Consider the following 72,089-nt stretch of genomic DNA (forward strand, 5'->3'; position numbering starts at 1 on the left):
CTTTTGGATTCTTTGTTCAGCATGGATTTACGTGAGAAAAACAGCATTTTCCTCACAAATTTAAGGTAACATGTGGTGAGTAATTGATCATTTTGTAGGTAAAGTACTACTTTAAGGACAATTTTGAGGAACTTGCACTTTTCTTGAGTATTGTCATGCTAATCCACTACATTTGAGAGGCAAATATAGTACTTCTTGTGTACTTTTTAAAGCTTTAGTTACTTGATTATTGATTTAATATATATATACACATAAGGTTTATAATACATTATTATAGGGTCATCCACCTAGTAATATATCGAATGAATAAAATTAGCCTCATCTGTACCAGCTGCAACTTTAAAGCTCTTGATGAAAATATCTCAAAAAAGTATCACAGGGATTGCCATGAAGTCCTTTGCAGACATTCATACATGATTTCTGTGACCCACTGACCTTCCTTTCCTTTTATCTAGCACCATCACCAGGTCTAAATTGTTCAGTACTTTGGTTTACAGTATGACCAGCAACACAGTGACATTTCCATCAGCCTCAGATACAGGCCTACTTTGTGTTCATCCCTGCTGAGCAAGTGTTTGCATGCTATAAACTGTTGATGGTGAGCATGGTAAACATTATACCTGCTAAACATCAGCATGTTAGCATTGTCATTGTGAGCATGTTAGTATGCTGGCTGATGAATGCATTTAGCTGACTCTAGAACAGCCTCAGTGCCGCTGGCATGGCTGAAGACTCTCTTAAGTCTTGTTGTTTGACAGTTGGTGGTAATCACTGCTTATGTTTACTACACAGTCCTTCTTCTGTTTATTGCAAACTGAAAGATTTAAAACACATTTCCTATCAATATGAATAACAAAGTGAAACTGCTAAAGCTTTCAGAGGATGAAAAACATGTATTTATTTGTAGACAGTGGTGCGATGGCTCCAGGAATGGGGAATGGAACAGAAAATAGAAGGTAAAGAAGTTGCCTTTTGACATTTGTCTGTGCATGTTTTCCTCTTAGTATCACAGTAATTAGTGAAAATATTTCTGTTAAACAGTGCCACATGCATGGTATGGCAGTATACCTATAGTTTTCCCTGTTTTCCCTCATTAAGTAGTTTTAAGGTTGCATCTTTCACTCTGACAGAATTATACATCCAGTGTCAGCTTGTTAACTCATTGAAGCTCTATGTTCTTATGCCTGTACCACTCTCTTAGATCAAACATTGTACATGTGTTATGCATCTTTTTATGCATCTTCCCTTGAATTCAGTAGAATAGATTACAAATGGAATACTGATTCTGTGTAAATGAAAGTTTAAAAATACATTTACAAAATTGTTCATTTGATTGGGAGAGTCACTCAGTGGAGAAAAAATGATTACGTCCTTTTTTCATAAATTTTTTGCCAAGTTACATTCTGAGTGACATCAGCCTCTGTATAATTTCTTGTTTGGGACCATGCAAGTTTTATTGGGGTGGGAAGGCAGGCTGAACCTGTCTTAACTTTTTAAAAAACTGGATGCCCAAAGGTCCCTGAAGGAGGATATGTTCTGCTTACTTTGATTTTACCTTTCCTCTGGCACCACCAGTAGGTGGTGCCTCACAAATATATCATGATCTACCACACATATCGACACTTGGTCATGGAGTTCCTTGTCGACATATAACATGCAAGGTACCCATGGGTGCATTTCTTGTTGATGTTCTGGAATGCTGTGTCAACTTCAGCCTGTTACATGCATTGTCTGTTTTCAAAATACACTTCCGTTTTCACAGGAAATGTGCAGTTTGCATACAGTCTCTTTCAAAATAAACGTACTACGTCAGTACAGCATCACAAATTATTGTTTATTTGCTTAAACAACAAACAAACGTGGATACCTTAGGCCAATGGCGACTGGTTGTGTATCATACCAATGTGAAAGAATGGCTTTTTTCATCGGTGTCTGACACTGGAAGTCATTGTTCAAGCACCAGTATCCCATGACTTTGGAATGACACAGAGTCAGGATTGGCCCAAAATTTGAACAGATAATCATGGCCTCCAGATGATGTATACCGCTGACTTTGTTGATCCTCTGACATTTTCTCTAGCACCACCACAAGGTTGACTTTTTTGCTTTTAAATGAAATATCTCACCAACTGTTGTAAAAGTTGGCACACACATTCATGGTCCCCAGAGTATAAGTTACAATGACTTGATGTCCTGACTTTTCCTCTGGGGCCATCATCTAGTCAAAATCTCAATTAGAGTATGTTAGCATGAAAACAAAATAAACCAGCATGGTGACCTTGATAGACATTATCCTTGGTAAACATCAACAAGCTAACATTATTACTGTAAGCATGTTAGCATGCTGATTGAGCATGTAGCTCAAGTGCAGCATTAACAGACCTACTACATAGCTGTAGACTCTAGCAACCTAATGTAGCAACCCGATGGCCAGAAAAAAGGTTGGAATTGTACATTTCTACAAACCACGGCTTTGCACATTTCATACGAAAAGGATATGTTGAAACTTACTTTTGTTTACATTTTTAATTCTTTATTAATGCTGCGGTGAACATGTGATTAGGTTAACACAAAAAATCCACTTGGTTGAGGTTAGGAAAACATCATGTTTGATCCTAAATTACTCAGTTTGGTTGCCACAAACAGGGCTGAACATATCTTTAATTTAAAAACACCCGCTTTTGTCACTACAAACACGGCTGGACATGTCCCAAACTGTAAAACACTTGCGCTTCTGCTGTGACAATACCTCTGAATACTTTCCAAATTGTTGTTCAAAACCACCCATTTTTGTTCCTACAAACACTGCTAGACACATCCCAAACTGCCAAAAAAAAACCTCACTTTTGTCACTACAAACACAGCTGGATATGTCTCAAACTGTTGTTACAAAACACCCACTTCTATCATTACAAACAATGCTAGACACGTCCCAAAATATTGTAAAAAAAAAACACCTGCTTTTGTTGCTACAAACACTGCTGGACATGTCCTGAACTGACATTAAAAATCACCACCTGCTTTTGTTGGCCTGGAATAGAGATTTGCTGATGTCTGCTGCTTGACAGCTGTCTCACCTAGGTGTCATGCCATCCACCATACCCTCCTACCCCTAATGACAAACTCAGCACATATACATGTAATGTGACTTATGTCATACATGTGAAACGTATGAATGCACCATATAAGTGGTTTGAGGAAATGTATAATGCCACCATTTTATTCTGGTGACTGGGCTGCTTCTAGTCTTGTTTTGGAAGGTACAGACAAATTAAGTTGTCCTGTTGATAGAAGCATCAGATAAGAAAATCCTTCACTGTGTCATTCTTGATGCCATGGACAAACTACAGTTGTATTTTGTTGTTTTGCATTTTCTCCGATCCCTGTCCCTACCTAAAACATGTATAGTTTAGCCCACAGAGTGGATTTAGAGACAAAACTGTTGATTTTGATGTGAGATGTTTGAAATCCCATGCCAGTTTAAAGACTGATGTCAGTATGCATTACTGTGGACATCATTAGGTGATGAAGATGCATGATAGAGGAATGGGTGAACTCCAATGTGCAGTCAAATTCTGGTAAAAGTGAGTTTCGGTGGGTCTACACTCCCCTACATCCTGGTCATAACTTTGCTAAGTAACAGCTGCTTGTGGTTTATTGGGGGAACAATTTATGAAATTCCCTTAAACTCATTGGCTTTGGAAGCAGGAGAGGCATTATTGAGCAACAACTGAACTTTTAACAGGCTGCCATGATAGATTTGGCTGATTGTGAGCCGTGGAGCTCTCTCCTCATGCTTCAACTAAAGCACTGTGCGGCTAATGCAGCTGAAGAATTTGTTGTAAATGTGTCTTGTGTGTTGCAAACAGGGAAACCCGCCCAGCTCAGTGTACCCGCAGTTTTATTTGCGGAATAGTTTGCGATGTTATAAATCTTTGTAGTACGAAGTAGCAAACTGATGGACGCTGTGTGAATTTATGGTTTTGTGAGGAAGGATTCCACAGATGAATGCTTTGTGGGAATGTAGAATGAATTTCTTATGTTTTCGATGAACTGCATGAACAACTAAGAATGCAACTTGTTAAATATGATACAAAATTTCAGTGTGTGCTTCCTGTTAAAAGCATGTTCATTCTCCTCAGTCATTGAAAAATCTTTTAAGATCAGGTCCCCAAAGTTGACTCAGCTGCTTCCATTACAGCACAACTTTGACTTACCCTCTGTGGTTATTTTTGACAGCTCTTCATGGTTTTTAATGACCGCTCATAAATTCTCATTTTTTCACCAAATGTTTTTACAGCGTGTGGCTGGTCACTGGTGATAGCCAGTGAAGTGCTCCCAGAACAGCACGGCCATGTTGACACTGGCATCCCACAGCTTTATCCAGAGACTCGTATTTACTCACATCCTTACCCAAGTCCATAGGGGTGAGACTCTGTGAGAGGTTTCTGAAGAGGAGGAGGTTTAACTGCGAGCTGAAAGCTGTGAATTAAAAGTGGAGTGAATCAAAAATCTACCACTGCTGGAAGGAGCAGTGTTTTTTTTTTTTTTTTCCTCAAGACCAATATGTGAAACAAAAGCCTGATTTGATTATAACTTTACATTATCGGGCTGAGGAAATACGCTCACCAATCTATGCATGTTTATTACAAATATTTCCTCGCTTTCGCCTGTGAGGAATAAGAATCATGCATTGCAGGAGTCATTTCAGGGATCCGATCCAGGACTGCAGGAATATAGTTACTGGAACAGCAATCCTACAATGACATCATCCTCTTAAAACTAATGGCTATTATTCAAAAACATATGGCCGCCGGCCACATGTGTAGTCCATCCCCACCCCCTCCTCCTGCTCGCTTGTAGACTGAAAAAGAAAACAATTGTTTCTCTGTTACATTTTCCCTTTCAGGTTATCCCGTTCTCCCCCAAGATTTAAATGGTTGATGTAGTCGTAATCGCACGCTGCGAGCTGCACCAGCGAGAGGCAAACAGCCTGAGGTTCTGGGCGGTTAGCAGCCAGAAGATTGATATGACTAATCTGCCAATTTGACTGCGATCCCAGGATTCCTGAGGAACCTGGTCTCTAACGCAGTGTGTCGACTCATCCCTCTTCCTGAATCTTGCAGACATGCCAGAGACATTAATAGTTTGCTCAGAAACTCAGGGTCAGCAGAGGAGCCAAAAAACACAACAGACTTTGTAAATTTAAGCACTCACAAACTAAAGAAGCTCTTGTCATGCTAATGTTGTATTTCAGAACATCAAAATCCAGTCCAAACTGTATTAAAGAGAATGTATTTCATATTTGTAACTACAGGAGGTCATTTTAATGTTACATTTTAAATGTGATTTGTACATGTTCCTGTTTTATGATGCCGCAAATTGTGGCTGACTGAGCTGCCTATGCAAAATCCTCCAAAATGACCCATTTAAGTTACTGGCTACTGATGGTGCGCCATAAAACAGAGAATGCAGCTATACCATTAAATACAAAGGACGGTTTTATAGCAGTTGGGGAAATGGCGGCAGCTTTGAAGGAACACACAAGGATCAGGAACAGAGAAGTGCCTCACTTTTTAAAACCTCAAGACAAGCCACGGTTCAGAGATCCATAAAACAAAACATTTGGACCCAGTGAGGAGAAATAAAAAAAAAGAAAGTCATGTTACGATGGCTTATTTGCTGCCAAATATGTGCTCCATAAGTCTTAATAACACTTTATTGTTTCCTCCTGTTCATGTGAGGATGTGGAGTTGCATCTTAAATAGACAGTGGTGTCCAAAAGTTCCCCAGATGTGTCTTTGAAACGCAGAGGGGAGAAAGAGGTAGAGCCTTCTCTGGTATGGAGTTATTAGTCACAGACTACATTCACTGTGATCTCAGAGGTCAGAACAGTCTTCAGGAAGCAGTTTTCTGAAATGTTACGGCGATAAAGTTTTTATAGGATGTCCCTCGAAACCAGTCCAGAAAATGTTTTAACACTTTTGAGTAGTAACACCTATATCTGTAAACTTTCTGCATTAGTCCTTTTGTCAGTACTTTCTGACCTCCCAGCCTGCCTGTGGCACTGAGCCCCATTGGTTCATACTGAAGATAGAAAAAAAAGAAAAGAAAGAAAAGAAAAAAAAAAGCTTCAGAGATATAGCTGTTTTATTCAAAAAGGCTCAAACAGGAGTAAATTGTGCATTTATTTGGGACTTTTTTCAGCTGCAGATTGACACATCTTCGGGGCTCTATTTAGCATTCACAGGCAGCAGGACAGGGATTAAGTTAAAATAAACTACAATGTGTATGTTCATGATAATGAAGGAGCAAGTCACCCAGTGCAACTCACTGATGTATTTGTAATAGTTTTTGGGCAACAATGCAGCTCTATGGCACAGAAGAAGAAATACCAGTATCAGGCTATTGTTCCTTTTGTAAGTCTTTTCATAGTATTGTTGAGAATAAGAAAAATATAGAGTATCTGCTGCCATAGTCTTTAAGATTTCAGTGTGGCGACAGGTCCCAGAATTCTGTTTGAAATTAATTGTATTGACCATTGAGGGGTGGCTAATGCCTTGAGCAGCGACTCTGTCAGGAGTGCAAAAGAGGAAGAGCATCTTGTGCGTTGAAAGGCCCTGACACACCAAGCCGACGGTCGGCCGTCGACCAAAGTTGGGCCGTCGGTGAGCGTCTGTCGGCCTAGTTTTTGCGGTGTGTCTGGCGGCTTTTCGGCCAATTGAGCATGTTGAATCGGCGGCGGAGCTAGTCGGTGAAAGAGATCACTCTGATTGGCTGTTTAGGTTTTATTCCCTCGCCCCTGTATAGCGAGTGTATCTGCCTGTAGTGAAACCGGGGCTAACCGGTGCTTCCTCCTCAGGCTCCACTTCACTCAGCTACCCGACAGACCCGCTGCTTCTTCCCACTTTAACCTGAATAACAAACCGGAGCTAGCTGGGAGTGGCTAGCAGAGTGTTAGCTGCAGCATGACGGAGGGACGCACAGCCAGTTTGCCTCCGCTAGTCTCTGAGCTAGCCCCGGCTCTCTCTAAAGTGGGAAGAAGCAGCGGGTTTATTGGGCAGCTGAGTGAAGCTGAGTGAAGTGGAGCCTGTGGAGGAAACACCGCGACTGTCTGAAAGTAATAGTAATAGGATGTACCACTCTCTCACTCCGCTCTCTCTCACACCGGCGCAGAACGTACGTGCCACTTGGCCGTCGGATGTAGTCTGTATAGTGTGTTCAAATGCAACTGACACAGGACGACGTGAGGTGACGTAGATGACGTAACAGTTGGCTAGTTCTTTGATGTTGGTTTGGTGTGTCTGCACCTTTAAGCCTCCTACAACTGTGCGGTTTTCAACGATCTTATAAGTCTAGTGCAAGCTACACTGTGCGACACAGATCTAATAAACTTGGGTACGACATCAAGTTTGATGTATGCAAACTGTGCAATGACAGCGCCAACTGAATCACAGGCTACAATTTATGATGCGAGAGCTTCCCATTCTGAGTTTGCAAGGATGCTCACAGGTTATTGATTCTCCAACTGTGAAGCACAACACAGAGGGTCACATTATTAAAAAACCTACATTTTAGTGGACGCTATACTGCTGTGTGTCTGTGTGTATGTTCGCTAGCTGTTTGCTAGCAACTCCACCGCTATTTCCTTCCACGCTTCATCCTTCTTCACACAATCATGGTAAGAGCTGAAGGACACATGATACAGGCAAGGCTTCTGCCGCCACAACTCCGCAAGGTTTTCCTGTTTGCCAACACATTTCTTTTAGGGCATTTTGCAACCATGGTGGGCTGCTATCCATCTGTTTGGGTTTAGTGCCAGTGCGTCATTTCATGCTACATTTCTGTTGGTTGGTTAGTTGACATATGTCGTGACAGCAGTCACAAATTTCTGACACTGACACTGTCAGAAATCCTAGGCTGTCTTTGATTGCAAGACTGTGACAACAGCCATCCTTGAACCTCTCAATGTGCAATGTAGGACCACCGTTTTAGAGCCACAACCAAAGATATCGCCATCTTTCTTTTATGATGGTCATCTTTTGTCTGGGACAGCCCAAAATCACACAGTGTATACCGGGTTTAATACCTACGTGGATGTATAAAGAGAGCTGAATACAGTGTTGGAGGTGTGGCCCCATTCATTCCTAAAAAGCTGCTCAGTGGGGCATGAAGCCAAAAATGCTTCACTTCCCGAGTATAAAAGTACCTAGATCTTCCGCATTGTTTGGCTCAGAGAGCAATTGCATAAGAGACTTTTGGCCGGACGAGTGGCTAACTCCAGACTTAAGAAATGTTATCAGACTGAATGGATCAAATCCTGACAATGAAACAAGTTATTTCATGGGGGTTATATTGTTAAAAAATGTATCCACTGATTTACAGGCATTTCTTTACATTGTAAGTCTAAAGGGAAAAGTATTTTTGGCTCAGTAGCATCGCGTTATGAACCCAGACAACCCGGTCTCACTCCAAAGTTGTCGAAATCTGGCGCTTGGGCAGTGACTTCCAGCTCCAGACACTGACAAAAAAAGCCGTCCTTTAACAATGGCATGACATAAGTAATAAGAGATAAGATATGGAGGCAAAAGTCCAAGTGAGGCAGGTGGTAGTGGTGGATGGGTCCAACGAACACTGGCCTTCACTCAGGCAAGCAGTGTTCGCATCCCGAAAGATTATAAAGCCAAACCTTGTTCTTTTTTCCTAAACCCAACCACATGTTTTTGTTGCCTAAACCCAGCAATGTGCATTAGTTGCTGAAGGAAAAAAAAGGTCAATTGGTGGGTTGTACCAAGGTAGTACGTTTATTTTGAAATAGACTGTATGTGTAGTGTAGTTTGAAAGAAGACAATGCATGTAACAGGCAGAACTTGACAGTCTCCCAGAGCATCAACTGCCAATGGATCCAGGGTACCTTGCACATTGTATCTGGACGTTGAAAGTCCATGAACAAATGTTGATATGTGACAAGGTCGGAGTGAGAATGTGTTGACCCTGAGGTTGTCATTCCATGGTTTGACTGTTATGTAAAATTAGCTTCAAAGCCCTGTGCTCTTTCTGGGGGCTTGGTCTAATAAAGCAGGCTAAAGAGTACAGTCAAGAGTGTTGTCTGACACATTAACACTGAACTTGATTAAATATTGTCTTTTGCATCACATCAGATGAGTTCATGCATCAGCTTCTGCAAATAGTTTTAGGTCACTAAAATGCAGATTTTTTAAAAAAAAAAAAAGCCTTTAAAGGTGCAGATTTTACAGAACTCTGGTTACTCTGTGTGGACATGTAAAATGGAGCGTTTGGGAAAGTCCTCCTTCAATTCCTCCTTTACCCTGAGATCAAGTGTAAATAACTGTAATGAGATCTACAGTAGGTGTTTTGGAAGTTAAGGCCAGCCTGTACACTTTAACAACTTTGTGACAAAGGAGACAGCAGAGGACAGCTAATGGCAGCAAGCATTTGGGGTCATTTTTGCATGTGAACGAGATATTTCATTTTGTAAAATGAAGTTTGTGTGAACAGAATTTTATTTATTTTTTAAACAAAGGGGCAAAATATTATAAAACATCTATACGTGCATTTTGCATCACGTATTGGTGCTACATTTCTAACTATATTATTTGCCAGCTGTTGAGCAGACAATGAAGGAAGAGTATGTTGTCATCAGGGCAAAAGTATTTGCTGTAAACAGAAGCACATTTATGTAGGTTCTGGTGCATAGTATATACATGAGAGCTCTCTATCCAATCAGACTTTGCAGCTGCACACTTAGCAATGTGTTATCAAGTGTGTGGTATTAAGATTGCAGGGATAATTGAATACTTTCCTAGCCTGTGACGTTGAAACAATCATAATAGTATTTCATCAGCTTTGTCAATTTGAGGTTTTCAGTGAGACGACGAATCCAACAGGATGTTTTTTTGCAGATCATCTCTTAATAGGACAAAGCTGGATCTAGGCCCCAGGTTTTCTGGAGCTCTTTTGAAGGCAGCTAAAGTAATGATTAGAAAGCAAAGTCCACATCTGAGATATATTTTCCAATACCAAAGCCATTACTGAAACCAGATGGGCGAGACGTTGGTCCGTTTGATACTTCCTGGTTTTTAACAAGCCTTTTTATTGACAGAACGGTTTCATGTTTTGTTGTTTACGCTTGTTGCACTGACATGATGGATTTCGGCTCATAAAAGTATTTACATTAAAACATTCATCATCGAGTTACTCAAATCTGTGTTTCTTGTGCAGGGAAAACACAGGCTGCCTCTGTCAGTTATTTGAATTCTGTGCACATTTGCATGTTACTGTACATGAATCAAATAAATTGGCATGGGAAAGTCATGCTTGTTCAGCATGAAACCATATCCATCAGCACAAACTATGTGAAGACAAATCTTTTAAGTTTGACAGTTAATTAATGCTGCCTTTAGGTTAAGAAAGCATTGGAGTTCACTCTCAGCACGAGATATATTTCAGTATTAGCATTTACACACCACATACCGAAGCACCAACAGCCTGTGAAACCACAATAAACCTGAATCAGGAGAAGCATTGTCAGAGAGCTGGGGAGGGGTAAAAACATGCTCGCACGAGAGAGCCTTCGGTGTGAAGAACTGGCAGCGCCATGCTTTATCTTTCCAAAAAGCGTGAAAATGTTAGTTTGGCACAGCTGTTTGACTTGATTGTCAAAGCAGAAACTGGCTGTTTTGGCACGTCATACTGTACTTTGTCTTAACAGCAAGACACACATCACACGCAAAGCCTGAAATTATGGTTTACAGAAAGAAAAGATGGACAATCTTTATGAGACAGTTTTAAAATGCCAATGTTTACAACTAACTAGCATAGCTAAATAGAGTTCTTATGTTGACACCAAGCTTTATTGCTCTGTAATGGGGCATTGTAGTTAACAAATTTTAATAAATCAAATCACTGCAAAGTAATTGCTCCACTACCTTGGCGCTTTAGGAACCCTGATGTTCTGGGGCACTGGAGCGGTTACTTTGCCTGGTTGGTAATCCAGACTTGCACTAGAAGCTCTGTGAGGCTGTACATATGAGAACAGCATTGCTTTGAGCTAAACAAACTTACTAATTAACACTAAACATAAACTACAGCTGAGGCTGAATGTCATTAGCTGTTTTTAGTATTGTGTAATAAACCCAAGTGTTGAACAATAATTGGCCTGATGCTTATAGAAGTAAAGTCACGGCATCACCAACGTCATTAGGATTCACCATCTAGGAGCCATGTTTGTACCACGCAATTCTACAGTGGCCCTGAGGATCAAAACATAGTAAAAATTCCTGAAAACTCAACCACATTTCAGAAAACGATATTTAACAAAACAGGACTTTTCAGAACACATTTCATAAAACACAACCACATTTCAGAAAACAAAACATTTCACAAAACACCTTTCACAGAGTACTACATTTCACAAACACTACAAAATTCCACATTTGTGACATGTTGTAGTGTTTTGTGAAACATAGTGATTTGTGAAATATGTTTTCTAAAATGTTTTCTGAAATGTCACGTTTTGTGGAATGTTGTGTTTTGTTAAATGTTATTCTGTTTTGTGAAATTGTGTTATTTGAAATGTGTTTGGTGAAATGTCATTGCGTTTTCTGAAATATTGTGTCTTAGTGAAATGTGTTTTGTGAAATGTGTTTTCTAAAAACTGGTTGTGTTCTGTGAAATGTCATTATGTTTTCTGAAATGATGTGTTTTGTGAAATATTATGTGTTTTGACCCTAAGGGTCACCTTACAATCCACTCTGTTTTGATGAGTTATTTCCCTAAACCAAAGTGACTGATCAATCAACCAACACTGCCATGTCTTTGCAAATCCAAGAAAGAAAACTAAATAATATAACAGACACCCATTCAGTTTTCCATATTTATGTAAAATTTGTATGTACATGTAATAGGCAGCAATGCACTGCTGACATTCAAATCTGTAACAAAATAGTGCTAAAACTGACCAGCAACACTTGAGCAAAACAAACCAGAACACAGAGTTTGCAATATTTGCACTTTCATAACTTTTGCACTTTGAAACATGTATAACTACAAGGCGTTTTCCATTACCGATGAATACTGATTACTGCAGTTAGACTGGATGTAGAGAGACAGAAAAGTGGTAAAAAAACATCATTTGGCCAAATGTCAGGTGACAATGCACAACAAGAAATGACGAAATCTGCCACATAGGCCTACATGGTATCTCATGATGCAGATTGGTGGTTATAATTCTTTTAGATTTTTCAAGTAATGAAAAGAAATGTAAAAACAAAAAGAGGAAATTAGAAGAAAATGATCAAAATGATTGGTAGTTCAGTCTTTAGTTTGACAAATCAATCAGCTGACGGCAGCACTCATTCATACTTCTGTCAGTAACTTATTCAACAGGAACCCTACATTGAGCTGCTCTGTACAGTGTGGCTTTTAAAGCTCCAAATACCTGCAACTGCCAATACTGTAGTCTAATCACTGGTTTTATGATTAATTACTTTATGATCACAGTGAGAAAGATTAATAAGGATAGCTGAACATTTTTACCGAGTTAGATGAGAAGACCAATACCACTCTTATATTTGCACACTGAATGCGAAGCTAGAGCAGCAGATGGTTAGTTTACATTAGCATGCGGGTGACCAGATGAGAATAGGTGAAAATACGGGAAAGGGGAATTTGGGGTAGGTGTGGTCATGTGGCCACGGTGGCCATTCCATTCAGTGTAATCTCTATACACAGATATCTGCATGTGAACGCAGAATCTGTAGAAAATGGGACAAGATTTTAGGTTACGGAAGCATTCTGGTTTCCACTTGTAGTCCATTTGTGGTCCGAGTGGACAATCAATTTATAGGTTTCTAGTGTTGGACAAAGCCAGGCTAGCTGTTTACCCCTGCTTCTAGTCTCTATGCTAGGCTAAGATAACCATCTGCTGGTTCTAGCTTCATATTTACTGTACAGACATGAGAGTGTTTTCACTCTTCCCATTGACTTCTCAGTAATAAAGCAAAACTGTATTTCCCAAAATGTCCTTCCATACCTTTGAGTAAAATCCCTAGACCTGTTGAATGAAAGAGGGTAACAAAGTAATTGTATCTACAAAGAAATAGTGGAAATGATTTCTGTGAAGAAGGGCTTTTACTACAATGTCCTTTTCGTTAGAAGAAATAAAGGAAACCCGACCCTCTTTTGTGGTGTCATCACTCACCACAATCAACTAAAACTTAACGATGGACATTTCAAAGTATATCTGTAAATATACAAAGATATATAGATATATAAACAGGACAATAGAAAGCAATGTTTGGGATTTTTAATGCTTGTGCAAGTTCATATGTAGGATGAAATGCGACCAAAGGAAGAGGGCGGGGGGGTCATATTATTTGAAGACATTCTCGAAGGCGGGACATTTGTAGGTCTTGAGTTTCTTGATGGCCTTTTTGAACTCTTTGCTGGACTTGTCCCACTTGTGGATGCCTGTGAGGAGGTACTGCTTATCCACCTTCCGGCCCATGATTAGATACTGGTTTGCCAGGTTGTCCAGCTGCTGGCAGGGGCAGTCTGCACCGTTCTTCAAGTACATCACCAGCGTCTTTATGTCCTTCTTCTTCAGGTTCCCCTGTATCAACATCTTCTTCCTCTTCTGCAGGATCACCTTGCGGTCCATGTTTTCTCGCTTTACCTCCTTGATCTTGGCCTTGAAAGCTGAAGAGAAAAAGGACAAAGAACTGTTACCTTGTGTTAAAGGTGGATGAGTTTGTGTACAAAATGTTTGGTCCAATCACACTGTTGCCTCTAAAGACTGCTAGTTAATATTTTATGAATACAAAATGCCAGTCATGCGCAGTGTGTCACCCCCTGTGCTACCAAAATGAAACATGATAAAGGGTATCAGTGGCAAGTCAGCACTATATCCTCAAGGATATAGAGGAAAAGTAAGGCTATACTGGTTTGGTAAAATAATCACCTCCACTGGACTGCTTCATTAACTGTCTTGTCTTTATTTTCGCTGAAATTTTATCACTGGGTATATGTCACTTTACATTAATATGCATTACAATATATAATATATTAGAATTACCAGAAAGGAATGTCTCTTTTTGACAAATCCAGTAAGCATGTTATGACACAGATGCATACACCAGGAGGTATTAAGGGGTATAAATGGGATGGCATAACCTCTCACTGTAGACAAATGAATATTATCTGACAATAAATATCACCACCCGTACACTGTCATATAAAGTTGGGATCGTGAGTTCAGTCATTTGTGTGTGTGTGTGTGTGTGTGTGTGTGTGTGTGTGTGTGTGTGTGTGTGTTGTTTGTGTGTGTTTGTGTGCACATGTGTAGCTGTATGTCCACAGCTAATTTTGCATACTATTGGTCCCATTAACCTAAAACTTTGGTGCACATTTCTGGACCTTTCATGGTTGCTGTGATTCATTTTTTTTTCTTTTTTTTTTTTTAATCTGTTCAATTGACTGCTCGAAGGTGTGTTTTTAGTAGTTGGTAAAGTTTATGAAAATACTTGTCATATTTGCTGAAATTGTCACCCCTGACAGTGGTACATAAGAGATAATTTGTGGAAAAAAAAACATGTTCTTAAGAGCCATGAAAAAGCCCCACTAATCTTTCACTAAACTCTATTTAACCTTCTAATCTTTCTGTTTCCTCCAGTTCCCCTTCTGAAACAGAGCATGAGTCAGACCTTGGTGGTCCATATGCTTCCACGCATTAAGCCCTCTCATTTTTCACTGACATATAGTGATGTGTGTGTGGCACAGACGACCTTGTGACATGGCAACGTGAGGGGAAAAAAGCGCAGCATGCTATGTCCAATCTAAGTGACAGAGCCGGTGTCGGGATAAATCACTGTGTCTTGTTGGAGACAAAGTCTTGTGACCTACACTGTGGGGAACAGCCTGATTGAGCATGAATCATTTTCACACTCCGACAAAGATCTGGGCTGATAAATCTGTAACTTCTGTCAAATCTTTTCCACAGTATTCAATACCAAATTCCTCTTGACTTACTTTTTACAGAATTGTACTCGACATAAAACCTCACTGGCACTTTAACAAACTTCCAAACGTTTCATCTCTTCCTTTGTACTCGTATCTCCCATTGCTAATTAAGGTGCTAAAACAGAGCCGCCCTGTTTTTCCCAGTATTAAGAGTGCACATGGTAGGGATTAAGACTTTTATCCCCTGTCTCTAGTCTCTCAAACGGGCTCTGTGAGGAGGCTTAGTGTTCAGTGAAATCAAAATGGGCAGCATTCATAATTAGGGAGTCATGAAAGAGAAGGCCTTGCCCACCCCTGAAAGGACTTCTTCTTGATAAATCCTCCATCCTCAATAATCCTTTGATGCCATGAACTTTCTTTGCACCTCGTGTTGTTTGAGAGCTTAATCTCTTCAGCAGCTACATACACTAAGAAGTCAGATCATTGAACTGTTTAGCTATTAACAATGCTGTGCTTTGCTTAGAGCTGGTGAAACTGTCCCTGTAGCCACACTTAATTATAATGTGTAATAGAGCAAACAACTGTTTTCATTTCAACATGAATAGTCCATCCAGTAGGTGGTATTCAGTGGTGTTGCTCCTAAATCTGTTTGCTCCTGCAGGATGTATCAAAACATGGACTATAAAGCTCAGTAAGCTGCCACTGTTTCTGCCCCATGGTGGGACCAACACAGAGCTATTGTACTGAGAGAATAAAGGCATTTTGAACCAGCTAAGAACTTAAATATTTTAGCTTAAGCTGCTAAAATCACTTTAAGGGATATTAATAAAAACAACTCTTCTGTATCAGTAAAGCCATGTATTATGTTTATGTGCAATTTTGAGCACTTAAAATTAGTATTTCCACCTTTTTACTCCACTCCCCAACAATAGTTTATTACTTCACTGTATTTATCTGACTGCTAATGCTTACTTTTAAAAAAAGACGACATGCCGTCGTCATATAATCATGATACAAATCTGACTAAGGTCAGTGCAATACAATTATCATCTGACTTTTATTCTATCAATAGAAAAGTCAAAGGACATCATAATTTTAACTTGAGGTTCTTATTTTGTTGAATACAATGTGTTCATATATAGTTCAACGGCCTATTTTACCTTTTTATAAAAAGGTCCAGGAAGTAGCAATGTTGCGATCATAACAACAACACAAAAATCTGCACAACCTTGCAATTATGTCCTTTTTTTTCAAATTTGGCCACATTTGACTAACTGACCCTCAAGTCACCAAACCCCCTTTCTTGTTCCTGGTTGTGAAGATGCAGACACATGCAACACGAATGCCTCACATTTGCCATCAAAAATAACTGCTAAAAACTGTGCAAGGCAATTTCCATATATTCTGTGTGAAAGCAGGGGTAAACTGCTTTGCATCACGTGCAACGTTGCGTTGGAACACAAGCGAAAGCCATTGATTGACAAACTCTTTTCTACTGCAACAAACCTGAAGAATGGCTGAAACATGTGGGCAACAGCCCAGACAGATAACGATGACAAATACTGTTGCATCCACATAAAATAAGTGCTGAAAGAATTCAGGTAAACTGGATTGAATATGCATGGTTAGTGGTAACATTAGAGCAGTATAAATCACAGAGTAATAGAGGTATGCTTGCCTGTTTGTGTGATAGACTGAATGTGAGTGTGTAATAAAGAAAATATTAAGAGTCTTGAATTAAATGTTTAAACATGGTGTGACAGCTTTATTAAGACTTACTGGTTACTTAGAACGCTCATAACAGTTGTTTTTGTTCTTACTAGAACAAGTTGCCTTCAGTTTTTAATGAATTATACCAAAAAAGAAAATATTTTTTTAGCAATTTTCACTTGCTCCTACAACTTCATTACAAAAAAACTTAATAAAATGTAATATTGCAACATGAATCGCAATTTTTTAGGAAAGCTGGTGTGAAATCGGACATTTTAGATCACTACAATCCCAAAAGAAGCCTACAAAATCCTGGATGGACTGATTTAGGTATTTATGTAATTCTAACTTGACATTTTTTAAAAACTAGATTTTGTTTTTTATGTGACTTGACTGTAAAAAGTTTTCCTTTTAATGCTCTTAAGTAATGCAACATTAAAACATGTTATTTGGTTTGGGGGGTTTCCTGACCCCTGACCCGATTTCCTCTGCTGCCTCAGAGGCACAGACAGGTCCTCCAGCTCCCAGGGTGTCATAAACCCAGCAGGAGGGTGTGTAGTGCTTCCCATTCACAATAATGGAAACACAACTGATCCGATAAGCTGAAGTGATCAGTGCAGGGCACAGGGCTACCCTGTTGTTTGCTGCATAAGCAAAGGGAAGGAGCAATTTGGCAACGACAACAAAGTGAGCTGTCCGAGGCAGAGGAGAGATTTAATTGAAGGATGCTGGAGGTTTTTTTGGGACAATGAGGTACCGTAAAACCTTAAGCACAGAGATAAACTGCGGTGGGAACAAAGTGTTGAGTGGGATGAGCTGTAAATCTGTTACCAGCTGAGTGCCACAAATGTGATGTGTGTGTGTATAGGCGTGTGTGTGTTTGTTGGAAGGAGATTCATCAGGATTTTGGAGAAATCACGGAGCATCGGTCCTCAGTGAAGAAACTAAACGTTCTGGACTGAGAACCTGGTGCGTGTTACAGTAACTCTGATGTATTAGTTCGAAAACACACATCTTATTTACAAGAATCTCTCCTTCTCTGCCGGAGCAACTTCACAATCAGCCACCTTAAGTCAAAAGCTGTCTTGCCGCGGCATTCTCTGCTTTCATCAGGATCAAACAGCATGAAAAAGTCAAAAGCGCTTGTGCAACTGATGGGAAGCAATTATGCAGGGCGATAGAAACACTATTATCACACACACACAAACACACACAAAAAAACTACTTCACACTTTACCTTAACTGAGAACAGACCTTTCACAATTTCCAGTAAGTGAGGTTTTCAGTGGACAAAAATGCTAATTCACTGCCAGTGTTGGGATATTTTATACATGATCGGTCCGCACGGATTAATAAAGACTTCAGCGTAAGTTACTGATTCATTCCTCAAGCCTCTCTGTGGTTTTACCTCCCTGCTTCCTGTGGAGATGAGCAAGAAATCTATTTATCATATCTGTTTTGTGGTCTTGTCCAAACAAGACTTGTCTACTTCTAAAACTGCATCTCTTCCCAACCCTCCTGTTTTTCCTGTGAGACTCCAGTTTTTCATCGCCCTCTCCCGGTTTCCTCCATGGGTTACAATTCTCCTGTTTTTCTCCTGATAGATGACATATTTTTACACTTTTTTTTCCTTTTTATTTATCACAGCCTGTTTCTGGCACTGTACAGCTTGAATAAACCTTGTGACCCTAAAATCTACTGTTTTTTCCCCACTGACATTTTCCCCCTCCTTTTTCAACCCTCCAGGGCTTGAGAGGCGAGTCCAATGACCTCGATGAAATGGGAGCAGCTGCCTTCACCCAATGCTGACCATGTTAGAAGTGTGTAATGGTACCGCTCTACCTGGGGTTTAAGGGGTGCCTCAGGGATCAGGGGAGACCTGATTTGCCCTCCTCTGCCATGGTGGGGTACCCAACTGTCCTCCAGAGACTAATCCTCCTATTCCACCTCATATAGGCATTCTGTGGGTCCCTGCCATGGGACAAGCCTATAGTCTGGCTTTCCTCTACCTTTCTCTGATGGAGAACCCTGGGCATGAGCCAAACTAGAATTACCGCCTTGTGGTTATATGCTTCTGCTAACCAGTCAAGTTGCATTTACTGTTACATTCATGTCTATGACAACGTGGATGCTTCACACAATTCTTCCCCCCAGCAGCACAGAAGATCTATATAATCAGCACAGTTTCAAGGTTGACACCCAACATTAGTGTCACCAATTAAATATCTGACTGAGTTATGGCATGGAACAATGGCCAGAGAAGTGTTTTTGCTTAACACTATGATGTCACAGTGAAGCTGACCTTTGACCTTTTGGATATGAAATGTCATCACTTCATAACTTTGTCCTAGCAGACATTTGTGTGAAATGTTGTCATAATTAGCATATGAATTATTGAGTTATGACCAAAAACATGTTTTGTGAGGTCACAGTGATCTTTGATGACCAAATTCGAATCAGTACATTCTTGGGTCCAATTAGACGTTTCTGCGAAATTTGAGAAAATTCCCTCAAGTCGTTCTTGAGATTTCGCATTCACCAGAATGAGACAGACACAAGGTTACAATAACATTAACCTTAGACCACCAAATTCTTATCAGTTCATTCATGCGACCAACTGGACATTTGATCCAAATTTGAGGAAATTCCCTCAAGCCGTTCTTAAGATTTTGCGTTCACCAGAATGAGATGAACATAAGGTCACAGTAATCTTGACCTTTCACCATCAAATTCTTATCAGTTCATTGTTAAGGTGTGCCAAAGTTGAGGAAAGTCTTTCAAGACGTTCTTGAGATAGCGCGTTCACGAGAATGAGACGGACAGACTGTTGTATGGATGGACATATGGACAAGACAAATGTCAAGACAGACGGACAGGCAACCCAAAAACATAGTGCCTACAGCCGCAACTATCGCCAGCAGGGAGGCATAAAAGCTAAATCAAATTAATTGTATTTAATGTAAAAATCTGTTGCAGTGTAATAATGTCTTAATAATTACCACAATGCAGGAAACAGTCTCTAAAATTCAATATCCTCCCTTTTTTTGAGGTCTCAAAGTTGGCAAGTATGCCTTCAGTGTTCGTCCGCTTCCACTCGAGTCAAAAGTAGCAGGATAGCTACAATCAGAATGCTAGTCTTATCTTTTCTTGGTGGTTTAAAACACATCATGATAAAAGCCTCAGATTTTTTCCATCTGCATATTTTCTGTCTCCTAAAGACAAGACATTAAGTCATGTTTGGCTTCAGCTGCTGTCAGATATATTTATAGTTGCAGCTTTCTCCTCAGACCAAAACTGAATTCCACTGGCCGACTGGAAAAAAGCAACAAACAAATCTTTAGGCTAGCTGGTAATATATGCCGTTATGCTATCTTTGTTAGGCTGTGCATTAGTTGTTTACCTCACTGTAATCAACTCATGCGCCATGCTGAAATCACGCTGACGTTTGTTGCATTCCAGAGGAGGCCAGTCCCTTGTGGGTTCAAACCTGCAGCATAAGCAGCACAGTGTCTCATCCTCAGCCTGGTGCTAAATCTGTCTGTGTATCCTCACATGTCAGCTGGTTAGGGGGCTTATGACAAGCAAGCAAAACAACATCTGTCTTCATCCGAGATGAAACAAGCCAATAATGTGCCACTCTCCTCTTGGCAAACCCGGACGCAGACTGAAAAAAGGCGAGTCCCATCACCGCAGCATAAACAGCCAGGCAATTCGTTAAACAAATGTAACTTTAAACTTTTTCTGAGAACTGGAAGAAAGTCTGTTTCCAATGTGCATCCAGTCTATGTTTCCCCGACATGGAACCTGGAATTCAAGCTGCCGCAACTTTTGGTTCAGCCAAGGAATAAAACATGAAAGCCTTACATTTTGCATCTTGTGTGCATCATGTACGTATCATTCCTGGAAGTCCTCATAACTGCAGTTCAGTTGATGTTTGTGTTTTTAATTGAACTCGAGACTTTTGATAATACTGGGTTGTCATGCAAAATTTCCACAACCAAATCAAATACCCCCATCAGCTAAAGATGTTCCCTCTTTCCTGGTTTGTTAATGTTGTTTTCGGTCTGGTTTCCGATCCAGTTGGACTGCAGACGCTCTAATGAAATGAATGTGTAAAACTGGCTGCCGCATGGAGTGTCTTATTTTTACGAGTTGTCTCTAAAATTTCCACAAATTCCCTGACTTGTCCATAAATTTTCTCTAATTCCCCATTATCCCCCTTCGGGACATGTTTCTCCATAGGTTTTATAATATTCCAAAATTACACATCAACTGGAAAGATGAGACTCCAGAGGCCACGAAACCCTTTCAAAATGAATGATGTGACTGTGTCAGTGTGAAGCTGAAACCAGTGGGGCCCCAGATATTTTTCATAGGGGTGCCTAGAGGGGGTCACTGAAAATCTTGGGGTGGCACACCAAAACTTAAAGCCATAACTGAACTTAGGTGATTTAAATATGCTGTTGTAGTATATAAGCTAGTTGTCAACATAGAGGGTTAAGAAATTGCATGCTAATATACTTTGGCTTATTTTACAGTTAACATTACTAATTATCTGATGTGCATAGACTGATAATACAATTATTTTGAGTTCCACAACAATCCTGCTTTAATCTGTTATAAATCTATGCAAGTAAGACGATTCAATGTTCTTTATATAGGCTGAATATTCCTTTTCTAAAAAAGAAAAATATGAAGGAGCACATTGATTGTAAGAACAAAACATTTACTGGAAACAAGCCTTCTGAAGTTTAGGGGAGACGAGTGGGTACCCACAGAACCCACTCTTCTTTCAGATATCTGAAGAGAGCTCAAGGGAACCCTTTGAAAATTACCATGCCAGTCGTTCCCTTGCCAAGGTTAAGCCTAAATTTGGAGCATTATGTAGCCCCGTTCCAAACAAGCTATGCCAACATGATTGGTACCAATGGAAGCCTTAGGTTGTTTAGTTTCACAAGACACAACAACATTTGCACTGGCAAATAAAAAGTGGGATTTATAGTTCTGCATCAAATCAATGCCGTTCCTATGATGTCAGTGCTGCGTTGACATAGAGCCTACGCTGCACCCTACACCGTAGCCTGATGTGCACCTCCCCAGTGACACAGACCTCCTGTTTATTTTTGTAAGCTGAAAAGCATTTCCATCAGTGAAAACAAAGCTTTTATTTTACAGATGAGAAAAAATAAATAAAACTAGTAAAACTAGTCACTAGGCTACTATATACAATATAAAATACCATAGGCTTGTGCTAAGAACATTAGCATGTTGTATTTGTTTGGAAAACATGTTTAGTATAAGACAGTTCTTTTGGCAGCGAACCTTGTGAGTTATAATGGAGCTGAATTTTTTTAAGTTACCTTTGTTAAATGTTGCTGCTCTTCCTGGTTTCATATGTGTAGAGGAAAAGTCTGCTAGCTGCTAGGGTGATTTATACGACGTAAAATGTCATAGGCTCGTGAAAATAACATTAGCATATTGTATTTGTGGGGAAAATGTGTCTAGCAAAAGACAAGTGCTTTGTCTGTGAATCATGCAAGTTATAGTGTGTGTGTACTGCTGAGGTGTAACTGTAGATGGACACAGACACACTACCACGCAAGTTAAAATGCTCACAACAGCGCAGGCCATGTGCATAGGCTATGGCAAAGGCTCCCCTCCCCCTGCAGGCACCACTGGTTGAAACATTTTTCTTTTTAAGCCAGCAATAACGTAGGATTAAAAGAAAGGCCTTGATACTTAATCAACACAGGTTAAGGGTCAACTTAAGTTTAAAAAGTACAAATTTCATTTGACCAGGGTAAAAAAACACATATCTGAAATTGATGTTGTTGAAGAAAAACAAACACACTGTTTATAATTAACTCCTTCATTTAGAAAGACATAATGCCCCCAGTCCGCCCAGACAGCAGAACAAACATCCCACTTTACCGCCCCGAGAACCTGCCACATAAATACTTTAATGACCCCAATTCATTAGCTGCAGAACATCATCCTCAGACAAACCAGACAGGCCTGGTACATCTAAAACCTCACATGTAACCTTTACATAAAAACTGCTGGCATGTAAGAAGTTCTTCAGAGTTCACTGGGGTGGAAATGGCCAAGTATGGTCAGATACAGGATGCACTCTGGGAAAAAATGCAGCTTTACTTACTTTCTTAAGAATTTATGGAGTGTTTTAAAGCTTGAGGATGGAGGACGCAACTGATGCCATCTCATGCTGTTCTATTTGCACGGAGTGCTGCGATACATGTCAAGGCAGTGGGGTGCGTGTAATTTGCATTTTGTGTGTCGACACAATGGGTGTCGGGAGGATGCTTACCGAACTCGCTGGCACACATGTGCTCAAGCATGCCGTCTGTTTTCATTTCATTGTCACATGGAGGGCAGATGGGAGAGTAACCTGTGGAAAATAAATAAAGGGATATGGTTTGGAAATCAGTGGAAAAAATATCAGATGCAAGTTGCAATGATACCGGCAATGAATCATTCACATGGCTTTCCTGGAATAATTCACATCGCCACACATTTAGGATGTGGTTTAAAGAACAAAGACAGAATCAAGAAGGAAACAAAACACTCATTTCTCAATTGAAATGAAGGGGAGTTTAACTAAATAAATAAAAATCACCACACTGCCCTTAAATTCCAATTTTACATAATTTGTCCTGCAGATCTCGACACACACCTAACTTCTCTCTGCATGCACAGATCCTATCTAGTGTCTGGTTGTCAGTCGCCCGGTCTCTGGGGCTTCGTACGCTCTGATGACCTGACCTCAGCGAGGAATGTCTTCAGCTTTTATAGCCAGCTGTAACTAAGAGCTGCAGTAAACACTCTTCCTCACTTTGCTCCATTTAGGCAGTTTTCAAAATGGATCTTCCCTTCTAGCTCAACTGCAATGTACACACCTTAAACTCACAAAAAAAGATAAAAAATGTGGAATGAATAAATGGTAATGATATTCAATCCAAGCTTAACGGAATGCTCTGACATTCCAAAAAAAAAAAAAGGATAATAGTAGCTGGCTCAGAGACAAAAACCCAACCAACGACAAAGAGCCAAAATGTGTTTTTGCCAAAAAGTAATTTAGTCTAGAGGCATATCTGCAAATATTTTACCAACACGATTTTTCAACTTTTTTCTCTACTACCACAAATGATCGCTTCATGCCAAACAGCTGAGTTTACTTTCCAAACAAACTTGGACCTGCAATTCGATCGTTGCATCCTGCAGCATTTAATTCAAAACCACTGCATTTCAATGTTGCAGGCAGCGCAGGTCTAGATCGATAGAGCACAGGGGAGGAAGGAGAGGGGGAAAACAAATAGTTTTCTCTCCGTTGCCAGTTGTCCATTACATGTGTTTAACAAAAGCTTGTGAAAGTAACACCCAGGTGTAAAGAGCTTATGAAAACAGACACTGTTTACAGAGTCACGGGGTCCCTCTGCTTGTTTGAGCCTGGTTCTCCTTTAAATCAATTATCACTGGCCTGTATTCAGCAGTGGCGTAGTAAGCACCATTAGCTGACCTCTGTTAACAGTCATTAAGGGGAACGGCTGAGAAAATTAGGCTGATTTTTGTTTGTCTTCATCAACCTCAGAATCAGATATTGCTACTTTCCTGGAGAACACTGAAGACAGAACACCGTCAAACTCTATGTAACAGGCCCAACTCTGTCCTGCTGGAGAACGCCGACTTTATTTATCACCAGCGCTGACAACGAATGATAACAGGTGATGTCTGGAGAGCCAAGAGCTCTGTGTGGTCCCCCTAACCCTGAAAAGGGAGTCTTTTTCAGAAAAACGGGCCTCCGTCCATACCACCATGTCAGTCAGTAACAGCCACCCCCTCTCCACACACTCACACGGGACACTCTACAGATACAGTGAGCACTGTGTAACTGCTGGAAGATCCACAGGCCCTCCATTTATGGCCAACTTCTTCAGCATAAAATGTCTTCAAGTGTCGTATTTACAGCTTAAGATTGAAATATAAGTAACTTGATGATGTGATGATGGAAATCCCCCTCTATTTTATGGTTAAAGTGAATGAGGTGGTTGTACTTTCCCTTCCCTGGTGTACACCTAGGCGACCATGCAGCGGGGACACTGGCACAGCAACAGAACACGAGCTGTAGCTCCAAACCAAAACTATTCGGAATGAGCCCGCGCTTTATCTTCCTCAGGCCTGTTGCTCTTGTGCATTTTTCAGGGTGTCTCTGGTATTTGTCAGCTCGGCCCATCGGGGTTAGAGCTGGAAGACCATTTTTCTGGACTATTTTACTACATCCACCCCCCTTCACTGATGCTGCATGAGGTGTCTGACTCTGTTTCATGCCAACGCACACAGTGCCAACAGACTCTGCAGCCAAGGAGCCATTAGTGATAGTTGATAACAGTGGTGGTGGTGGGGGTGTCCTTGGGAGCCTTGTTTAGAAACCGCTGGCTCTCGAATGCTCACCCACAGACTGGATTCTAATGCACATTATTTGGACGGTGTGTTTTTCAAATTATGTCTTCGTCTTTCCATCTTTCAGCTGTTTTAATGCATTTGTCAGTGACGGCGTGGTAGAAAATGGGAATTAATAGATGCAGGTATTCACTTTTCTCTGCTGGACCCTCTCCCAGCATTGTACTCCAGCTCAGCAAACACCTTGGAATAAATCACTACCATCTGTTAGAGCTTTTCAATATATGACTCCAAGTCAATAGCAAGCAATTCACATGGAGGCCAGAGTTTATAGCTTATATTGAAAAGACGATGCAACCACATAAGACTTTATTTAGAGGGCATAGGGGGAGAAGGTGGAGGTGGAGGTGGGTGGTTGGTTGACGTTGTTAAAATGAGATCAAATCCAGGCTTTCACAGCTGATTTGCCCCCCAAAAGGTTGTATTTACTTTGTTTGTGTTGGGATTTGCATCTACAAACACACCTTCACCCCTGAAACAACATTCTCAAGCCCAGTTAACTGCACGGGTGTCGACTTTAACACCGTGCCCAAGTGGTGGCTGTTTGTTTTCTCAGTCAGGTATTCACTCTGAGTTAGATAGTTAATGTTTGGTTATATTAAGAAATCCCAAATGGTTGCAATGTAACTAACTGACAGACGGTTAATTGCTAATAATTAAAACAAATACAGCTTCATCATTTGAGTCATTTATCAGGAAAGAAATGTGCTGCTTTCAGCTTTGGTGTGAATGTAATGTGAGATTTTGCTGCTTTTCTCTGTTTCAGACTTAATATAAAATATTATATTTAAACATGAATTCTTTTAGGCCACTTGAAACTCAAGGCAGTACAAGGAAGTCTTTGAAATGGCACTAACCCTCGGTGTAGGGAAATACATTTACGCAAAATTTGATTGAACGCATAACGAAAATATCGGGGATTTTCTGGGATTTCATGGGCCAAAAGATTAATCAGTTATTTGGAGAAAAAATCTGATAAACAGCAAATTTATCAAAAATGAGAAAAATTCTTTTGTTGAGGCCATGCTGAAAATACAACGACATTAGTCAGGCTATGTTTTTTTTTCTTAAATTTATCATTTTTATTTTTATTTGCCTAGTGTAAGGGACTCTATACTACGAATACACTCTTAAGCCGAGGCGTCCTTTTAGTGAAATCTAGTCTTTTAATTTTTTTTTTTACCAGACAATTGTGTTTAATACGCTGTTGTTTGGCCAGGCGTCAGACTCTGGCTGAGAATGTGAATTGAGCTGCTGGTTTTGCTCTGATATACTGCATTTTTAACATATTTGGTACTATATCCAACAGGATTTCACATGATTACTATTTCACAGAATCTGTATTGCTTTCCATAGTCACCAAATTTATGTAGAAATGCAAGAAATGTGTGTCACATTGCATTTTATTTCTTGAGGAGGACCCCCAGTTTTACATTGTCCCCCCACTTGTCAAACCACAGTCACGCCCTTGCTCTTGAGCCAGGCATTAAAGCCACAGATGCCCCTGTGGAGCTGCTCAATGACCACCACAACCCTGTGATTTCACCGGATTAATAAATTGAACTGTTGCTGCAAAATAGCACAGACACTCTTACAGTAACAATAAACACTTGTAAATGAAGGGATCCATCAGTAAGTTAGACCAGTCATGTGTTAATTACCTGTGGGCTTGGTGGCTTCAGTCGCATTGGGCTGCGTCATTGCAATGCACACATCGTCTTGGGGAAACTTGTCGCAGGTGAGCATCTCCGGCCAGGGGAAGCCAAAAGCCTCCATGATGGGGATGCAACCGTCCCGCACGGCCTCGCACAGCCAGCGGCACGGGTAGATGGGCCGCTCCAGGCACACTGGCGAAAAGAGCGAGCAGAGGAAGACCTGCGTGCCCGGGTGGCAGTTCTTGTGCACCAGGGGCACCCAGCTGCTGGCCTGCTGCTTCACCTCCGCCATGGTCTCATGTTCCAGCAGGTTGGGCAGCAGCATCTGGTCGTAACCCACGTTGGCACACAGCCGCAGGTCCTCCGGGATGGCCACGCACTGGGGAGGCTTACCGTAGCTGCGCCCGCCGGTGTACATGTCTGACTTCCAGCTGAGGTACTCGTACTCTGCCCCTCTGCACGCTGACATGAGCGCCACTGTCACAGCCAGCCGGATCATCCTCCAGAACGATTCGGAAGCAGACCTCATGTTCTTGTTAGAATGCAATGCAACTCAGCGCGGCTCAGACAGGCGAGTCAACACTCACTTCATGAAGAAATACAGAGGAATAACAAGAAACAAATGTAGAAAAAAAGCTGAGCTCTGCTGATCGACGCGCGTAAAATGTGTTGAGTTTCTGGTTTGGGTAAAGTCCACAGGCACTCTTCTCTGGCTGCAGCCCCGTCGCGCTTCTCTGGTGCGTCTGGCTCCTGCGAGAGTTTGGGGAGGTAAGCGCTCTGCCTGTGCGGAGCCTGGAAACAAGAGGAGACTGTAAAGTGCAATCCGGCCAATCGCAGTGCGTCTGCGCCTTTTGGCACTCTACTGTCAGTCAAAAAGCTTAATTACCCAGTGTGTAAAAACTCTCCAGGGGCCTCCTTACCCCTCCCTCTACTCCCCCGCTTGTACTCCCTTAGTCAAAACAAAATACCGAATAATAAAGAAAATCATGGAATGACTAATGGACGCATATACACACTGAAACCTCAGAGTGTGGTTCTTATGAAAGTTGCACAGAATAAAAGTGTTTTATGGAGTACTATTTTTTATTCTAGTCCCCAAACTGTGATGCAGGGAACAGCATGGGTCCCAAGGGATGATAAAGATCCCTCCATTTTAGTGAGAAAATCCTAACTGAATTAATATGAAATTAACTAGAAGAGTGAACATGACAATAACCCGTTTCCCCTGGTTTCACTGAAAACCATAAAACACATTTTAACCCTTTTCTCTAGCTGTGTTTGATGTATCTGTGTGCTCTTCATGTCAGTATAGATTAATATAAATGACATGAAATATGTATAGGTGTAGATTTTGGGTTTCCTGTGACCCTGCGTCCTCACATAAGGACATTACATGTTGGGTTTGCTGCACCTTATACTATATTTTCCTTAAAGTAGACCTGTTGTTCTTCCTTGTGGACACTTTTATGTGTCATGTGGTGGTGGTACCAAAACCACAATGCACTAATCCATGTAAAAACATGATGGCGGTCATCTCTGAATGTCAGTCTACAGCGGATCCTGACACAAGAGTGAACAAGGTACAAAACCTGAACACATTTTGTGGTTAAAACTTGTTTATTTGTGCTTAATGACGTTTGTAGTTTGATATGGCACACAGATTTGAACAATGTTTACAATAGTAAGCTAAAACACTGTTGATTAGGAAGTACTCATTTGAGGACATTGCGACTAGGCTATATTATTGTGTTACTGCAATATTTCACACAGGCCAATTAGGTGTGACAGGCTGTTTCTACAGACAAAAATGACATTCTTAGCTTTAGAATATAGAGCAAAGAAAATTAATACATAGTTACAACAAACCAATCACAAGGCTTTTAAATATGTTGCATTATTGTCAATTTGCACAGCCATATTCAGGCATTGAAATGAACAGTTTTGAACAGTTTTAGACTTGAACACTGACCTCTAACTCACAGAGTTGAAAAACTTTAAACAAATATTGCATCGTTTGCAACTTTGTATTTGCAAAACCACGTGTCGTTGAGTTTGGAAATACATCTAGAACGGCAGTGCATTTGTTAAACTACATTTTAAAGATTGCAAGGCGTTTATTTTTTCAGAGAATCTGATGCTTAGCTCTGCGACTGAAATGCAATGATCATACATGAGAGGCACAAACTGGGTCAAGGGCTTGCTTCATTCCAGTGGTTCCCAAAATGTGTTGCAGAGAACAGTGAGTCCCTGAGGATATTTAAAGAACTTCCCCCCTGCCAAACAAAATGAGGAAATAGTAGTTTCGCTAATATTAAGTTAACTGTCCCTGCAAGAGAATGTATAAGATCAAGTTGCTTTGATCAAAGTTTTAACTTTGTAATAAAGTTCTGATGCTCAGAGCCAAGTCTTATCTGGCAATAAACAGCTGTCTTGAGGAGTTCTTATGGCCATTATCTTATCAAATGGGGGGTTGGTGATTTAATGCAGCTCTGTTTGTGCTCTTTGCTGAGTCCAGAGTGTCCATCTCCTCCCGGCTTTGCCTTGTGCAGTGATGAGAGAGAAGGTGTGAAATCCCTCTATTTAAATGTAGGCCAATTTGCATCACATTGTGTTGGCAACAGTTCTTGCACAGCAACAGAGAAAACAGATCGTTTAATTTGATTTTAAGATTGGATGCGGCACACAGAGACCTTTTAGAGTAATAGCTCTGTTGAACTTATTTATCAAATCAATGTGTTTTACAGCTGTCTTTGCCGCAGAGGACACCGCTCACCTAGACATTTTCTTCTCCTTTCGCTTCTTGAACGGGGGCCAGGAGAAAACATTCTGCAACAGCGTGCAGAATGTTAAACGCATTATGCAGTATGGATGGATGGTGACAGATGGCACCATAATCAAAACATCGTTGTAATTTGCAGGGTGCAAAGGTTGAAGTGAAAAATAAAAGTGTCAAAAAATTGCAGTAAATCATTTTGGGGCTGTAATCAAACCAGAATCAGTGCAACATGAAATGCTGAAAAAATAATACAAGCTTAGATTGCTCATCAGTGAAATTGTCCATTAACTAAGACCTCTGCACATCAAAGTGGTGATGCGTGTTGAAAAGACGGCCAGCTGATTCTCTAAAGCGCTTTAAAGACGACACCTCTGTTGACATTTCAAATTAACGGTGATGGTTTAATAAGGGTTGCTGTGTTTGTGGCAACGCTGCACAGACTGGTTTATGGGCTGATGGCATCCAACAACAGTTTGTGCATAGATGGTTGCTAAGGCAAACTTAAAATTTAGGTGACAGGAGTGTTTTTTCCCTCCAGACTAGACCTGGCTTTGCTCAAATGCATGAGGAAGCCTCCTGTCAGGAGCAATAGGCCTGCTACAAACCACCAGCAGGAGCGAGACAGCAACAAGCCAAAACCTCAGTGAGACAAAGGATTGCGGAGAGGTTTGCATTTACTTTCCAGTGTGAGTGTACAGCAGGGAAATGGAGACTTCTGCAAACAAAAGCAGATATGATTATTTTGGATGTCACTGTTATCACTACCACGTTCACTTTGCAAACTTTGTGCTTTAACAGTGTGTGACTAACAATAGAGAGACTAAATATTTGGACTTTCAGGCCTCTGGGAGGACTGAGTTCCCATAGATGGGCTATCCATCTATATTCACCAGTGTTTAAAAGCAATCTCGCATACATGTGCATGTATTGCCATGAAAGGGCATTCTGGCCCTGGCAGAACGAACATGTATGTCATTAAGCATCTGTCATCAGCGAGCGCTGACTAAACACTGGATCTGCTCCAGAGCACAACGTCAGCCGTAGACTGACGAGGTGTGTGTACATGATGGATGCTGCGGGCGAGAAAGCTCTATTATAACCTATGTTACAATATAGAAATAACAAGCACACCTGCTTTTTGTCAGGTAACACCAGCAGAGTGCAGAGAGCAATGTAAAGCATTGCTTTTTTTTCCGGTTGAGTTTTGTTCGTGTGCTGCACGGCACCATTTTATTTAGTGACATATTGTCAACTGGTTTCATTTTGTTTTCTCTTAAGTCTCTTGAGACGTGCTTTTTGATGAAGGGATGTGTACATGACTTGACTTGATTTTCCATGAGCAGCTTGTTTGAGGGGTTGTCATGGAAAAAACATAATTGCTACATTGTGGGTGATTGACTCCAGACTTGGCTGAAATTGTATGATTCTTAATATTTAAAGTGTTAAAACGTCAATCTTGGTACTTCTTCTTTGATTTATGAATTATTTCATTTTCAGAGCATTTCTGTTGAAGTCGTGTAGATCTCCTGTCACTCTTCCTTCAAGCTAATTGACCTTTGGCCTGATTGAGTTCTCCCTAGAGGCGTCAGTATGCTTAAAACAATGTTCTTGTCAGATTGCTTAATAGCATTTGAAACCAAACTTTTTTTCCACTGGCAGAACATCACCTTTTCAGTTGATATGGTTAACTTCGGTGTTTACACATTCAGCAGTTACAGAGCAGCATTATCATTCATTTAGAGTGCTGTTTGTGTCCACCTGCTGAATGTAAGTCCAATATTCACTCTCTTTTAGCTGTGTTCTTGCTATCTACTTACACCTGAGAAAAATATCTGGATCTTTATTTGCTAAATGTGCAGCTGACTGCTAGGTCTGAAAATCACATTTTAGCCCTTTTTAAGCCACGCTATAGAGCTGCTGCGAAAGTCCCTTCTTCATGCCGCCTCTACATTTTTACACAGAACCAAACAAAACCAGCATTGTGGAATCAAAAGAATTATGACTGTCGTGACCAACGCATTCTCACTGTGACTTCATCATATCACAGTTGGTCGAGGACTTTCCACATCAAGATATGAAGTGCAAGGTACCCTGGGTGTGTTGGTTGTTGATGTTCTGGGACACTGTGTCAACTTCCGCCTTCAGTTACATGCACTGTCTGTTTTTTAAAAATACACTTCCGTTTTCACAGGAAATGTACAGTTTGCATCAGTCTCTTACAAAATAAACACACTACATTGGTACAACCCTACGAACTGACTTATTTCTCTTCAACAACAGCACATTACACTAGGTGTTACGTTTTGTGGTTGGGTTTAGGAAAAAAGAACAAGGTTCAGTTCGGAAGCAAACACCGGCCTCCAGTCAAAGTCGGTGGTTGTTGTTCCCTGGAGATATGCACTGCTTAATCCACTCTCCATAGTCGGGCCACCACAGAAGTTGACGTTGACTTTAAATGTTTCCATTTTGTCGCTAGCTCGTAGCTAACTGGTTTGTTAGGCTATGTAATCTGGTTTAGGGTTAGGAACTCATTTTGTTTCCATCTAGATTCCACCTGTACCAGGAAGATTTCTGGGTTTTTTCATCACCTTAAGAAGCTCTAGCGAACCTTCAGTCAGGAAGACAATACTTTTCATGCTCAAGCTGCAAGTTTTCTCACCCTGCCATTCACTCCTTGCACACATGCTCACTCACTATCTCTAGGTGTCTTGTCTGGGTAGGTCAATTGAGTCATCAGCTGTTTTTCAGCTGATTCACAATCAACCAATAGCACAGTACCTTTTCTGTCAGCCTATCATCTTATTGCTACTCATAATTTGCTACCATATTTTAAATATGGTTCTTTCTCTGCCGTAGTTTTCTTACTGCAGTCATGCGTGCCCTTCAACTCCCCATCACCACCTAGGGATTAGGGATTCATCAGCCTCATACGCCTCCGCAGTCAGCAGCCTCAGAGTCAGCAGCCACCACAACCATCAGTGTCTGGACTCCATGGGGAGATTTATCTTGTTCCCACTCAGATGTCCCTCGATCACAAAATATCTGGTGTCCAAGCACCAAGGACTTCTGTTAAATCTTACTCAGCACAAATCATCTCACTCACACTCATATTCGGTATTATCTTTATTAAATTATTCTGTCTCTCCTGATTAAAATTACATTTGTACATGTACATAACATCCACATCAGACATGGAAAACATCACAGAAGTGTGGTAGGATGATGATTCCATATAACTGTTAGTATAAGCGTAAAACTAAGACATCAAATAAAGAAGCAGCAGGAAGCAACATTTTGTGTCACGTAAGACTAAAAGTAAGTAAACAATTGTTCCAAAATAAAGTAGGTCAAAGGTAGGGGCAGAAATCGGATTATTGACCTGCTGCATGTAAACATGGGTTTAGCTAAAACATTATGAGTCTGTGTAGGCATGTTGTCCAATTTTCTGTAGACATAATGAATGATGTTATGTGCTTAACATTAAGTTACATAATTCGTGTTAAGTTACAGAGGTTAGGTTTTATCAAGTTAAGTTACTGTGGTTAGGTTTAGTAAAAGAAATATGGTGAGGACGTACCTGAAAATGACTTAAAAGCCCTGTTTCCACCAAACACTTTTGGTATAGTACCTTTGAAACCAAAAGTAACCCTTCAGACATGGTACTTGGACCCTTAAATGTGGGTGGGGTTGTTGTCACTCACGGCTCTGTCCAGCACTCACTGTATTTCCTCATCACCGGTGACATAGATAAAAGTCTGCACCTCGTTTATTGTCCGTAGAACAGGTCGCATGCTGACATTTTCAGAACAAAACAGAACAGGCTGCAGTGAGAGTCTTTCTCCGTGGGATATTTAAAAATAGCGGGTTTGTGCATTGAGTCCCTCTCAGGCAAACGCAGCCGGCCAGAGCCCACAGGAACGACCCTCCGCGATGCTTGTTTTTTCTCCAAGGATTAGAATATATATAGTTCACATTATCTGGTTGAAATTAACATGTATTTTTAAACGATTGAAGATCCACTCAGTGAGTAACTGATGTAGAAATGGTAATTTTGTGGGTGAAGTATTCCTTTAAGTCAACCCATTGTAGGTTAATCCATATCAGGTTTGTGCAGCGATGACCCCAGATTGCTTCTGCTCTGTCAACAATTTATGTTACAGTGGGTGTACTGCCAAAGCCACCAATGCCCCGTGTTCCTCTGTACAGCTACAAGTTCTGATCCCTGAAATCGAGGCGAGCGCTACCCTGTGAGGGAGTTTCGCAAGACAGTGAGCCACACAGCACTCAGCTGCCTGTGATGACTTGCCTGGACGCACTGCCCTCGCCGTGACTAATGCAGGCAATTTGTGACATTTGGTTGCAGACAAGGAGGAGAAGAGAAGCGAGAAGAAAACACGCTGCAGCTATTTTAGCTTAATGATGCTCCTGTGTGCTTGAAAACCGAAGCCAAAATACCTCTCACATAACTCATACCTCGTGCTGGGGAGGCAGCATTACTGCTCAGCGGGGGGGAGAGTGAATGCTTATCTGGCCCACAGAGAGTCCGGAGTCTTACTCAGAGACAGCTCATTGTAGGTTTCAAAATATCATGATACTGCATCCCACACTGATATATGTTTGCATGTTGAAAGTTGGCACCAAATCTTTCATGCTTGATTGGGATGTACTTTGACTTCGACCATCGTGCATAAATAGTTTAAGTAACTGCTGCAAATTTGGCATGGAGAATAGGAGATTTTTTGTAGTAATGCCCCTGATTCATAGTGGATGAGCACCACCATGGATTTGAGAAAGCACAGAGGAAACATCAGCGTGCTGCATGGTAATATTCACTGCTTCTTTAGCTCTCACCATATTCACCCGCATGTTTTCTGTCTGCACGTCAGAAATGAAAAATTGATTTGTGTCATGGAGGATGAAACAGCCAAACAAACACGCCTTTGCATTTCTCTGGCACATGTCCCATCACATGTACTGGTATGATGTGCAAGAATCGCTTATCTGCAATTCTGCAAAACCACAATCCTCAGAAAGAAGACCAGGCCAACCCACCCTAAATATGTGCATCCCTCTTTCAATTTGCAGATATCCACATTCTGAGCCAACCTTCCTCTTTAGACGGTGGCCATGTCCACAGCAGTTATGTAGCTGTATCGATGAAATGGTTTCATCATGATTCAATTTGTGCTTTCAAACCTGCGAGCCAAGATTCCATGAGAACATGAGAAACCCATCACGAATAATCATCTTGAAAGACATTGGTTACTAAAAACTGAGACATCACAGTGAAGGAAGTGCTCAGACTGTGTGTATGTGGCTAGGAGACGAGGACTTTAGCTAAAAGTCATCCATCTGTGCAAAATTAGATGGAGTTGATTTTAGCTCCAGCAATGCTCCATTCATCATCAAAATTTATGGCATTAATTTACAATTGGGTAATTATTAACTTCCACTCACTCGGCATGAGTCCTAATCAGCCAGGATTTTCTGTTCAAAGGTTTAAAGCTGCATTTGGCGACTTTTGCATTTTGATGGATCCAAATGGCATTGAAAGGAAACTGCTTGGAAAAAAGGTTGTCTTCAGAAATGCACCAAGGTGACATCAGACGTCTTCTGTCATTACAGGCTAGCCTATCAACCAGGCTGCCCTGTGATTCTTTGTACTAACTCTGGACAACAAGGAAACACATGTAGGCTTGGTGAGTCCAACTTTGCCTGGACATTGTGCTGGTTTTCTGCTATTAGGACCTGGTCTCTTCAGCATTATAATATCAAAAATGTCTTACCAAAATTAAATGAAATCTTAACAAACAGTGGATTCAAAGCCTGTTTTATTTCTAGGGTGTCAAATACCACTGCTTTGTCAGTCCCCTCTATATGTGATATTGACGCCAAAGGCACCCTTAAGCATGTTTATGAGACAAACCAGGCTTTCATGGAAATAACCAAGTAGTAAAAGAGTAAAAATCACAAATTCTGGTTTTACTGACATTATGTGACACACTCTTTCTTGGCTGGGAGCAGTGACTTCCTGGATTCTCAGCAGGTTGCCTGACGACCTAACCTTGATGACAAGTATGCTCAGAAAAAAAGCGAAACAAATTTGAACCCCACTGGGTTCCTTGTGCATTCATTCATTTATTCATTGCTTTTCCGTTACTGCTTATCCTTTTGGGGGTTGCAGCTGACCAGCTGACATTGGGCGAAAGGCTGGGTACACCCTGGACAGGTCACCAGACTATCACAGGGCTGACACATAGAGACAGACAACCATTCACACTCACATTCACACCTACGGCCAATTTAGAGTCACCAATGACTTCTGCATGTCTTTGGAGTGTGGGAGGAAACCACAGTTCCTGGAGAAAAGCCACACTGACATGGGGAAGAACATGCAAACTCTGCACAGAGGGGCTCCCCATTCTAGGTTCGAACCAGGAACCCTTTTGCTGTAAAGCGTGCTAACCACTGCACTACCCTTCCACCCGCCACTTGTGCATTCCATGTTTATTCACCCTAAACTACTAATCTACCAACTGTAGCTTTAAGATACTTAGTATCAGATGCACCAATCATTTTTGGGGAAGTGGAACTGTGTGTTTGTGTTCAGCTCAGCCTCTGCCTAAATTCCAAACTCTAGAATTCCAGTTCTTTCTTTCATTTCCCTACAGTATCCCCTTTTCTCTTGTCTCTTTACATTCATGAAGCAGATTCATAAAGCCTGTGGATACATTGCATTTAGTCACTTAAGTTGAAGCATTTTCAACTTGCAAGGATGATGTGTCAACTGATGTGTCCTCCTTCCATATTGACGTTGTTTGAAAATTGCACCACTACTAAAAGTTACTATGTGTTTTGTCTAAAAACACAGTTTAAGCTCACATGAAAGTAGCCTAGCTGGGTAAAGGGCATAGGCTGTAAAATAATGGAGGTAGCTCCCAAGACAACAACCACTGATTTGTGAAGTCCCTCTCTGAAACCTCAAGTTTGGCACCTTGGCAGTTGTGATTTTGGCTTCTTGGTGCCACAAGTAGCCATATTTAGATGATAGGGTGGAGCTGTGGATGAGCGAGAGCTGGATCTGGTGGATTTCATAGATGGTGGTTACGCGTCGCAGAAAGCCTGTCACTCAGAGAGGCTACGGCTTTTTATATATATATATATAACTTTAAGCCTTGACAAAATATAAATTGGTGGGTTTTGTAAAAATTCACAAATGTACAGTTGTCATAAATAAACTGTTTTTTTTGTAACCAGGCTACAAACCTGTTTATGTCTGCTGTAAAGTTGAGAATTTTTGCATGGGGGTGTAAGGGGATTGACTTGCTTTTGGAGCCAGCCTCTGGTAGCCATTAGAGGAACTGCAGTTATTGGTACTCCAGCTGTGGCTTCATTTTCCAGCCCCAGAGGTTGCCGCTTGGTAAAGAATGAAAAAAAGAACAATGTTGGGCAAGTTACTCTCAAAATGTTATCTATTACATACAACGAGTTACCTTCATTTGAAAGTAATAAGGTACTTTACAATATTACTCTCTGTGTAGAGTAATAAGTTACTTAATACACTACTTTTGCGTTACTTTGACCAAAATAACCGCAGAAGAACTAATATTTATTTAAATGGATGAGGGTCATGTTGTTTCACAGCAGGTAATCAAAGCATAGAAGCTCCAGTTTATTACAGTACATTTCAAATCCAGTGCTGCACAGGTCTGACCCATTCATGCATTCACATACAGTGGTTACCACTTTGTTTTAAAATCCCCTGTTTATATTAATAACAACATGATAAAATAGGACCATTAAATAGCGTAGACTGTTTAAAATAAATTAATCTTGAACACAGGGAGGGTCAGGCAGAGGATCAAAGTCTGATAATTATAAGATATGGATCATCATTTGTGGGCCTGTCATATGAAACACAATAAACAAATGTTGAGGTTAGAGAGGTGTGAATAAATCACTATGACAAGTGCAAATTAATACACCTAAGCTGGAGGAACCACCTGCCAATCCCCAGTGTGCCAGTTAGCTACAGCAGCACCGAGAGAGTTATGCATAGGAAAGGGACAGTGTGCCAACCTTGCTCTGCGGTTGTATGGGATGCAAATGGAAAATTCCATCATATACTAATATCACCCAGATGTGTCGATCACAGGGACAGGGAAAAAAAAAAAGTACTGGAGGCCAGCTCCTTATCCCCGCTGCTTTCAGGTAGCGTTAGGACGCAAAAGCAGAACAGGATACGGTGTAGGAATATGAATGGAAGCACAATGGACATAATAATGCACATGATCATCCTTCTATCGGGTAATGTATAATGAATGACATGACAACACACAACAACCTTCAGGGGATGTTTTTTCTGTTGGCACACTGGCGGCAGTAGAACGCTGTGGATCAGTGTGGATGACTAAAAAATGAAAACAATAAACAGTTTACTTAGGGTGGTAACGTGTTAAATTACATTGTAAATGTAATAATATTACCCAAAATCCTGTTGGTAACACATTGTATTACTTTGTTACTGCTAAAAAGTAATATAGTGCTGTAACATGTTACTTTTCTAACACATTTCCCCCAACACTGAAAAAGAGAGCTTCATCAGTCACTCTGTGTAGTGGGTGGATGTGTTGAATTTTCAATTTCAATTTACCAATTTTCAACAATTTAACAAAAATTGTCAAAAAAACACCTCCTGACTTCCAACATTTGAAAAACATTGGGGGAGGGGTTCAGGCCCTGCTTGATAGCCAGACATGCACTTTAATACTAGCCCCATTACAATCTTACTTAGCAGTGACGGAATGTCCTTGCAATCGCTCAGTGTTTCTATATAGAATGAGTTTATTTTCACATGTTAAATAAAGCTTTAACACTGTTTTCCATTTTACGCTGTAACAATGTGCTACACTTTGACTTGACATCTAAACATTGTGTCTCAAGCAAAGCATTTACAGCTGAGATGGATAGCAGTCTGGAGGTGCTTTATGGGGCCCTTTTAGCAACTTTCCATCTTTGCAGCACTCTCCCAAGGTAGGTAAACCACTTGAGTGAAAGCAGTCGAGGACCTTTTCCAATGCACTGGGCACACTGTGCTGTGGACACAGAGATTGGCTCTGTGGCACCCAGCTCTCCCATACAGAAACACACCGGCCCTCCAGGCTCTCTCATGATGCATGCTGTCCGTTTGACACAAAGCAGGGTGTTCTGGCTAACATTAACATACATAAACATTACAATTAATGAGCCTTTGTGACAGCACAAGCTAAATGCCGCCCACCCCGCCTTCTCGTTAACAAATTTCGAGCCATTTTTCACGTGATCGATTACATCCTGTCCCTCACCTTGAGAGGAACGCTGCAACTGCAATGCACGATGATAAACAAATCCAGCTGCACTCCCCCTCCTCCCTCACACAAATACACACACACACACAGACACACAATCCTCAGCTACCATAGCCCTGCTTCCTCCCCAAATAGAGACTGTGTGGGGCCTTTTCTTCTTCTCAGTCACACTGAAGAAATGGAAACTGCCCATACTGTGGTCACTGAGAATAGCCAATAGCTTTTCATATGCAAAAAATAAAGGCTCTACATCATTACTACTGGTGCTCGAGCTCACATGCTGGCAGCAGATGATTCACGTAAAACAATCATATATCAGTAAAGCCACAAATTGCAATTGCGAGCTACATATTAGATTAGATTAAATTCAAGTTTAATGACCCGTCCGGTTGTTGCTGCATTGAAAGCGGAGGTAAGCTACAATGGCGGAAATTAAACTTATCCAGAGAAAGTGCCTGTATGCCAGCGGGTTAACTGCATTTTATCATGAGCTGTTGCCCATAGCTGGGGTGATGCAGGCCAAATGCATCATTCCTGTCTTAGAACAACCAAATGGGAATCTTTCCAGTTGTTTTCCTTTTTTTCCCCCCCAAACCGACCCCAGAGTGGGTTCAACAGGAACCCACTGCAGTTAATCAGGAAAGCATGTTGCCCTGAGTTCAGCCATCCTCCACAACTGGAGATTCTCTGCATCGCTCCACCCTTTATACTGGAGTGCTTATGTTCTCTCATTTTTTGGATAAAAATATTATGTTTAAAGAAGCTGTGAGGTCCAGGGCCTTACTGGCAGTGTGTTAACAATCAAACATCAGAAGCAGTGCTTGTGCATGCCAATGAAAGCACAAGCTTTCCTTTCATCACATGCAAACCACTTTTTTTAATTTGCATCAAAGCTGCTGTAATCAATATTTCTAATTTAAGAATAGATGGAATTGCTATGTATCATGTTAAAGGTGTGACTCATAATGAAGAACCCACAGAGAATTATTACCCAACTCTGCTGTCGGACTGTTGTCAGACAATATTAACAAGTAATTTAATAACACATATTGCTACCCGTTAACCGGGCAGTAATTCCCAGTCGGCTGCACTGTGGTGATGAAACCAACATAAATTCATGTTAAAGTGAAAACAGACACTAGCAGCAGCCGGGAGAGCGAAAGCAGAAGCAGGGGAACGGGGCTAGGCTACAAGCTAAGCTAAAGGCTACGCTGATCCCCATCCAACAAGATGGACAAGCCAAAACTGAGGGTCAACATCACAGTGAGGCACAAAGAACTGTTGCATTCTGATTCTGACCGAGACACGTTAGAACTGCAACATTCCCAGTGCTGCTGTGGAACTAGCAGATATCTCAACACACCGTGCACGCAGGATACCTGATGCCACCAAGAAGGATGGGAGGCAGACTTTGTATGTATGTATGTAACAATGCTTGGTGCACGGACACAACTGTCACAGACATCGTAATTTCTTTATCTTGCATGGCAATATAATGATAATAAAAGATAATAGCTAACCCAAAGAAAGACAGCAACTGAAAATGTCTGCAAAATGGGGAGACATGAGGTCAGGAAGCTCCTTACTCACCGAGCATTATGACTGCTTTGTTTGGTTCTATATTTAAAACTCAAGCCGGCATAATGAACGGTCTTCGTTGCAGCTCTATCGAGGGATCTCCATGGAAAAAGTCTTACTGACACTCTTTGGTAATTTGGAGTAGCTACTAATAGCTACCGAAGAAAACAAAAGCACTATCCTCTTCCTGTTTCGGTTGCTCAATGGTTGATGCTCTTTCTTTGTGCTGTTCATCCACCCTTCATTTTCGCAGTAGCTCATACACAGTGGCAGACAGAACTGCATGGTAAAAGTGAGACGAATAGCAAATCAATCTGAATGCTGTGAATGGGTAGGATTAAATGTTGGGTGCTGGTGTTTTAAGGTTTAAAAAAGCTCTGGGATGGAGTGCTGAAACAAAGACAAGAAGATGCGAACAAAGACAGGCAGCTTAACGTTGATGTACTCTTGACTTAACTCAAGCTTCCCTTTAACCTAAGGACGCCCTTTAAATCGAAGTACCAGAGGCAGAGATGTGGGGATGACTGGAGCTATTCCCAGCCATCCAGTTCCCAGCCCCGTCAGCACCATGGGAAAGCCAGCCAAGTGAGCGTGGGTCAGGTCAACCTTGTCTCCTCGCCTGACTGTCAAAATAACAGTACCTTCCCCTCCGGCTTCCAGCACTGTCCGTCAGAGCTGGGCTGCTGAGAGCTGTGGCACAGAGGGGTGGAAAAGCAATTAAATCAAACATGGGTGAGTAGCTGCAGGACAAATGCCTCGTCAGCTTTTTTCAGCACAGCCAATGAAAAGCTGGTGTTTTGTTGTTTTTTTTTTTTCCTCAAGAAGGGGTATTGAAAGAAAGAGTATTGAAATTGAAAAAGAAAACCCTCCAAAGGAGAGCTAAGACATTTTGTGTCACCGGGTGACCAATGCAGGAGTTAGCTAAAGGGTTAAGAGAGACATTGGCCCAATTCAGAGCTTCTTTCTTCCCAAGTGATGGCCTAAAACTTGGGGTCAGACATATACTCCGACCCCTGACCCCCTGGTCCACGTCTCCTCGTAATTACCTTTGCGCATCAACCCCTTGGCCACCCCCACCCAAAGACAATGTAACAATTTGTCTTTTCAATTGTCTGTCAGTCACTCTCTCACAGGCCTTTTCAGTGGGCGTATATGGTTTCTTTTTCCATTTGTATTTATTTATTTATCTTGCTCGGAGAGGTGGGGGTTGTCTGGCCCCAGAAACAGGGAGTCTTTGTTTGGGGCTGGTTTCACATGGATATAACCCCCCCTCCTCCTCTGCTCCCCCTGCTTTCTATCCAGCTCCCCATAGTCAGACCCCATGGATTTGTTTGGGGGCTGATCTCAGGGTCATTGTACATTGCATTTCCATAACCATTCACCAATCAATGAGACTTTTCTCCTTCCTGTGGACCACTGAGGTGCTTTTCAACTGCTCCCTAGAAGGTGCATACTGTCTACTGTTACAACATGCTCAACATTGTCTGCAAGTTTACCTGCAACCACACAGCAAGTTACCCACACTCTCCAAAGTAACAAATAAATGTAAAATGCCTGCTTTGCAGAAACCTCAGGCAACAGAAGGTTTGTGTCATGGTCACAGTGTGGTGTGGGGTTTGGAGTCAGGTATGACCTACTTCTCTGTGCTCTGACTGATCAGCTGGAAAGAAACCTAATTTCCACCAAGCAGTCCGGTTCAGTTCAGTTTAGTTTGTTACACATTAGGACAGTCAAAACTTGTGGAATGTACCAATAGAACAACTCTATTCAATATGTTGTTTTTGCATTACACTTCTGTTGAGGTACCTAACACACTGATCAGATTCTAAAAGTTGAGCTATAAACACTGCAGTCCACTGATTGTTCAAGAGAGGATTGTCACTCTTGCTCGACAAGGACTCAGTGCACAAACCTGCAATTTTAAATATCCTGTTGATTGTGACAGAAACTCTTAACACTCCAGCCTGTTCTTTGTTCTGAAAATGCTGGCACACAAACCCCATTTTATGCATAGTATAGTATAAAAGTAAGTAGAAAAGCATGTCAGGTGATGGCAACTTAGCCATCTACCTGGCAACTGATGAAGAACATAAGATACAGCTAAAAGCTAGCAAGTGGACCTTGATTTGGAATTATTTTGTCACACTATTATTTCCAAGAACAATTCTGAACATTTACTCTCAAGAATACAGTATGCATTATTTTAAAGTTAGTTAGTTAGTTAAAATTGGAGTAGTGAACAAAGCAAGGTTCATTGTTTGAAACAATTAGGCTGCTGGTGTGCAGTCATTGACCTTGCTGCAGTGCCCTTGAGCAGGAGGCTGCTGTTCTGTAGCTGACTCTGACCTCTGGCCTTCAGTACGTCAGAACACTGGAGGTGTTTCCCTTTTTTGAAAGTATTTGTCTCAGGTTTTAATATAAAGGCTGTCCCTCTTAATACAACACTCACATGCCCATACATAAAGAGTAACACATTATTCCTCCTGTCCACACTGGCCATGCAGTGATCTTGCCGGGTGTGAATGTATTGTCACATGCTTGTATACTGGGACAAGGACAGTAGTCGAATTGAATGACCAGGTCGAGCTATAACCATACCTCAACTTAATTGTGCATGTAAACCTACTGAGTGTTTACTTGGGATGAACACTAGTGATTCTTTCACCATATTGAAGATATCACAGCAGTCAAGAGTTCTAGGTATCACCGACTTAGAATTACAACTCGGTGGCTTATGTGTACCATTTTTAAAGCATTACCAGCCTGGAGCTTGTGGGTGTGTTTGCGCTGAGCACGTTATTTACATGCAGTGATTGAACAGTTATTTTCTCATGTGGCCAATACACTGGTAAACAATGATGTGGCTAATTTGCAGAGAGATCGTCTCAGGCCCTGATCACACCAAGACGCATCACCAGAAACATGTCTTAGTATGATTGGGCCCTTATTCATGTCCTGGTAGCTCATTAAAGTTATTTCATGGAGTATTGAGAAGTGGTTGATGACAACAATCCGCTTCTTTTATGGGGTTACATTATTTTGCTTCTGTTTCATAAGGGGTTGAAAACAAGTGTGATTGTCTCAAGGTTATCATTCCTGCATGTCAGAGGACGCTGAACCTTTCGCAACTTCTGCATACCATGCCGTTGGGCACTTTTTGTTTTTTGAACAGTGGTAGGCAGCGCCAGCATATTTTTTGAGGTTCAATTAACAACATATGGCATCCCGTCACGTCTCCAGAATTTGAATCCATATGTTTAAACTGTGTGTTACATGTAGAGTCCCATTAGCAAAGGATCACTTTCCCATCAGTATGGAGAGGAAGAGTGATTCCAACGACCAATTAGTCTCTCAACGTACAGACATGGCATGAGAGTATTGTATTAAGACAAATCCGAAACAAAGCTTTAAACCCTTTGACTCATCTCATTTAGCACAATTAAATTCAGTAATTTCTTTCAGTGTATGTTTTCTACAGTTTCTCATGGTGAATTTTTACTGCACCATTGGTTTTTATTTAAGATTTAGTCATAAAATTTTATCCCTTTTGATTTTATCTTGGAGCAGTAAACATATTGGAAACATGACTACACCTCAAAATTACCAGTTTCAGTTTATTAGATCCAACAGAACACTTGAGAACTACTTGAGAGAACTCTTTACATTACTAATGGATAAGAATAAAGCATATATTATCTCAAGATACAGAGGGGCTTCCTGAAGGGAGGTCTTTTATAACAATAGTCCTGATGTGAGTCCCCTCAGGCTTTTCCAGCACCTTATTGTTCAGCAATCACTGCATTGCATTACATGGAATGCACCATATCCCCCACAAAAGACTCAAGAGCTCCAAGGCGAGGTAATGAAAGCCAGAAGAGCGAGAAGATGATTCAATTTTGGACCATGTGATGTCACGCGGTTTTTGAGGGATAAACACGATCGGTCTTCTAGACAGCTTGGTTTGCGCAAGTCACTCATTCTGATTGTCTATCATGTTTCTTATGAAGCTCATAATTACGACAGTGTCGGGAGGGAGATCTGTACAAAGACTGCGGTTTGCTTTGATCAGTCTAATTTGCTCTCTCCAAGAGGGGTGAGAATTTTTGCAAGCAGTTGCAGTTGGTAAGAGTAGAAACAGAGCAGTGAGAAGTCCTAATGACACAATGCAATTAATCCCCTGTGGTATTTCAAATTGTGCAACAGGTATACATTTACTGTGCTGGCTACATGTTCTCAGTCCAACACGATGAATAACAGGAGTAAAGAATGAGTGGTTAGAGCACTGGGGTATTGAATGTAAACTATGGCAGCATGAAGCTGCAATTCAACAAACAGAGCTGCTCTGATGGTCAAAATAATCCCATTAGTTGATTTACACCACAATTGCAGACCAAGAGACTATGGATAAAAATGGAGATTCACATTTGGGAACAAAAGCTAAAGCCTTTTTGCTTACTCTGAGCAAGACAAAAACAACATTTCCTGTAACTTTCTGTGCTCTAAATTAGCTATGCTAGCAGTGTGGCTCTTGGGATGGCAATGCCAGTTAGGTCCTTCACTCCTCCACTAAAGTCTGAAATATCTTCACAACTTTAGATTGCCTTGAAATTATGATCTTAAAAACCAATGACAGTCCCATCAGACTCAGCTGTACTTTCAATTGAGTGACAAATCACAAATTTGAGCGTGCTAACATGCCAAAATAAGATGGTAGACATGGTATATGTTAAAACTATTAGCATGTTAGCATCGTCACTGGCAGCTATTTTAGATTAAGACAGTCTTGAGATGAAAATGCCTATCAGATTTAGCCACATTTTAGTCATTTTTATCCTTAATAGTTTTAGTTGACAACGACTTAAAAAAAATTTTAGTTAACAAAAATTCATGACATTTTAGTCAACTTTTAGTCATTACTACTACTAGTACTTTTAGTCCAGATGTTTTTTTTTCTTTCTATTTAAACCAATCCAATTATACTATTAGAGGTATTAGAAATTATAATCAAAGTGACAGGTTGTATAAAAAAATTCATTTAGACATACTTTTTTTCTCTACAACTACAAATAATTTCTACACACTAACAAACCTGCATTTCACCGGCAGAGTTTTTGACAGGTTTAAGGAATGATCTGCGAGCATACACTTACAGATCATCATTTGGAAAACTTAAAATCTCTCTATGGTTTCAGAAACTTTGACACCACAAATAACTAACTTGAGACAAACAGGATTCGTCTTCAGGTTTATTGTAAAATCAACATATTGATCTCACTGTCAAGATGCAGAAAAGTAGGTTTTATGTTAGCCTGTATTCTTTTTGAATCTGCAACATGTTTGTCTGAAGGTTTAATCTCATGTCCTCTCACAGAGTCTGAGATTAAATTAAACTTTCAGCTGTACGAGAAAACTGCGTTGAGTTCTGACTGTTAACTTACAGCTCAGCTATGCTCACAGATAACTGAGCCTCCTACTTGCTTGTCAAACAGCAATCAGACCATAAACCTTCTTCAGATAGGCCAGAACAGAGTGAAGTCTGGCAGGGATCGACAGTTGTGAAGACTGGCACACGTTGGCTGCTTGCTCCGCTGCCGTTCACTGCCTAACAAGCAAAGCTAACTGCTAACAGCCATCGCTGCGACTAACAAACTCCACAGTTCATCCACATCCACAGACAGCTGTTTGTTCACTGCTTAATTACAACTCACCCGCTAACGACTGATGCTGTTCCAGTGTATGCGTTTTGCAGGCTGGTGAAACATCCTGGTGCTGACTATTTACTGATGTTTAAAGCCAGTAGGTGCTCTGATCTTATATCGCTCATGCGGCATCATCCAACAACCATCGACTTTCACCTGGGAGGGCTGTGTTCGCTTTTGGTAAGATTGTAAAGTCAAACCCTGTTCTTTTTTCCTAAACCCAATCACTTGCTTTTGTTGCCTAAACCCAACCACGTGTGTATGTTGGCTAAATGTAACCACATGTTTGTTGATGAAGGAAAAAAACGTCAATTTGCGGTGTTGTACCGACATAGTGCGTTTATTTTCAAAGAGACCTATGCAAACTGTACATTTCCTGTGAAAACAGAAGTGCATTTTGAAAACAGACAATGCATGTAACAGGCTGAAGTTGACACGGCGTAACAGAACGTTAACACACCCAGGGTACCTTGCACGTCATGACAAAGTTGGAGTGAGAATGTGCTGGCAGAGTCCCTTTCCATGGTGTCTCACACAGGTGTAAACAAGGCTTTAGGGCCATTGCATGATTCTTGCGCCAGCTCCTGTAAACTTCTGCATTATGCAATTGCAGCCGGCGCGCAGATCTTCAAAAACACACAGATAATCAGAAAACTAACACATTTATAAAGACAAGAAGAATAAGGAGGCAAGTAGAGAACGATACACATGCTGTACAATGGCAACATACAGTCACTTTAAAAGCTTGATCATAAAAGTTGCCTGCTTTCTTTTTCTACATTGGCATTACTGTAGATTTGTCCACACTGCAGTGTCAGAGATATGTCAACTCCTGCACAAACAAGCGCATGCATGGTAATTGTTGCAGACAGTGCATACACGCCCATCAGAGATGCTGTACGGGTCTTCTCACGGACCATACTCAAAAATTTAGTCTTGTCCCTCTCAGCACTGTCAAAAGTCTCCATGATCAGTAAAGGCTCTATTACAGCAGCCTAACCATAAAGAACTAGCACGGACAAAGACTGATTGATCAAACACTTTCTGTCCCCCCAGATCCCTCAAAGACTACAGTGACAGCCAGCTGGTGAACAACATGCATGGAGCCTACATTCTGTGGATGTATGGAAGCAAATAACTAGTCAGATGGTCTTTGTTTGTAAATAGAAAGCAAACAAGCTTTAGTTTATGTGCAAGACTGAGGCAAAGCCTTTTCAATCTTATCTAGTTTTTCTGGATAAATGTGACATCTAAGTTGCCCACATTTTTCTACAAACGAGAGGTGTCTTTGTACAAAGAACATTACATCCATCACACATTCAGTACATACAGGGGCATGCAAAAGTTTGGGCACCCCTGGTCAAAATTTCATCTACTGTGAACGGTTAATTAGGTAGAAGATAAACTCATCTCCAAAAGTTATGGAGTTAAAGATGGAACACGCTTTTCAACATTTTTCATTTCATGAGAATTTCATGAAAGAACACCTGTCTAACTGTTAAACACGGGGGTGGATCGATCATGCTTTGGGCTTGAACATTTCACAGGTAGAGGGAAGAATGGATTCAGTTAAATTCCAGCAACTTCTGGAAGCAAACATCACATCATCTGTAAAAAAGCTGAAGATGAAGAGAGGATGCCGTCTACAACACACCTTGAAATCTACAATGGACTATCTCAAAAGGAGGAGGCTGAATGTTTTGCCATGGCCCTCACAGTCGACCTAAACATCATTAAAAATCTGTGGATGGACCTCAAAGGAGCAGTGCATGCAAGATGGCCCAAGAATCTCACAGAGCCAGAAGCCTTTGCAGGAAGAATGGGCAAAACTCTGACACTTAGCTGGTTACAAAAAGCATTCAGAAGCTGTGATATTTGCCAAAGGGCACTAGTAAGCACTGACCATGCGGGGTGCCCAAACGTTTGCTTCAGGTCCTTTTCCTTTTTTTTTATTTTTTATTTTTTTTCATAAAAGACTGAAATAAAAAAAGTAATACTGCTCAAACTATTGAAGAAATGTTTCATCTTTATAGGGCCATCTTCTACTTTTTTAGCTATTTACAGTAAATGAAATTTTGACCAGGAGTGCCCAAACTTTTGCATGCCACTGCACACTGATGTCAGGTATACAGAAGTAGAAGGCCTGCTAAAAAACAGAGAGAGAATAGTAATGCTAGACTGATACAATAAAAGATATGGAGGTTCGTATTTCCAAAACACTATTTTTATGACTGCCTAATTAAGGCTCTTGCTTTGCCTCCAGTTTACTAAACACACAAAGGAACTCCCACGCTTCCATTAGTGACAGTCTGCAAAATGCGCCATCATCTTACCTGCTGCAGGGAATGGCTGTGAATTCTAAATGAAAGTGAAAGAGACAGTACAAACAAGACATTTGTGTTGCGGATCAAACATTTAATGGGAAAACACAGCTTTTGATTAAGGATATGTTTTTCATAGTGGAATTAGTTTTAGCACAAAGTCTGCTTTGTTTAATGGGAGGGTAAGCATGTTGCCATAGGCGACAGCATTTATGTACAACATCTGTGTGTATCTAACCAATCAGGACCACATGATTGTTTGGTCTCTTCCTTGAAATACACTGCCAAGCTTCTCATTTCTGCCTTCTCTTTTCAGCTAATTGCAGTAATACTTCCGCAGAAAGATGAGTTCTGTCCTGCAGCACATTTGTGTAACTTCAAATGCAATAGTTAATGTAAGCATGTGATCAGAGCAAAAATTCTCTTTTCCTGTTTAGTTGAATTATTAAAGGTCAGTTAAGCAATATAGCTGCATAGTTTATTTCTAAAGCAGTAGAAAATTAACCAAATAAAAACTCTACAGTTAAAGTCTGCAGGTGGAAATTACAAGCATTTTAGGCTGCTGAAACATGTAATGGATGGCACATTTTTAGATAATCAATCAATAAAAAGAAAATCTTTACTTAAGGTCCACTTACTTGCTTTTTTGGAGCTTCAGCCATATCTATCAGCCTTCCTCATGGCAGTGTTCATGTTGACAGCTATTTTAGATTTTGTCTTAACCTTGAGATGAAAATGCTTATTAGTTTTAGTCACATTCATTTTTATCCTTCATAATTTTAGTCAACGAAAAGTCATGACATTTTAGCTATAGACTTTTAGTCATTTATGAGCACACACTAAATGATCATCATTTGAGAAGCTCAACATCTTTCTATTTATGCTCTCAAAAACTTTGACACCACAAATAACTTATCTGAGACAACCAGGATTTGTATCCAGGTTCATTGTAAACTCTGACTCATGACTTCATCTCACTGTTGAGAAGCAGAAAAATAACTTCTGCAACATGTTTGTCTGAAGGTTTAAACTCATGTCCACTCGCAGACTCTAAAATTAAATTAAACTTGCAGCTATAACAGAAAATTGTGTTGAATTCTGACTGTTAACTTACAGCTCAGCTACACCCACATATAACTGAGCCCTCTACCTGCCTGTCAGACAGCATCAACTCATAATCCTTCCTGAGACAGTCCAGATTTGAGGACTGTGAGGTCCAGCAGCTGGTGGCTGCTTACTCTGCTGCCATTCAGCGGCTAACGAGCGGAGCTAGCCGCTAACAGCCACCACTGCAATAAACAAACTCCACAAATCCATTCAATAGCTCCACCATCCACAGTCAGACACATGGCTGACTATTGACTGCTGAATTACAGCTCACAACTCACACCAACGGCTGACACTGCTCTGGTGTGAGTGTTTTTGTTGACTAGTGCAACATCCTCGCAAAGAGTATTTACTGGAGTTTGCCAGTCTGTCACTTATGCGGAATTTGAAGATAATTACAAGCACGGCTGTTCTCAGCTTTCAGTGTTCGATTGTCCACTTGTAACATTTTCATCTCCTCTCGTCAACGGAAATGATTTTGTCTTAGTTTTTATTATCAAGATCTACTTTTAGTTTGTCACCGTCTCATTTTTGTCATGAAAGGAAATTTTCTTCATAGTTTTCGTCAACAAAATTAACACTGACTTAGGGGAAGGCATTTGCCCAATAAGTGAGGAATTCAGGTAAAGAAAGCGATTTCATGCTCATCTAAAACACTGACATGATTGTAAATATAAGTTGTTTAGCTATTTCCACTAAAAGCATGCATGACATGAAATTTCGATATTGCTTTGGTTTGTTGTTTTTTGTTTGTTATTGTTTTTTGGCTTATGAAAAACTGTGAAGGTATACAAATCATTCCTCAGATCTAATCAAAATTTATCAAAATAATTTTAACTTTATGCTCTGAAGCTTTTTTGGTGATACTTTATTACAGGTCTGTAATTTCCTTATACTTTTATTGTGTTTCCTGCAAGAAATTGCATAATGTGGCACTAATTACAAGGAAAATAGGAATTTTCTTGAAAGAAAAACCTCCATTTGAACCCAAGTAATTATTCAGTGATTTTTCTGATGAAGCTTAATTTTGTGGTTCTGTAATTTCCTAATCATTTTCATAGGAGGTATCCTGGAAAGAGCTGTCATTTAGCACTAAGTATTGGGGAAACTGGAATATCCTTGAAATAACAGCTCTATTCAAACCAAAAAAAAACTGTTCATGCACAATACCAGAAAAGCTTTATTTTACTCCTAGAAATAAAGACAGGTTAAAAAAAAAAGATTAAACTTTTTTTTTAATCTTTAAAAACATAAGGAAGACACTGCCTGAGCAATGTGCACGTTTGTGAGGTTAAAAAAAATCCAAATAATAAGTATTTTTCCTGAAAACTGCATGATCACAACCCTGAATTGATTTATGAACACTGCCAACTTCAAATCAGTGCATTGGGAGCAGGGTTTTATTCTGACAGTTTGCACAGTATGGTTCTTCATTTAGCAGATTGTGAAATCAATAGCTAACAGTTTCAGATCCTTGTTCTATAGTTTTAACCACTTCACTATTTGTTCTTATACACAACAATAGTCAAACGGGCAAAAAACAGACTTGAAATGTCTTTTTTAGTGAGAACATTTTGGCCGCAGCTTTTGTGAAGGAAGGTTTTGGTCATTGGAACTGTGAAGGAATGCCCAGCTGCAAAGATTTCTGCTTGTTAAGTTGGACATTTGGGTACATAGGTCTTAAGTGAGCAGTAGAGTTATGTGGGTTATAAGCACTCTCGAACACAACACTATAAAACTGTCTCGATTTAACGGGATGATTAATGCCTCTCAGACTGCTGAATGAAATATGAGGTAATCTGACTCCCGGATCCCAGTCAAAACATGCCCAACATGAGGGCAACCCACATCCTGCTTTTGCCATTCTGTATTGCTTTTTGCACCACAAATTAAGATCTGCATTTCTGACAAGAGAAACAAACTGTATATTATTAATTTGAAGTGCAAAGGTTGTGTGTTTCAGCACACAATATGCCATGTGGATTCTGTCTTAGATCATTTGTATTTCTTCAGGGCTCAGTGAAACAGAGTGGCCAAGAAGGAGGGGAACTTTGGTACCTACAGGAAACAGTGACTTAACCAAGGGACTTAACAACACCAAACTGATAAAATACACCCTAAACAGGATATTAAACAGCTAATAAACATTTAGAGGCATGTATATATTTCCCTTTAAATCCTTCCCAGGCATCTTGAGGAAAGTGATTGTTTAAATTTCCACGGTCTGTTGAATGCGTGCTGTTGACCACAAGTGATGCCAGTGAGTCACATGGAGGTGAGGTAATAACGTCATGTCATTAGACTGGTAATTTGGGGTGGCATGCCTGGACTCCTGAGGGGTACACATAAACCGTGTGTGACTGAGGCATTCATGCATAAAACAAAGCAAATTTCTCAATTCTTTAATTAATACGCAGCTTTGAGGAATATCCCGGCTCTTTTTACTTAATGTTAAAAGCCTAAATTATAAGATTAAATCATTAACCCGGAGTTAATTTGCCTGTTGTCTATGGTGGTTAGTGCGGTTGTTTATAAATGCCACTGACTGAATAATTATGTGGGCAGGTGCTGAGATTTCTGGCTTTCATTTAGCAGCCGGATTTGGAACAAAAAGTCCACACTCGCTGGAATTTCAACACGCTCCTCCACATACTGACATTTTCAGCGGCTGAAAATGTCAGAGGCTGATTACAGAGGACAAATAATGATTTAAACATCTATAAATAAATAAATACAGGAATAAATGAATATAAATGCTATCAGTATATATAAATGATAAATGCTGAGGTAAACAGGACAAGAAAAATTATTAATTGTAAAACACAGATTATTTCTTCATTTATTTATCTGTAGGAGTAAATAAATAAAAACTTCCATTAATTTCTAAAATGGAAAAAGTAAACACAGAAATAAATAATAATTAATTGCATAATACAAATTATCTCTGCATTTATGTATTTATTTATTCATTGCAGGAATAAACTAACAAACATGCCACTAATACATACAATGATAACTGCCTACATAAACGTGGACATTAATAAGAATTAAATGCATAAAACAATTTATTTATTTATTTATGTGTCTATAAAAGATAGATTCTACAAACTTCAATCTAAATGAGAGAAATACATAAATAAATTCAAAGACAAAATGTCAAACTACAGAGATAAATAAATGTAAATGTACATAAATGTAAACAATAAGTTACCAACATGTCTTTATGTATGCATTATATTATTTATTCTGTGTTGATTCAGGCATTTGTTCTTCTATTTATTAATAGCCAGATTTATTTGGTTAAATATGTGTTGGTTTCAGCATTCCATTATTTATTGATTACCATATGTATTTAGTTTCCTCTGTGTTTTAACATTTTTATTTTTATCTATTACGCATTTTTTCTTTCTTTTTTTCCTTTCTGAGTGATGCAGTAATTCGTGGTTAATAAATCTTGTTCTCAAAGCAAAGAAATTAAAATAATAATTTCAGTTCTAATATCTCACCCTGAAAATGTGGCTCTGTAACATGCCAACATCTGCCAGGTCTATCCAAAGTGCCGTGGTTCCTGTAGGCTGCCAATAGAGGTCACTAAAAGGCACAGATTTCTTGGTACCTCTTTTTAACGTGTAGTAAAATACCTTGGATAAATGGGCACGCTGGCTGCTGTCAGAAACAGCTCAGCACTATTGAGCTGCTGCTATTTCTCCTTGGCTGTCAGTGCATGTTCACAGGGAGGCAGTTTGGAGCTTTGGGGCCAGAGAGTACATTAAGGGATATAAGGATTTCAAATAGCAGCAGAAGAAACAGCTATAACTTTCTGTCAAGGACGTGAATGCATTCTTCTTGTAGATCCTTAGCTGTTTGTCAGTTGGCTATAAATCTCAGTTTAAAAGGAACCAGCTTGTGTCTGGATATGAGCTCCTGTATGTACGAATCTCCAGCCAGAGCATGAAAAGCCTCACAGTGGTGTGGATTGTTTCAAAATGAGAAATGGGACTCGGGACCCCTCCTCAAGCAAGGCGGGGGTATGGCCACACTGATACAATTGCTGATACGATACCAATACCACAACGTAAAACAACTCCATTACAAGAAAAAGTCCTGCATTCAAAATTGTTCAATTCAGTATAATAGTTAAAAGCCCCCTCCACACAAAAATGTGTCCTGGATGAGTTTTTACACAAGAAGGCCATTTTCACATTCATCTGCTGAAGAAGCAGCGTTTCCTATTTCAAAACCAGTTTGGAAACCATTGTGGTGAAAACAGTTTATATAAGTATGAAATACTGAGAAAACACTTTTCAATGAAGTGGAAGATGAAGATCATGTTTGTTTGTAAAATGAATCATATTTGTATATTCACAGATACTGGATTTTTCAGTGATGGAGGAAGAGTGCATGTAGTTGAAGAAGTTGAACCTTTTGGTTCAGACTCAAATGAATAGTCCAAAGAGTAGAATATTTTTTATGTTTGTCTTTGTATGTAAAAGTGCAGCAGTACTATCAGCATGATTTACTTAAAATGAATCCTGACATGTTATTCATTACTCATTATCGTCATTATTAGTGATGGATTAGCATTTAGTATTTTAATTTTGTAGCTGGTCTTCAGGAAGCTACTTGAATTTATAAAGATTTTGTTAGTTCAACCTTTAGAGTTGTGTCATATTTTATATTTAAAATGAAATGGAGTGAAAGTATAAAGTCCTTAAGCACAAGTACCTCAGAATTGTACTTAAGTATAGTTCTGAAATACATACTTAGTTACATTCTACCAGTGATAGATAAACTGTGCCAAGAAGTGATTTGATCTTTAAACACAGTCTGGAGTTTGGACATGGGGTGCTCCGCATGAAAATGGCGTTGCAAAAATTCCCTTTTTTTTTACTTTGGTGCTTCATCTGCTCTTTGCAGTGAGTTGTTCTGTTTAATTTGTCTCTACCTTTGGCAATGAATGCTCAAGGCTTGAGTCAAGACGTGAGCAATTATGGTTAAACACAGGCACTTTTGGCAAAGTCATCAAAACTAAAAATTACCAGAAAAACATAAAAATGTAATTGAGCGGATTTTCCTTCACAGGCTGAGGTTAACCTCGATCCTTAATGTTGGCACATGGTGTTTGTGGCAGCCAATTTCATTCCACTTTGTATGAGAGTGCATGTTTCCTTGCATTGCCCAGTGGAAAACACCTAGCTTTCAGTCAAGGACCAGAGTCAACAGTGAGGGGGACACCAAATCTGTTGGGGTGTCTGGGGGTCCCCCTGCCATAACTGTTTCTCCCCATTTTTATACAGTTGAAAGTGATAAAGAGACAATGTTTAATATTGATTGTACCTACAGCAGGTACATAATAATGGTAACATAATAATAGCAATTTGTTACATTTATTTATGATTATGATTACATTTGTCAATTGTTATTTTGGACACTGATGCGTGCCAGTGTGTGTGTCAGTCCATTGCTCTGACTTCTGGCACAACCGTAAGGAACCTCAGAGAAATATTGTCTTCTAACTCTCATATAAACCAAACTCCAAGGACTGCGTTCTTTCATTTGTGTATATTTGCAAAAATCAGGCCTATCCTGTCTCAAAAAGACATAGAAAAATTGGTCCATAAATGAATAAAATGAAATTGAGGATGCAGTCAAGATTGTAGGTTTGTATCATGAACTGAAAGACAGCTGTGCCTCCCTTGACACCAACTATCTCTGTACCATAAAAAAGGCATGCCACCTCCAGCAGTTACTGCAGCAGCCATTACACAAAAGTTTTACTGGACAAAGCAATCTCATAACTACTCATCATATTTTGACGCTTGGGCAGAAACCGTTTAAAGGCAGATGTATATTTGTGCATCAGCTCTACGCAGAGCCTATGCCGTAGCCTACACACGTGGCCTACAACTGTGTGGGTATTTGAGCTGATTCAAAACATACATTAAACACACATTAAACATGGCTTAATAGTGACGATTTCAAACACAAGTATACAAATTGGCTTCACTATAACTCACAGGATTCACAGACAAAGCACTTGTCTTTATCTGGACACATTTTCCCCACAAATACAACATGCTAATGTTATTAGCACAAGTCTATGGCATTTTACATTGTATAAATTAGCCTAGCAACTGCGGACATATTGTCTACCCATAGACATAAAATGTCATTTAGTGGGAGCTTTATTGTCTTATTGTCCAGACCACTCTAGGTTTGGGCTGAGACCCAAGGTTTACAACGTCTCCTCTCCCGTTTGTTTGCAGTGTCCAGCATGGCGTGGAATACCTGTTCTCAGTAATTCAGCTCCGTAAATGTAAATCTTAGAGGGAATATATATCTATATCTATCTATCTATCTATCTATATGTATATATATATATCTATATATATAGATATAGATATATATGTGCACACATTGAGAGAGAGAGAGAGAGAGAGAGCACAGTGCTGTCTCTTTAAGAGTGACATTTACTGAGCTGAATGATCCAGCTGCAGGTTCTCTCTAATAATAGTAGATGGGGCAGTAGTGGCCATCTAGGGAGGATGTTTAGTGTTTCCATTAGAGAGCCACTTCAGCACCAGCGGCCTGAGCAGTGGTAAAACTATTGTCGTGGGCCGTTAACCAGCATGTGTTGTAAATGAATGGCCCAAATGGTGCTCATTAGTGGTCTCTCCCACACCAGCCATCACAGAGGAGAAGGGCTTTAAAGGCCCACCCCTTTGCAAGGAGACCAACAAGCCCAGTGCAGGAGCAATATTTGGACTTTACGTTTATACAGATCCACTAATGACCCCCTGAAAGCCAAGATCAGGCCACGTGATGCATTTGATGGCTGTGAAAAATGCATTCCTCACAGGCAAGTCACTCAGATCTCCAAACTGAACAGCAGCTCCTGACAGGCTGTGAAAATCTGTCTTGACTTTGGCAAAGCTGTCATACTGATCCTAAGAGGCATATAGTGAGCGTACTTTTTTTTTTGCTGCTATCTGTCAAACCTCATTGTGTTTTAAGAGGGCTTTATTGGCTGGCTGAATCGCAAACAACAAACCAAACTAAATGGTTGCAAAATATGTTTTCCAAATGTTGAATTAATAAATTTTTTGTGTGCTCCGTATTTTCTCAAACCTTCTTGTTTCTCAGCCTGGAACCCTTTTAAAGATGAATTTTTATTCAAATTTGCAAATGTATCTGCTTGCACAACACCGGCTTTTGGGGTTTGTGATGGTTCAAGGCCAGAGACATCTGCCTCCTTTGGGTATTAGGCTTAATGCTGTTGTGGAAACAGAAACCCAGACTTAGTTCAGTGTTGTCCCCAGACTTAAATTTCAACCATTATCCATCCGTTTGAGTCACATAAGGTCGTGTGTTATTAAAAGGATAATACTAGTGTGCATGTTTTACTTCAAATAATTTGGCCAATTTCTTAACTGTTTATTTGTGTTCTTCATGTCCTCCAATCCACCATCAGTGTTAATTCATTTCAGTGCCTGCTGCTCAAAGGGATATATTGGCAGAAATGGAATATAATATAATGAGTATGTTTTCTTTAGTGTATAATCAAATAAGAATTTTTGTGTTTTTGTTATCTGAGAATGAGCTGTTTCATCTACATAGGGAGCAGGTTCTTGTCCATGAGTCCGCTGTGTTGCACCCCCATGTTTCTACAATAGCTCAGAACAGACAAACCAAACATTGGCTCTAGGTTTTAACGTCTTCATGTCAGCCATTGTAGCTGGCAACCCCTCCATGGTGAGCTCAACAGCATTGGAAAAACACTCATTTGTAACTTGAAACTGCTTTATTCAGTGTTTTCAGCAGTGTACATCACCAGGTCCATTTGTTTTGAAGAGGAAGAGACCTCTGTGGATAATTAGGCTCTTGGTAAAAACCTCCCGATTGTCTGGATCATAAGTTATCAGAGGAAAAAAGTGAGCACACATTAGCGGGTGCTATGCTAGCAGCCTGTCGGCGATTAACCAAACATTGTCAGTGAAACACCGATTTGTAACCGGTGTTTTTACTGGTTTTAATAAAATGGTCTGTTAGTTCTGGATAGGAAGGGACCTCTGGGGATAATTCTGCTTCCAGTAAAATCCTCCTGAACAATGAACACTGAGGGAATCCTAACCAGGTGCTCATGCTCGGCACATGGTAGAAGTTTCAGTGGTTGCAATCTGCAATCCTAGATGCCACTAAATCCTACACACTGTTCTTTTAAGTCAAGTGGAAAACCCATTGTTTTCATTTAGTTATCAAAGTCACAGCATTATATTGTTACACTGAACTGATACATGGCATTGAGTTGCAAATATACACTGATAAGATAACTCTGCATATTACCACACAACAGTAATCTTTCGCAAAAACTGGTGAAGACAGTAAGCTACCTAAATGCTTTACTTAAAAAGAAGTAGCAATGCCACTCTTTACATTCAAAATTGTAATCATGTTAAAGTACATAAGTAACAGGAGAACTCTCTAAGTAAAGTGTAAAAGCGCCCACTTCCCCATTGTCAGTATCATTTTATGAAAGACTGTATTATATCATGCATTAAAATGTTTGAGTTATTTGCCTTAGTACTTGAGTGAATGTGTTTAGCTACTTTTCACCACTGGTTGCACTGTATCTCAGGCTACCAGAATCTGACAAGCTCCAGTACTCGGTTGTTCTTAGGGCTCTCCTGCTTGAGCAGACGTCTACGAGCGGAACCCTTGTAATTGCGCAAATATTCCCCCCGGACAGGATATTGCGTAGTACATGCTAAAAGCTGCTAGCGGAAGATAAACAGAAAGCTTGTTCAACATGGCAGAGGTAAGCTAACGATGATTTTGAACCTTAGTTTTCGTACGTAGTCTTGTTTAAACATTTTATTCATAATGTGACATTTTATTCTTGTTTTCTGGGCGTATGTCTGATATATAAGCAGAAGAAAGTTGACCTGCGTTAGCCCGGTAGCTCAATAGTCAGTCGGTAACTGTCGGGTAATGTTTACTAGAAGTAGTTGTGTCATTGCTAACAAGCTAACGTTAGGATATTTATAAAACTCATCTATGCGACATTGTCGGCAACGTGTCCTTCATTTCAAAGAGGAACGAAGCTGCGTAGTTATATCAGGGTGTGAGTGATAAATGATTGGGTTTGATAAAATTATTGGCAGTGTGCTAATTACGTATGTGGCTACACAACTGGAACACATCATAATGGCTTAAAGGAAGAGAAGAATAAGGGGTTGTTTACATCACCGAAACTTGTGACTGTGGTGAGGATAGCTGGTGATAGTAGTTGTGTACTGTGATAATCTTCTGATAGGAAACACCAGCTCACCGCAGGTCGAAAGGGCAAAACAAGACTGATTATATGCAACTCCTGTGGTGGAGACTAAATAATACTGACGGACAGGCACGTTTAGATTGTGGTCTAGTCGATAAATCAATTAATAGGTGCCACAGAATTAATTCACTCATATAATCATACACATTTATGTAAAATGTGAAACATCATCTGAGTTCAAAATCTTAAATGGCAAAGAGGCCATAATAACTTGTCATCATGGGAAAAGCAACAAGACATATGTACATTAACATAATGGCTCTGTTCAACTATCCAAATATGTCATCATGACAGTAAGCCAACATGCACAATACCAGGGCCTTGGAACTGAAGCAATTTAAAGGAATTAATTCAGTCATTAATTTTATTATTTACATCTGTTCCTTTCCTGCTGTTGCATAATAATAATAATCATAATAATGATAAACTTTATTAAGATATCACCTTTCATACAAAACATGCAGCACAAAGCACTTTGCCATAAGGCCATTATAAACACTGAGTGCTTCACATGAAAATAATAATAATAATAATAATAATGAATGTAAAACAGACAAACAAGGCAATTTAATATAAAAGGACATTTAAAAACAGTTAAATATATAGATCAAATTATTCTACAATTTTCATTTAAAAGTGGTGGTGATCTGAGATCCTATTAATCAAAATCTCATGTAGTATTTCTTCCTGTGCAGAGCCTATAATAACCCAACAGGCACAGTCACCAACAGACATCGATTAACCAAAATAAGCGACTTTCAGATTACCACAGAACGTCTTCCCAAAAGTTAACCTCACTGTGGGTATTGTCTGTGCTGGGTACAGCCCACAGCTGCACCAGAATCTACCACCACCCAGTTTTAGCACTGTGAGTCAAATAGAACTCACCACGGTCTTTCCCCATCAAATCCACCACTCACTAATCATAACAAAACCATAAATCTTAAAATCCTAAAAAAATCATAAGTTGAAATAAATCATGAAGTTATAAAATCATGACATCATAAAACTATAGAATTGTATAACCATAAATCATAAGATCAAGTGTAAAAAGCAAGAGTTTCAGGCCTGTATCAGGAAAGTCAGAGCTAGTTAAAGGCTTGAGTACACAGATACGCTTTTAGCTGTCTTTTAAAAATATTTAGTGAGCTAGCTTCCCTGATATCTATTGGTAGTGTGTTCCGTAGCTTTGGTGTGTAATTGACAAAGGCTGCATCCCAGATCTTCTTTGGGCTGTTGCTGGGAACCCTCAATAAACCAGCAGCAGATGATCGCAGTGTCAATATGTCTCAGGCCTGTTTTGTTTTTAAGCTGATGTTCAGATAAAATAAGTAACTTGCAGATGTCATTATTTTTTCATAAACTTAATTTGTTAAAAAAAGAAATAGTGGGTAGGTTGCCCTGCCAATATTTGCTGGTTCTTCCTTTGATGGTGCACATAACACCATGGTCATTTAATTGATGAAGATTATGTCAAAAATATGAGCAACTTGCAATTAGGGTTGGAATGATAAAAGTCTTGATTTATATCTCGCTTGAAAATATATCGATATATCGTACATAGTCGTTCTATCGCCCAGCCTTAAAAACCATCCATTTTCATTCCACTGAATACCTAGAAACCAGTTTACCGGCCATATCAATAAATTGTAGAAATGATTTAAACTCTTTGAAACCCTGGCTCATTATTGATTTATTTTTTCATTCTTTCTATTCATACATTTTTGTCTTTGTTTAGCATCTTTGAAATAGTCCTTACTCCACACTGCATGGTATCCCTTTTCAGCAGATACTCAACAATAAGTCTGACTTATAAGTTTGTTAACTATAAAGATAAAAAATATGAAGCTGACAGGAAACCAAAATAGGCTACAACAAGAATAACACAGACGTGCAAAACAATGTACAATTTATGAGTGATAATCACTCAAAATAATATAGATTTTATATTGTTACACTATTTATACACGCAAATACAGTAGAAAACTGTAAGAGACAAAAGTGTAACATGATCTATTAACATGTAGAGTGATTTTATCCAACTTGTTTTTGTGCCTTTTTCTTTGAAAGTCTATGTATGCCATAGTAAATTACTGAATGTGCCAATAATTCACACTTTAAAAGTATTTTGAAAACATTTGTTCTAGTTTGTTTGTGCTGCACAGACATAAATGAGATACTATGCAAAAGCCCGATGTCAGCACTTTCAACTGTTTTTTTTTTTTTTTTAATTTTGTCTATACATGATATATAAATAAAGCTACTACAAATAAAGCATGCTTAGTGTACTCACTGATTTATAGAAAAACTCAGAGTGGTATTGTATCAATGTGGGATCACGCATCAGTTATAATCTCCTGTTTTCACAGACTCACAGCTTGCAGGACATGAGGCAACAGGCAGCCGTCGCTGCCAAAGTCTTCATTCAGAGAGATTATACCAACGGCACTGTGTGCCAGTTCCAAACCAAATTCCCCTCTGAACTGGAGACACGGGTAGGATACACCTCTTCACTGACACTGTTTTCAGAGTAACATGTTCAGTCACAGTAACGCATTAAATTGATGAATTGGTGGCCTCAAGTCTCCATGACACCTAAAAGACACTACCTTGTCTTGTGGATGAGCTGACACTGGTGTTAAGACTGGTTTAAGGACTAGGTGAAATGTCCAACAAACAAAATCCAGGAAGATTACAACATGATACAGATGTTTTACGTTTTTCTCTCTTAGTTTCCTGCATCACCTGCAAGACTCACTGTTATGCATATTCAAAAAATACAGGTTATCCTGAACAGCTAGGGGCTGTCAGTCTCACATGCTTCAATTAAGTGTGACATGGACATCCACTTTAATAAGTAGTTTCAGCACAAATAGGGCAGAAAAGTAGTGCACACTAATTCATTTGCTTCCTATGTTTGTATTTCTTGACATCATCCTGATGTCTGCAGACAACTGACAAGGTAATATTAGTGTCAGCTACCCAGCAGGTTGCTGAACAAAGTCTAATCTGCACCCGGTTCTGTCGCCTACCTTGGCTTCACATTACTCTCTTATGGGAAGAAACCCATGTAGAAGCAGGGTGGGGGTTTCTGGCATAACTTCATCTGCTTCCAAGGTACATGAAGAAGGTACAAATTATAACGAGATTAAAAACTTTAGACCAACATGTTCCTAAAAGACATTATAAAGTGCATTTATATATAGTTGGTATAAAACAAAAAAAATGTTTCAAAGTATAAAAGACAACTAATCGCACATAGACATATCAGCCAATGGAGTACCCACATGGGTACACGGTAATGTAGCTTCAGGCGAATCCCTGGCCGGGGGCAGTCTAACTGAAGCCTTAACAGCCCTGCCAATGGGAAGACCATCAGCATTAAGGATTTTATTACCTGCTCAACTAAAAAATAAAAGAAGCATTTTGGAACCTCAGGGCTTTTTGCTTGGAAGCAGCAGCATAAGCCTTTGAGCTACTCAGTGTGATCAGTTTACTGTTCTATGCTTTTGTACAGACTCTACATATTCTTACCCAAGTTACTGTCCATTTTCAGTCAGCAAAAATATTACCATGTCTGCAAAAGAAAATAGAGAATTAGTTGAAGATTATTATCACACTTAAAGGTCCATTGTGTAAGATTTAGGGGGATATAGTGGCTTCTATTGGTGAGGATTGCAGGTTTCAACCAGCTGAAACTTCTCCTGGTGAGAATTCCTTCAGTTATCATCATTTAGGAGGTTTTTACCAGGAGCCAAATTATGCACAGTCTCTCCCCCTCTGACACAAACTGACCAGGTGATGAACAGATAAAAACACTGAATAAAGTAGTTTCATGTTACAAATCAGAGTTTCTTCTAAATTCTTTGGCACATTGTACAGACAGGGCGCCAAATTATCGGCAGAGGTCTCTTCCTGTTCAAAACAAACGGATAAGGTGATATAAACTGGGAAAAACACTGAATAAAGCAGTTTCACATTTTTTTAAAAAAAAACTTTTTCTGACGATGCTTGTCATGGAGGGTCCTCTAACTATGGGGGCCAACACAAAAAAGCGAGTGGCCCAATCTAGAGCCAGTGTTTGATTGGTCCATTCTAGGCAATTGTAGAACATGCCGGTGCAACATGGCAATCGCCATAGAAGAGGACCCGCTCCCTGTGTAGATGTAAATGGCTGATAAGGTAACAAAAACACAACGATTCTTATTTTCAGGTGATAATACACTAAACATACTTCATATTATATTTAATTTCTGCCAATATATCGCCCTAAATCCTACACACTGGACCTCTAATGTTAAACAAAACACTGCTGAAATTATCATAGTAAACTATCCATATCAGAATACATGTACAGACCCTGTTTTGGAGCTGGAACCAAAAAGACAGCAGAAATCAGTATGAACATGAAGCAAGAAGTTTAAAAATACTGTCAGTAACTTCTGCAGAGGAACCCTGTTGGACTTTGTCCTTGTGTGAACCGCAGCGGAAATGGGTTAGGGGCAGGCACTGGTGATGGTGTTGAGGAGGAAGAGCAGGTCGCTGAGACTAAGCAGCCTCCGCGCCACATTAAAGATGGTGCCAACCAAACAGTTGAGAGTTCGAAGGACAGAAAGCTTCAGTTGTGAAATACGTGCACCACATGAAAAGAGCAGCTTCACAACACTTAAACCACTCACTGGTAGTTTATTGGCACTTCCCTCTTGATTGGGTGGTTTCCCATGTTTTCCGGTGGGATTCAGTTCACACACAAACACACTGAACTACTGGACAAATAATGAATGCTTCCCCACTGGGAGGTAAAAGCTTCAGTCCCCAATTAAAAGTTATTCCCACATATATGTGTTGATGTTTTACTGTAATCACAGTTTATGAAATATGCGGTATAATGCCAAGCAGTAATGTTGAAAAAAGCCTCATGTTTCTTTCAGACAGCATTTTTTACCCCCTTGTTTGAATTTGCCATGCAATTCAGGTCTTGATTTGTAGAGGTTTGCACACTGTAACATCACATTCTTGCACATAATTATTTTAGGCTGTGGGCTCTATTATTTTTGGTAGCTCTTTTCTGTTTTAATGCTTTTGGAGAATTGCACTAAAGAACTGGGAAAGCATTCTGTGTTCTCTATATATTTGGCAGCTGGATAGCCAAATCAGTCAAGAGAGTTTCATTAATTGTAAAGTGACAGTTTTCACTGACCTATGTCTAATATGTATTTCCTCGGATCACATTATATTCAGTGACAGCCACAATTAAAAGAATATCCTCTTCCTCACTTGAATTTGTAAACCCTGTTCAGCCTTGGACTCTCATCTGACATTTTTGGAATGCTAGTACGTCTGCGTCAGACGTAATGGAAAAGACGCTCAGGCGAAGAAATGTGGTTTGAATTGCAGCCTCTGAATTGGAAAATTAGAAGGAGAACAAAGGCTCTCAATGGCGGTAATCAAACATGCCTAAGACCACTGATGTGTTGGGCTTGTTGTTGCATTCCTCGGGCACAAGGGAGCAGAACATTGGAGGGTTTACAGAGGCTCAGGAGGCCCCTGGCTGGCTCCTCGTCTGCTCTGGAGGCTCCATCTATTTCCCTCAGTACAGAGAGATCACCAGATCCATCCTGGACACCAGCATGGGACTTATGTCTACACCCCGGTCAAAACAGCCTCAGAGTCCAGCAGTTCTCCACCCTCCATCAGTCTTCCCTGCAGCAAGCCTTCATTTGAGGAATTTTTTAGAAACGCTGTTTTGATTATGAACCAGTCACGGTTGCAGTTTGTATCCCAGAAGCTGTCTGCAGTTTACAGATTAGCTGAGATATGTCTTTATCTTATTCAAGGTGTTTCTATACCACTGGAGAAGGAGAAACCATTAAGATTCCTTCCTGGATTGTCACTGCGGTGTCCGGCTTTCAGCGAGTTGTCCTGTCAGTTGTTAAGTGAAAACATTCACGGTGCATTTGGCCAAGGTATCCTAATAATTTCAGGAGGTGTTTCCAGTGTGGGAAGATGGCCCAGCAATCCCTTGATGTATGACCAGTCCAAGAAAATACAGCCCCTCATTTATCTGGAGATGGAAAGAATGGGAGAAAACGATGTGGTGCTACTAAGACGAGTTTCCACATGAATATCCCAACAGAGGCAGAAAGCTCTCTCACACTCGTGTCCAAATCTCCACTTGGCTCTGTGCCTTGTCTAACGATTTTAACCTTTTGATCTTTCTTTATGTTTCCACGTATTTCAGATTGACAAACAGCAGTTTGAGGAGACGGTGCGGACACTGAATAACTTGTATGCTGAAGCGGAGAAGCTGGGAAGCCAGTCATATATTGAAGGCTGTCTGGCCTGCCTCACAGCGTACACCATTTTCCTGTGTATGGAGACTCACTATGAGAAGGTAAAAGACATCTCTCCTGAACCCTAATGCTCTTTTGGTAATATACAAAATGAGGTCCTAAATTTGTTTTTTGAAATAGTCTTGGTTTTGGTCATGAAATCAGTACGTTCACCTGAGTTTTAGTCATATGTAGACAACATCATACAACATTTTGTGAATTAATTTCAATCTATTAAAACACTTAAAGGATAGTTTGGATCTTTTGAAATGGGCTCTATAAGGTATTTATCCATAGGCAGTATATTACATACTGTAGATGTCTGTCAGCATGCCCCTAGTTTGGAGAAGCAGGCTGAAGTACCAACATGGAAGCAAAGCAATGTGGACAGGGGCAGCAGCAAAACATATTTTAGCTGCCTAAAAAAAAGTCCCACCTAAAAACATCAATATCATTTAAAGCATACGCTCTATTGAGAACATTCTAACCATTTTACCTTGCCACAGCAGCCCTGTCCCACAAAGAAGCTGCTATCAACTTCAGCTCACCATCTATGCTCTCGTCAAAGCCACCACACTCCGTTGACAAAAACAGTCATCTTAGCTTGCTGAACCAGAGTTGCTGGACTACTGCTGCCACGATCATTTAGTTAGCTAATTTTATTTTGTGATTTTGGTCAATCTGAACTAACCTTTTTAACCACTAAAGTCACACAGTACCACAAACAAAGGCACACAAAGGCAGGGGTAGACCAGCAGCTCCTGTGTTCAGAGATGTTAAATCACTAGCCCCTTTTACCCTGCCTGTCCGAAGCGGGAATAACGCGCCATTATGATGCCTCACTGTTCCGTGTAAAAGGTCTGATCACGGATTGGGGGTATAGAGTTGCCAAGGTAGTAACTACACTGCACTGGCGTCTGTGTAAATGGGACAGCCAGCAGGATGGGACCATGGGTAGGACAGGTGTGATGTTTTGAGATGTGTTATATGTTATGTGTGTGTGTGATCCACTGCAGAACATTTAAAAAGCAGCTAGAGGCTGTTAGCAGCTAACCCAAAGAGGAACAGCGGCCGAAAATGTCTGCAAATTGGGACAACAATGAGCAGAGGATGGGATCAGTTGCCAAATAACAGGGATGTTAAATGATGTTATTGCTGTGTTAATGCCATTGTTATTGTTTATAAAACACTGCTGACACGTATGTTATATGTCACACCAGAGGCCAGTGCTGTTGTGTTTAATGGGAGGCTGTCATGCCTCTTTTGCTTCCATGATGCTGGCATGCTGTCTAAAATCACACACTGGAGCAGAATGATGCATCATTGTTCAGTTCTGTGTAAAAATGCAAAAGCAGCATAAAGATAGGCTTGTTTTTCTCACTGGAGTCTGGCTTTTAGGAGAGCAATATAACAGCTTCAGTTCCTGTTGGAAAATTTCTATCCGACAGTAAGGCAAAGCTGTAAAAATACTCTAAATATAGTGTACACTTAAACTGATGTTGATTTTCAAAAACCCAAACTGAGGTTTGAATCCAAAAAGTACAAAAAGAGTTTACACAACCAAATTGGTTAGGATATTCATTTTATTCAGTTTAAAGTGTCAAAATCTGTGTCAGCTATGCCTTCTTCAGTGTGTTAAACTTTTCACCAACAGTGGGTGTAAATCAGCTTGTTGCCAACAGCATCATGTGGCTACCTGCCGTTAAAGGTATCTTCAAACCAACCTTACTGAAAACCTCACATGGCCCTTCCCCAACTTTAAATCCCTTAAGTCTATCAACCATAAAAAAAAAAACAAAAACAAATGATACATACAGTCACAAAGCTATATACAGATTATATACACAAACACATGGTAATGTATATTCACATGAGACGTGGGCAGTTCTAAACCAACTTCTAACCACTACATAATGAACAGACATATCTATGGTTCACTACAATTAAAACACCCATCACGAGTCACTTCAGTACAAGACAAATTATGGTATAAGAAAAGTGTAAATGTTCGACAAGTTGTTGCAGGAATAGAGACATCCCTCATTTAAATTAAATTAAATGGAGACAGCACTTAATGTGAAAATCCACTAAGCCTCGCATTAAAACAGTAGTCTGTCAAGATTACCTCCTGTAAGTGGTGGGATCACGTTTCCTACTCCAACACACGTGAGCTAAGAAACAGGAGATTGCTTTCTTTTAAAATGAGGAGAAAAGGGAGAGTTATATCACCATGTCTGATTTATGTTCTGAGATTCCTGTTCTTTTCTTGGTGATGTGTTTGTTCATTATGTAGTTGTTCTGTTGTTGTTCTTCATATTCTTTGGAAACTGTTTTAGACTTGCCCATATAGCCAGTTTGTTAAGTCAGACTGCTCTAAGATGAATGAAACAATACATGGCCAACAAGATGGAAAGATTAAGAGAACCAAAAATACAACCAAAAAAACCCCATTCCATGATCATTTTATTCCCCACAAAGTGCACGTTTTATAATTTTACATGCAGAGTATAGACATCTTGGGTCTCTTATTGACTGCTGCATGTCAACATATTAGTACCACAGTACATAGGTGACATTGAAGTTGTCTGAAGTGGGAAAGTACTATAATACTACAAAGTTGTGTTGCTCCTATGTGGAGCCTTTTAGCTTGGCTATAAACCAATAATTTTATGTCCTCTGAGGGCTCGCAAATAAATATGATTTGTGTACATCTAAAATCTCTTTTGGCCCAATTCATACAGAACGTAAATGAATCATTATGTCAGTGGTCTTTGCCTGTTCGAAGAATTTGTCTTTAAGTGGACAGGAGTGAACTGGGATAAGAAACATTTGGCTTGGTTTGAGTTTTATGAGCACTCATAAAGTCATGCAATTTAAATTGAGTGGTCGTTACCAAAGTAAAAATGGAGTCTGTTATTCAGCTTTTCAGCTCCAGAATGTGGTGGGTTGGCATGATGGATCCACTGGTTACCTACTTAGCCAGATTTGCTAGTTTGATTCTAGGTAACAACAGTACTTACTACAGAAAAACAAGATCAGTAATACTTAACTGGACGTTGTTGAGCTGAAATGATGAAAATTATTCAGCTTTGTTAATTTATTACTCCTGTCAGCCAATTATCAAGCAAAGATGCTAAACATCGTCTGAATCTACCTTTTTAAATCAGATTTTGCTGCTTTTCTCTGTTTTATATGGTTGTGAATTGAATGTCTTTTGGTTTGTTGGTCGGATAGATTAGACATTTAAACATCACTCGTGGCTCTTAGAAATTGTGACAGGCATTTTTTCAGTATTTTATGACGTTTTATAGCTTAAACAATGAATGTGCTAATACAATACCTGAGTGTTTAATACCAAATAAAGTGGTGCTTCATGACAGAGGTACAGCAATGCCCCAACATTATTGTTATCTTTAAACTAGTTCAATTAATCAGCTCATGAACTTACAGCCAGATATTTTACCAACATCAGAGGTCACCTGAATCTCTCTGTGTGCTTCTGTGCTGCTCAGGGTGCATAGTATTTTCCTGATAAAATGATGAATGGCATTCACAAAGTGATCATACCAATCAGTACGGGTGGGGAAAAAAATCGATACAGCATACTATGGCAATATTTTTGTGTGGCAATATCGTTCCATCACACAGTGCTAAGTATTGATTTTTTCATCATATAAATTATTAATATGACAAGTACCAATTAAAATTTAGGTAATCTACTAGAATAATATAACAGTTGCTACTTAAGTCCACTAGATACAGTTTGCTGCTGCAAAAAATGGCTGAAGTGGGGTGAACAGATCTTATTAGATAAAACAGATGCTGACAAATTTTAGATTTGGGGACATTAATTACAGTTGAAAAAGGTAATATAACGCAATATATTTTATCCCAATACTCAGCATATTGCAACATATTTAAAATTGCAATAATATTGTATCGTGACTTAAGTATCAAGATAATATTGTGTTGTGGATGCTCTGGTGATTCCCAGCCCTACCAATAAGCTGGAAAAACTGTGACTATTTTACCATAAACTGTCCATAATATAATGACTCATACAACAATAGCCTAACTCAACTCCTGATCCACTTGTGACAAAGTGGTGTACAGGGATGGCATTATCTCAATAAATAATAACCCTACATGTTACTAAATCAAATATGGATGTCCCGATCACATTTTTTTTTTGCATCCAATCCGATACTGAGTCCTTCATTTTGAAACCGAGTCCGATACCAAGTCCGATCCGATACTTTGCAAAGCATTAAGAAAGAAAAAAAAAGAATGCATCCAAGTTGTCCTATAAGGTTTGTTTTTTTATTTAAATAGTATCCAAAAAGCTTATCGGTCGTTCAGCAGCACAAAATGTAAACAAATTCAATATCTTCTTCTTGTCTTCAACAAACAAAATGGTATGTAATAGTAATAATATATCTTTATACATTGGAAAGCGGAGGCAACAATGAACAACATAGATGTAAAACCTGGCCATTTTTGTTGTTTTGATTCCTCCGATCTTTTATTATGGATTCTGATAAAAATAACGTGATTGGATCCGATACCCGAGGATTGGATCGGGACATCCCTAAAATCAAATCTTATAAATGTTACTACTAATACTAACCACTTCAAACTGACACCCGTTCATCACCAGTGCTGCAGCTAGCTGACAGTGTGTAGTACAGCAGGTTGCCAGATCATCAGGTTGGGTATCCCCCACAGGCCCCACAATACGATATTATCACGATACTTAAGTCACAATACACTGTTATTGCAATTTTAAAGATGTTGTGTTATACTGAGTATTGTGACAATATATACCATTATTTATTATCTTTTTACAACTGTAAATAATGTCCCAAAATGAAAACTTTGTCAACATCTGTTTTATCTATTAATATAAAGTTTTCAGTCTGTTCATCTCACACCAGTCATTTTTACTGCAGCAAAATGTATCAAGCGGACTGAAAAAAAAAAAGATTATATTATTCTAGTAGGCTACCAGAAGTTTAATTTCTATTTGTAATATTAATTATTTATATACACTGAACAAAAATATAAACGCAACACTTTTGTTTTTGCTCCCATTTTTCTTGGGCTGAACTCAAAGATCTAAAACTTTTTCTACATACACAAAAGACCATTTCCCCTCAAATACTGTTCACAAATCTGTCTAAATCTGTGTTAGTGAGCACTTCTCCTTTGCCGAGATAATCCATCCCACCTCACAGGTGTGGCATATCAAGATGCTGATTAGACAGCATGATTATTGCACAGGTGGTGCAACAATCGGTTTGCATAACCAAAGAATTTCTGCACAAACTGTCAGAAACCATCTCAGGGAAGCTCATCTGCATGCTTGTCGTCTTCATCGGGGTCTCGACCTGACTGCAGTTCGTCGTCATAACCGACTTGAGTGGGCAAATGCTCACATTCGATGGTGTCTGGCACGTTGGAGAGGTGTTCTCTTCACGGATGAATCCTGGTTTTCACTGTTCAGGGCAGATGGCAGACAGCATGTGTGGCGTCGTGTGGCTGAGCAGTTTGCTGATGTCAACGTTGTGGATCGAGTGGACCATGGTGGCGATGGGGTTATGGTATGGGCAGGCGTATGTTATGGACAACGAACACAGGTGCATTTTATTGATGGCATTTTGAATGTACAGAGATACCGTGACGAGATCCTGAGGCCCATTGTTGTGCCATCCATCCACGACCATCACCTCATGTTGCAGCATGATAATGCACAGCCCCATGTTGCAAGGATCTGTACACAATTCCTGGAAGCTGAAAACATCCCAGTTCTTGCATGGCCAGCATACTCACCGGACATGTCACCCATTGAGCATGTTTGGGATGCTCTGGATTGGCGTATACGACAGCGTGTTCCAGTTCCTGCCAATATCCAGCAACTTCGCACAGCCATTAAAGAGGAGTGGACCAACACCATCCACAGGCCACAATCAACAACCTAATGAACTCTATGCGAAGGAGATGTGTTGCACTGTGTGAGGCAAATGGTGGTCACACCAGATACTGACTGGTTTTCTGACCCCCCCAGTAAAGCAAAACTGCACATTTCAGAGTGGCCTTTTATTGTGGCCAGCCTAAGGCACACCTGTGCAATAATCATGCTGTCTAATCAGCATCTTGATATGCCACACCTGTGAGGTGGGATGGATTATCTCGGCAAAGGAGAAGTGCTCACTAACACAGATTTAGACAGATTTGTGAACAATATTTGAGGGAAATGGTCTTTTGTGTATGTAGAAAAAGTTTTAGATCTTTGAGTTCAGCCCATGAAAAATGGGAGCAAAAATAAAAGTGTCGCGTTTATATTTTTGTTCAGTGTAATAAAAAAATCGATACTTGGCGTCTGTGTGACAATACCATATTGCCACTCAAAAATATTGCGATACCCCCCCCCCCCCACCCCCACCCCTGTCAAATAGCCTACTTTTGGCAGGAAACATTCAAACTTGCAACGCTGCATAGATGCTACCAGTAAGTGTGTGGAATTAAAATGAATGTAGATCAGATCTTGTGAGATTAGTAAAAATATTGCCATATTGGTAGGGGAAATTCAGCAGCACCTTGACATTGGTAGGGACATCACATGTCCATGTGCCATGCTGCTCTGTGGAGCATGACTAATGTTAAATGTCTTGTAAACACAAACAGACATGGCTGTGATAAAGTAGATGTGGACACAGTTTGCTTGGCACCAAAAAATATTGAGGTTAAACACCCAGCCTTGGTCGCAAGGTATAAAA

At 40.0% G+C, this 72,089-nt stretch overlaps 2 protein-coding genes across 2 annotated transcripts in view; one reads left to right on the plus strand and one right to left on the minus strand.

Annotated features, from left to right (window-relative positions):
• Nucleotides 1-11,882: 11,882 nt before the first annotated feature.
• On the minus strand, nucleotides 11,883-27,489 carry sfrp1a (secreted frizzled-related protein 1a). Its single transcript, XM_033618586.2, has 3 exons — nucleotides 26,826-27,489; nucleotides 23,015-23,095; nucleotides 11,883-13,719 (listed from the first exon to the last, which is right to left on the minus strand). The coding sequence occupies exons 1-3, from the start codon at nucleotides 27,346-27,348 to the stop codon at nucleotides 13,394-13,396; spliced, it is 930 nt and encodes a 309-aa protein (XP_033474477.1). The 5' UTR covers nucleotides 27,349-27,489; the 3' UTR covers nucleotides 11,883-13,393.
• A 30,841-nt stretch (nucleotides 27,490-58,330) lies between these two features.
• LOC117252871 (golgin subfamily A member 7-like) overlaps nucleotides 58,331-72,089 on the plus strand; it is a 38,555-nt gene continuing 24,796 nt past the window's right edge. The window contains exons 1-3 of the mRNA XM_033620110.2: nucleotides 58,331-58,462; nucleotides 61,351-61,476; nucleotides 65,223-65,375. Of these exons, the coding sequence (XP_033476001.1) occupies nucleotides 58,454-58,462; nucleotides 61,351-61,476; nucleotides 65,223-65,375 (288 nt within the window). The 5' untranslated portion in view covers nucleotides 58,331-58,453. The remainder of the gene's footprint in view (nucleotides 58,463-61,350; nucleotides 61,477-65,222; nucleotides 65,376-72,089) is intronic.

This window comes from Epinephelus lanceolatus, chromosome 9 (genome assembly GCF_041903045.1).
Source record: "Epinephelus lanceolatus isolate andai-2023 chromosome 9, ASM4190304v1, whole genome shotgun sequence".
Taxonomy (NCBI): Eukaryota; Metazoa; Chordata; class Actinopteri; order Perciformes; family Serranidae; genus Epinephelus; species Epinephelus lanceolatus.

Bases quoted from the DNA above. Each gene is read 5' to 3' on its own strand.
- sfrp1a (XM_033618586.2), bottom strand. From the start codon at position 27,348: ATGAGGTCTGCTTCCGAATCGTTCTGGAGGATGATCCGGCTGGCTGTG. The intron at 23,096-26,825 runs GTAATTAACACA...TATTTTCCACAG, and splicing joins TGAAGCCACCAAGCCCACAG to GTTACTCTCCCATCTGCCCT. The intron at 13,720-23,014 runs GTAAGCATCCTC...TTTTCTCTTCAG, and splicing joins CATGTGTGCCAGCGAGTTCG to CTTTCAAGGCCAAGATCAAG.